The sequence below is a fragment of the Apodemus sylvaticus genome, chromosome 21, assembly GCF_947179515.1.
Source record: "Apodemus sylvaticus chromosome 21, mApoSyl1.1, whole genome shotgun sequence".
Classification (NCBI taxonomy): Eukaryota; Metazoa; Chordata; class Mammalia; order Rodentia; family Muridae; genus Apodemus; species Apodemus sylvaticus.
This window is the reverse complement of record NC_067492.1, coordinates 62,084,826-62,156,914: the sequence shown is the minus strand read 5'-3', so window position 1 is coordinate 62,156,914 and position 72,089 is coordinate 62,084,826. Positions and strand designations below refer to the sequence as shown.

The window sequence follows — 72,089 nt, the reverse complement described above, 5'->3', positions numbered from 1 at the left end:
CCTGATGGACATAGGGCAACTGGTCATGGTTACTTAGGTTAGGATTAAATGGTCCAAAGAAAACCTAAAGGATGTAGAAGAGAGAATGAAATATTCACATGAGGAATATGATTATTAGAATATTTGGGATCATATACAAAAAAAATTTGCTCACCTTACCAAACTCCTATTATGGATAGTATGATTATACTCTAAGTATCATGTATTATTCCTTTTAGATTCTAGACTATTTATGACAAGTCTGAATTTTCTAGAACACAGTTTTCTCTGTCCAGTACATTAATGACATGATTATTTAATTCCTTAATTTACACATTTATATCTATGAATTTATCTATCTTTCTATCTTTTGTTCTTTCTATCTATCGATCTGTCTGTCTGTCAATATATTGTGATATGCATATACAGTAATACATATATTGATATATATATATGTTGATATACAGTGATATATATATATATATATATATATATATATATATATATATATATATTCTCTCTCTCTCTCTTTGTGTGTGTGTGTGTGTGTGTGTGTGTGTGTGTGTAGCAGGAAACTAATAAATTCATGCTGTGAAAGTTTTCTTGTTGATCCATTTAAATGGAATTTAATGTTGTTAATGCATCCATTGTCACGCATTCTTACCTTTGGTTTCTTAGAAGTAATTGCCAGTTTAAAGGATGTTTTCCATGATGGGCCTGTAAGGTGTACATAACAAATTTGATATTTTTCACAGATATAATTAATAAAATTCACATTATTTTTTTGTTGTGAATATGCTCTATCCAGAACTCCCAATGTATCTTTACATAGGTCAACAACAATGGAGAACATCAAAGACATATTGGGTAAAATATAAGGATTCTTGTTGATCTCATCAGTTGCAAAAAGCATTACGAGAAAAAATTCATATCTTCTTGCTGGTATTCTAAAACAAGGCATAGTGATGAATAAGGGAGATGTTTGAAAGAAAAAATTTCAAATGCAGTAAAGTTTGTACTATGAGACATGGTAAATTTCTAACTAAATGTCTTGAAATAAGCTGCTGAATGCAATTTAAGAATTCCTAGACATAGGGCACTATTATATGCATGATACGATAAGATATAATATGATACGATATGACAAATTTTGTATTTGCGTAAATTGATACAGAGTTTGATCTATCTCTTAATGCCATCCTTGAACTATATTGCAGTCCTACTGAATAAGACATTATAATATAATATTGGAGATATAATTCCACAGATACATTTTAAAAATGTTTTCTTAATCCATTTATAAAATATACAATATATTCTCCTTATTTTTTATTATTTAAAACCATTTTATGCATCAAACATCTTAATAAAATTGTTTATTTTGAGAAGCAAATAATACTTCAAAAACAGGGTTCAACTTTTACATTTGTATCTTTTCATACACTGAAAATATCATTAATGCATACTTAATAATATCCATACATGAGGATCATTCATCTATGTAGAGACTTAAATTGTTTCAAAACATAATATCAATAATATCAATACACGATATTATTTAGGGATTAAGTATACAAAAGAGGACAAAATATTAAAAACTGAACCATTAAGAAATATATTGTTACCTTCTCAAAATTGACGACAAATTGGACAAACTTCAATAGATACAAGGACATTGAATTTATCCCATGTGTTCTATGTTACTACCTCAGAATAAGGCTGATATTCAATAACAACAAAAATAACAGAAATCTGACATATATATATATATATATAAACTGAACAAATTATCTTCTCAATAATAGCTTAACCAATTGGAAAAATAAAGAATGAAATGAAAGATTCTTTATAATTCAAGGAAAATAACGAATAGCCTTTCTAAATTATGGAACACAATGAAAGCAATGCTAATAGACAATCTCATAGCTGTGAGTGCCTCCCCAGAAAAAGTAAATAGATCATACACTATTAGCTCAACAACCCATCTGAAAGCTGTAGATCAAAAATAAGCAACCATCAAGGGAACTAGACAGCAGGAAAAAGTCAAGGTCAGGGCTGAAATCAACCAATTAGAAAGAGAAAGAACTACGCAATGAATCAACAAAGCTAGGATCTGGTTCTCTGACAAAATCAACGAGATACATAAACACTTAGCCAGACTAATCAAAGGGCACAGAGACAGTATCCAAATTAACAAAATCAGGAATGAAAAGGGAAACATAACAATAGAAACTGAGGAAATTAAAAAAAATCAGATTCCACTAGAAATGTGTATATTCAACAAAACTAGAAAAAGTGGATTAAATTGATAATTTTCTAGATAGCATGTACCAAAGTTAAGTCAGGGTTAGGTAAACCATGTAAAGAGTCCACCACTCCCTAAGGAAATAGAAGCACTCATTATAAGCCCCCTAATCACAAAGAAGCCAAGGGTCAGATGGTTTTAGGGCAGAATTCTATCAGACCTTCAAAGAAGTACTATGACCAAAGATTTTCACCGCATTCCATGAAATAGAAACCAAAGGAACACTTCCCATCACATTCTATGAAGCCACACTTGTGAACAGTAGTGAAGTTACACTGATACCCATACTACAAAAAAGGTGTAACAAATAAAGAAATAAACGGACCAATTAACCTTATGAATATCTATACAAAGTAATGCAATAAAATTCCCACAAACTGAATCCAATAACACATCAAAAAGGTTATCCAACAAAAACAAGTAGACTCAATCACAGAGATGCAGTGATGGTTCAATATGGGAATCCATCAATGTAAATCACAATATAAACAAACTTTTATAAAAAGCAAACAATACGATCATATTATTACATCCTGAGAAACATTTGACAAAATCCAATACCCCTTCATGGTAAAAGTCTTGGAAAGATGAGAAATTCAAGGTCCATACCCAAACATAGTAAAAAGCAATATACAGCAAACGAGCAGCCAACAGCAAACTAAATAGAAACTTAAAGCCACCCCATTAAAATCATTGACTAGACAAGGTTGCCTACCCTCTCCTGATCTATTCAATATAGTACTTGAAATTCTAGCTAGAGGAATTAGTTAAGCAAAGGTGGTCATTTGTTTCCCAATTTGGAAGGAAGAAGTCAAACTACCACTATTTGTAGATGATGTGATAATATATTTAAGTGATGCCAAAGTTCCACCAAAGAAATACTAAAGCTGATAAATAACTTCAGGAAAGGGTCTTGATATAAAATTAACTCAAACAAATCAGTAGCCTTCCTCTACACACAGTATAAAAAGGCTGAGTAAGAAATAAGAAAACAACACCCTTCATAATAGTCACATATAATATAAAATGACTTGGTGTCTTCTTAACAATAAAAGTACATCTGAGGGAATCATCATCTCTGACTTCACATTGTATTACAGAGAAATACTGATAAAATCTGTATGATATTGGTAAAAAGACAGGTAGATAGATTAATGCAACAGAACTGAAGTCCAAAAAAATGAACACGTACACCTATGGTCACTTCATCTTTGATAAAGGAGGTAAAATCATCCAGTGGAAAAAAGACAGCATTTTCAAGATATGGTGCTCGTTCAGTTGGTGGTCAGTATGAAGATGACTGCAAATCGATTCCTTCTTATCTTCCTGTACAAACCCAAGTCCAAGTGGATCAAGAACCTATACATAAAACCAGATACACTGAATCTAATGGAAGAGAAAGTGGGGAAGAGCCTCGAACACATAGTCACAGAGAGAAATTTTCTGAAAAGAACATCATTGACTTATGTTCTAAGATCACCAATAGACAAATAGACCTCATAAAACTGCAAAGTTTCTGTAAGGCAGATGACCCTGTTAACAGAACAAAACAGCAGCCACCAGAGTTGAAAAAGATCTTTACCAATCCTACATGAGATAGAGGGTCAATATCCAATACATACAAACAACTCAAGAAGATAAACTCCAGAGAACCAGATAACCCTAATAAAACTGGGTACAGACCTAAATTAATAATTCTTAATGAAGGAATATCAAATGGCCAAGAAGCATCTAAAAAAATCAACATCCTTAGTTATCATTGAAATGCAAATCTAATCATCCATCAGAATCCACTTCACACCAGTCAGAAAGACTAAGAACATAAACTCAGATGACAGCAGATACAGTGGAGGGTGTGGAGAAAGAGGAACACTCCTCCATTGCTGGTGGCATTACAAGCTGGTGCAACCTTTCTAGAAAATATTCTGGCAGTTCCCCTGAAAATTGAACATAGTACAACCTGAGGACACAGCAATTCCAATCCCAGGCATACACCTAAAAAATTCTTCAACATATAGCAAGGACACATGCTTCACTAAGTTTATACCAGTCATATTTATAATAGCCAAAGCTGGAAAGAACCCAGAAGTCCCTCAGCAGAGGAATGGATACAGAAAATTATTTACATTTACACAATGGGGTACTACACATGTATAAAAGCAGTGACTTTTTGAAATTTGCAAGAGAAATGGATGTAACTAGAAAATATCATTCTGAGTGAGATATCCCAGTCACAAAAGTACACACATGGTATTCACTCACTGATAAGTGGCTATTAGATCAATAATTCAGAATACCCAAGATACAATTCACAGACCAAACAAAGCCACAGGAGAAGAAATACCAAACTGTGGATGCTTCAGTCTTCTGGAAGGGGACACAAAATACTTATGAGAGACAAAGTGTGGAGCAGAGACTGAAGGAAAGGCTATTGAGAATCTGCCCTGGGTATCCATCCCATATAAAGTCATCAGACCCAAACACTATTATGGATGCCAAGAAGTGCTTGCTGAAATGAACCTGATATAACTCTCCTGAGAGGCTCTGCCAGAGCCTGACAAACACAGAGATGAATGCTCATAGGCAGTTATTGGATTGAGCAAGTGTTCCCCAATGGAAGAATTAGAGAAAGGACTGAAGGAGCTGAAGTGGTTTGCAATCCCATAGAAAGAACAGCAGTATCAACCACCAGAACCCCTAGAGCTCCCAGGCACTAAACAACCAAAGAAAGAGTACATATGGAGGGAATCTTGACTCTGATTGCATATGAAGCAGATAATGTCCTTGTAGGGCATCAATGGGAACAGAGGTCCTTAGTCCGGTGGAGGCTTGATACACCACTGTGATGCCAGTGCACTGAGGTAGCTGTGGATGGTTATGGGCTAGAATACCCTCATAAGTATGGGGAAGGAGGGATGAGATTGGGAGTTTCTGGAGAGGAAGCAGGAAAAGGGATAAAATTTGAAACACAAAGAAAATATCCAATGAAAGAAAAGATATATTTATATATATTTGAGAGCCTTTATATGATAAAAACTGGCATTGTGTATTTTTAAAATGCATTATATACCTAAGTATATTGTCTAACCATCAGTATATTGAAAAATAATTATTTGTGTTACAAGGAAAAATTATTTTATCTGTATGAATATGTTACAAATTTTACAATAGAATAAATATTTTGAAGTTAAACATTGAAATAATGCTAAGTTCATGCACAGTGAGAAAAAACTAACAATATTTTCATGATATTTGTAGACCATTATATTAGTATTTTCAAATGTTAATATTCATCCAAGAGAATTATTATTTTGAAATATTTTCATTTAAATTATTTATCCATTTCAAAGTACACAAAATGCTATAATATACCAGATACCCAGATTTTTATCCTTTGGGCTCTTTTTATCCACTAATTTAATGTTAACTTTTAGTATGTTGTTACTATGTCAGTTTGTTAAAAACCTATCAGATTTCTCTTAACACCTCAGTGTTCCTTAGTTTTTGAGATCCTTTAAGTGATGTCTGAGCACAGAGATCTTCTCTCCGTAAGAAATTTGTTCATCTGCCCCTACAGCAGTTCATCTGTTATTATTAGCTATTACCTTTCATCAGGATTAAATACACCAAACATGCTCTTTTGACGAAATATGAATTTTCAAATGAGTGTCTGCAGCTAAGTTTTTTTTTCTTTCTAAACGTGAAAAGTGTATTCACACAGTTCATGAATTTGTAATTTTAAACCTTATTATGGCCTATGAAAGTATCAGCAATGAAAATTTTCACTACTTTTCCAATGAGGTGTGGAAAAATACAGAAAACATCAGAAATGAATTTCATACGAACCTAACACAGAAGAATAATAAGGTGAATCAACCATCACTATCAAAGTGTACAGTGTATTGTAGCTACCAATTGAAAAACTTATTCTTTAAATCCCAAAGACATGAACATTGAATAAGAGATGTGATGAGCATCAGAGACAGAAAAGCACAGGAAATCTTAGTTCATGAAATAAAGAAGCCCCAAACACATTGATTAGCTAATAGGTGAGTTATTTGAACACATCTCCCTCATTATCTACAGGCACATATGGGGACATCTCATTCTTAGGATCTCAGACACCAAGGACATCTTCTTATACAAAAGGAGTACATTTATTCTCCTAGATTTCCTCTAACATTATATTTGTTCATTCAATATTTAATAGAAATACTGCCCATCTATCTGATACTGAAAATAAGCTTAATCTATGTCTGGGTTTTTTCATAATTGGACCAAAATACTATTCTTTTAACAGAATATGAAGCCTCACAGTCTTTTACCATATTCAGTGTCAAACACAGAATTGCAGCATGGGTTCAATGACTATTTTACAAAGGAAAATATATGCATTTTCACAAGTACCCATGCAATGTTATACACCTAATCATGTATAGTAGACCTATACATGCACAAATATTTCAATGAAAGAATATATGCCCAACTATTGGAGACCAAAATTAGATAACATTTTTATGAAGGCATTTAGATGAATACTCATATGAGAATTGTGGGCAGACAATTGAATAGAGAAAGTGATGCAGTCTTTCCATATTGAACTCTTGTTCAATGTGGGAATTGTGGATTCAAAGCTGGTGAAAAGGCATCTTTCAACATATGATATCAACAAAGATTCAACAGACAGAATCCAGACTCATTTTGCAGCATTGTGAACTGGAGCACAATGAATTAAAGCTAAGCTAAAGTGTGACACATTTGACAGTACTAAAATAGTGATTGGTGCAATAATTAATTTTCTGTGGTTCCTAAACTCAGAGGGAAGGAACAGGACCGAACCCCAGTTTGTATACACAGCTAAATATTTCTAATTAATGTCATTGATTCAGAAAAATAAAGTTAATGGCTTACCTAAAATTCAAAATATCAGTATAAAAATAGTCTTCAACAGGTTCCTCTGTTGTAAAAAGGAAAAAACCACAGTCACTTCTCAAATCTCCATAATTATCTTCTGTATTCTTTATCCTCCAAAAGCAAATTGGTTCAATCAAACAGCACCAGATGAGAGAAAACTTCAGGAGCAAAAAGGAAATAGTGAAAGCACAAATATTCTTCATGTCTGCTAGGATCTAGGATGCAGTTGTGAAATCAGTTTCCTATGCAGACAAACATCACACACATATACATTTACACCCATGGGTCTTTTTAAAATCTACTGCTCTCTAGAAGTCCGCTTAATTATATGCAACAGTTCCCATCAACTTGTCCTATGTCATTCTCCCTGGATACATTGAGAAATTTCTGGCCTCAAGCTCTACATCTGAGGTCTGAAAACTTTTGCTCAAAACCTTTCTGAAAATATGTTTTGGAGATCATTTCTCCAACCTCAGGTGCCCTGATGTCATTCATATTTCTGAAAACTTGTTTTGGAGATCATTTTCTCCATCCTCAGGTGCCATGATTTCATTCATATGCATGGCATAATTCCCAAGGACAATCTTCTCCTGGGCAGCTTGGGCCAGAATATGTGTCAACTGCCGTATGTACGAACACAATGGATTTCAACAGAACTTCCATAGACAAGAGTTTAGAAGGTCATAAAAGTTCCATATCATGCATACTTTGAGAAGAATAATGGGACATTATGTCTTCCACTCCCTAGTGTAGGGAAGTGCAGTCTCACTTGAAACACTGCACCAGGAGTTGAACATTCTCTCTCTTGTTCATATACTATTGTATGTTAGTTATGTTTACAATATCTTCAAACTTCCTCTGACTCCTGTCATGTGGAGAACATGTCATGCAAAATCCAAAAATGCCTGGATTTATGAAGATTTAACACCCATCCTGTCCAATATCAGTACCTGTGCATACATTCATTGAGTTATTATGCTAATCTTTTCCCTCATAATCAGTCCCTGGCAGTCAGTGCCATTTGATGAAACATTTCTTTGTTGATATTTGTTCACACCTCATTAAGAAGTTTGAGAACAATTTTTGTGTGTTTTCCTCAAAGAAATGAAAGATTCAACACGCCATTTCTGAGAGAGAATTGTATTGGTAATGCGTGTGTATACCTTATATTTTTCATCCATGTCTAGTTGGTATTTGTTTTGAAACAGTGCTGTCTTGCAGCTACACATATGTATTTCTGTCATGCTAACTTATGTAACTTGGTTAGATTAAAATAAGTGACACAGATGAAGCATTGAATTTGATTTAATTTTTTGAACTACATCATTTTTGGCCCATAATATACACACTGAATTGAGTGGAATCTTTAAGTCCATTTTCCGAATCGTTTCAATGTCACTGGCTTATAATAAAATCTTTCTATGGAGTTTATTGTACCATCTCAGCTACTATGAATAAAAATTTGTTTCATACTTTGTTTGAATTATGACTGTCAATTTGAATATTTTTAGTAGTTTTGTAGACCTTGGGAAAATTGGGAAATTTTTGAGCTTTGATATTGTGATATTCCATATTTTTGTATACAGGGTGGTAATATCATGTCAAATGAATTGGGACTGTGCATGGAAGCTGACTCTTCACTCTATTGTGACTATGTAAATGCCATCCTTGGCTGTGTCATACTTTTGAAAATCATTTGGTGCACATGAGTATTGGACTTGGATACATACCATACTAATTATAGTCAGACTACTGGTCAAACATAAAGGTCTTTCAAAGAAAATTGCATTTGATTTTGCCAAGATTGATAGGTGAGACTCCATGTGGTTTTCTGCAGAGAAATTCTCCATGTCCTTTGAACACGAATAGTATTTCTTGAAATTGCTTTTCATCTGCTTTAAGCTCATGTTATTGAATTGACATGGTGGAAAGAAGGCACACCACACACCACTGTACCCTTCCTGAGTATCAAGGGAGTGTTTTATTGTTATTTGTTTGTTTGTTTGTTTTCATTTTCCTTTAAGTTATACATTGGGATTGAAGTCTTAAGATATTCCATACAGTACTTTATGAGTATATAAAAGAAACTATTCTTCTTTGTCTCACAAATAATATTTCATAGCGTCTTCTCGGTTTGTTGTCCTTTTATTTCTTGTTCAAATCAGATATCTGATACCATGTTGTGCTATGTGGAACATGAGATTGCCTCTATCTGTTTTCATTTCATAGACAGTATTGTATATAGAGTTTATACCTGAAGGGTTTATACTGCCTGAACTTATGAAAAACAGGGTGTGCTTCCAATTCCTAACAGTCTTACCTGTCAAACAGGTGGCCTTCCATATCTAGAAATATAGGTCAGACATGTTTTTACCCCCCACACCATTTTGTACCCCCACAAATACCAGGAGACGTGGTATCTAGCAAGCTCTTCCTGAGCCACATTGTCCTTTCAATCTGCATTTCCACCTCAAACTAGAGCAGATCAATATTTCTGCCCCGACCCCAAAGCCAACCTAGCTTTAAGGAGGTCTTCCTTAATCAGAGACATGGGAACACATGCAGGTTGCACTAAACATGGACAAGGAAGGCCTGACTTAACCAGAGACAGCATTGTCTGTCTCCAAATTGGCCTGCTCCAGTCAGAGGGGCCCAGGCAAATTCACAAGAGAAATGACCAGGTGGTGAAAGAAAAAGGCAAGAACATAACCAACAGAAGCCAATGTAATTTGTCAATATCAGAACCCAGTTCTCCTACACTTGATACACAAGCACACAATAAGAACAAGAGTCTACCCTAAAATGTCACCTCATGAGGATAACAAATGTCTTTAGTGAGGATAAAAATGATCCCTTTAATGAAACACAGAAACCCACAGACAAACAGGTAGAAGCCCTTAGAGAGGGAAAATAAATCACTTGAAGAAATGGGAGAAAATACAATTTAAAAGATGGTGGAATGGAACAAAAGAGAATAAGACTTAAAATCAGAAGCAATAGAAAAATCACAAAATAATTAAAAGTGAATTATAAACTTTTCTGATAAAATTGAAGAAATTTATAGAAAAACTTTAAAATTGACGATTTTCATGGAAAAATACAGATAAATTGGCTGACTTGAAAAACATTTCTAATTTAATTGAAGGAGGGCGTATAAACATTTTCTCGTAAAATTGAAATGGAAAATATTACATGGATTTTATTTCAGAAAAATGTGTAGAAATATATAGATAAACAAATCAAAATTGACAATTTTCATGCAAAATTATACATAGAAAATTATAGGCACAATAAATATTGCTAAAGAATTTGAAAAATGGAGTAGAACAATGTTATGAAAAATTGAAGATTTACATGGGAAGTATTTTTGATGAAATTAAAGAATATGTAGAAAATAGTGCTAAAATTGATAACTTTAAAAAATATTGACAAGGATCATGGATAATAATACATCAATTGATTGATGTAAAAACTATTCTAATTTAAGTGATAGTAGATGGTAAACATTTTCTGATAAAATTGAAGATTTAAAGGGAAATATTTCATATAAATTGAAGAATTGTCCCAGTTCTCCACAGTTAACACATTTGGAAATAAAGCACACCACTTTCCCATTGTTCTGACACTGACAAATCTCAGTGACTGAGACCTCTAGCTTTTTAAAGGGAGGTGATCAACATTTCTGTCCCAGGAGAGTCTCCCGGGATGGGCCCCTCAGCTTCTGTTCAGTAGAGGGAGAACATTAACAGGAAGGCAAAGTCTGTTCCCCATGACATAGACAATCCCTTGTCTGAACATTCTAGTGTATCCTGGAGAGCTCTAGGCATCCCCTGTGATGTCACCATTAATGTCACAACACCCACTGATCACAGGGCTTTCAATTAGTCCTTAGAGAGTTCACCCATATTTATGTCTGCAAGATGGAGGAGGAATCTACTTGAGAGTGAGAATGGAGAGCTTAGAGAAGTGAGAGAGAGGTCAAAGGAGGTTGGCTTTCCATCTCACTGTAAATCTGCAAGGAAGATGTGGTCCTAGGAAGGGCACAGTAAGTTAGGGAACAGTGATGTGAAAATTCCTAGAGTAGGCTCACTTGACCCTGGCTTCACAGGAATGAGTAACAGGAAATTGTGCACCCGGGTCTGCATCACGCTGCCCTCCCAACCTCGCTCTCGGTCCCATGAAAGAAGAGTCAGCATATGCAGCCTTGACCTTGCCTGAGCATCTCAGCCTATAGCATGTAGATGTTGTTGAAACTATGATAGAACATTGATTGCTAATTGATCAATAATTATCAATCTATTGATAACTGATACTTAATCGATAATTGAGTCATAGTTGCTAAACAGCCAGTCATGGACTAAACCACAGCCTGTCAATAATGAATTTGTGATTGATATTGAGGTTGATCAATACTTGATCAATGACCAATAATTAATCAATAGCAAACAATCCAGAGCTCACATCCATTCCCCTGCCTCACACACATCACACACTGCACTAGAGATCATCCCCATGTCTCACTTCCCTCACACATGGGCATCCCCCTGACTCAAGGCATTCCTTGTGGTCATTCCAGAAGGTAGGACTGTTACTGGCCATTGAGGTGTAACCTGGGGACATAAGGATACCATAAAGATCCAGGGAGGAAATATTTCCCAGTTTATATCAGTTCAACAGTTTACTCCCAGTTTGTTTTTCTAGGTATAGTGGCTATCAGACTATAGCAACTCAGAGCAAAATATTCTTACCTTACATTCTCAGACCTCCTCTGACAACCTTATCCCTGAGAGTGATACTCTGAGCTTCCTGATTCATCAGATTTGGTGTCACACATATCTCTAATGCAGCCAAACAAATGTTAGAATCAGAAACTGGATAATTCTTCCAACTCAGGATTGTTTTAGTCTTTCAGTTGGATGAATTTTTCATTCTTTGGATGATGGTTTGTCATGTGCACCCATTTAATCCACAGTCATGAGCCTAGAATCCATGACAGGGCATCTGGTTATGAACACTGCATATGGGTGCTTGGGGACTGTGCCATTTTTCCTGGGTTCTGTAGCTAAATGTTTGGGGGTTCTGAAGCCAAGTTCTACCGTGTGCAGTAGTTAACAAGCCTGGAGAGGACATCTGTGAGGTCATCATTAGTATGTGTAGGTAGGCAGCCAAAACACCTGGCTGCTTAGATACCCAAATCTCTACAGGATGAAGGGAGAGCTGAGATCCACAGAGCAGGCATTTCAAGCATGTGCCAAAGTCTTCTGTGTCTCACTCGATTCCAGATATGCTCTCTCTCTCTTTGCGCAGCCTGGTCTGTGCATTTTCTGTGCCTTCCTACTTTGCAAGTTCACTTGTGTTCCTCTAGCTACAGAGGCTGGGGTATGCCACAAACTCCCTCCCATCAACAATTTTCATCAAGAAGCAAGAAAAGAAAATCGAGATTCTGACCACTCACCTGATGCCCAATAAGAGAAATGAGCTGCAAGATTGCCTGGCATTTATCACTGATGGATTCTTATAAAATAGCTGTTCAATGTTTCAGGAGCCGGATACAGCTGTCACCTGGGAGGTTCTGCTAGTGCGTGACAAACACAGAGGGGGACACTCTCAGCCAGCCATTGAGCTGAGCACAGTGTCCTCAATGGGGGAGCTAGAGAAAGGACCCAAGGAGCTGAAGAGGTTTGCAGCGCCACAGGAGGAATAACAATATGAGTCACCCAGTACCTTCCAGTGCTCCCAGGGACAAAACCATCAACCAAAGAGTACCCATGGCCCCAGACACATCAGCAACAGAGGATGAACTTGTTAGACACCAAATGGGGGAGAGGAAAGACTTGATGCATTAGTGTAGAGGAATGAGAGGCCAGGGAAGTTGGGGACGGTTGATTGGGGAAGGAGAGATGGCTCATGGGATTTTGGGGGAGGGGTGAACCAAGAAAGTGGACATTTGAAATGTAAATAAAAATATACCAAATAAAATTTTTAAAAATTTTAAATTTTACCAGAAAAGTATTCTATGTTCTTGGTCAATTAGTACAGGTATATTTTCTAAAGGTATATTTAACCATTGTTATTTTTCACCATATTCTTCAATTTTGACACATTTTCTATACCTTTCTTCAATTTTATCAATAACATTTTCCATGTTAATCTTTAATTTTAATACTTTTCTATACTTCTTTAATTTTATCAGAAATAATTTCCATCAAAACCTTCAGTTTTATCAACTTATTTTTCTGAGTTCTTGGACATTTAGTAAAAGTAAATGTCCTATGTTTACATTTTTACCATCATTATTTTCTAACAAACTCTTCAATTTTAACACTTTATGTATTTCTTCAATTTTATCAGAAATATTTTCCATGAACATTTTCAATTCTATCAGAAAATGTTTCTACTACCTTTTAAAATATTTTAGATGTTTTTATTTTCTACCACTTTTACTGAATTATTTTCCATGAAAATATTCAGTTTTACCACACACACACACACACACACACACACACACACACATATATATATACATATATATATTTCTTTAAAATTATGACAAAAGTTTTCCATCAAAATCTTCATTTTTATCAGAAAATGTATCTACTTAACTTTAACTAGTTTAGATATGTTTTCTATGTCTACTGTTTATTTTAACTGTACTACTTCCATGGATTATATTTTAATACTTTTAATATAGTTCTATTTTAATCAGAAATAATTTCCATCAAAAACTTAAATTTTATCAGAAAATTATCTATGTGATTATTCAATTATGTGCTTGGTTATATTTCCTTGTTAACCATTTTACCATTATAACTGTTCATCAAATTCTTAAAATTTAAAACTTTCTCTCAGTATTCATTTATTTTTTCTTTCTTCAATTTTATCAATACTATTTTCTGTGCAAATCAGTTTTACCATAAAATGTTTGTACTTCCTTCTTCAAATATTGTAGAAGTGTTTAATATGTCTACCATTTATTCTGTATTATTATACATGAAAACCTTCAATAGTAACAGAATTTTGTATATATTTCTTTAATTTTATCAGAAATATAGTCGATTGAAACCTTTAATTTTATCAAACTACCTTTTGAATTAATTCTTGAATTAGTTTAGACCTAATTTCTGTCTACCATTTTATTTGTATCATTTTCCATGAAAATCTTTAATGTTAACAGTTTGTCTATGCTTCTTCAGCTTTATTAGAAACATTTTCCATTAAAATCTTCAATTATTCAGAAAAAAATTCTATGTCCTTAGTCAATTAGTAAAGATAATACTTTCTATGTTTTCTATTTTACCATTTTTATTTGACAATACATTATTCTATTTTAACACTTTTTCTCTATATTTCTTCAATAGTTTCAGAAATATTTCCCATGTAAATCGTCAATTTTATCACAAAAAGTTTTTAATTATCCCTTTATTTAGTTAGAAATGTTTTCTATACATTTCTATATATGTGTATAATTTTCACAGTAAATCTTCAATTTTAACAGTTTTTCATACATATTTCTTTAATTTTATCAGAAATATATTCAATGTAAATCTTCAATTATATAAGTGAGTATAGAGCAGATGAAAAAAGTTTAAAAATATTCACTCAATACACTGTTTAAGGCATATTAAAAATTAGGAAACATGTGTGTATCTTTCATTCACAATTCCAAAACATTTGGGCAGGTGTAAAGAAGACACATATACATATACACATACACATACACATACACATACACACCCACTGAAAACAGAGCACCATCACATCATGTGGTCATCTTATATAAGTGTATCATGATGCTTGTCTGGATGTCGTTCCTTTATCTTGAAGTTTGCTCAATAACATTAATTTTATGACTGGGTCTTCTGAAGACACTATTTTTGATATAAAATTATTAATTTTGAGATTGTAATTAGGATTTTAACCATCAAGGGCAAAATGCCTTTTCCATTCAAATATGAAGTGTATAGCTGTCGGGTCATGTAGGGCTTCACAGCTATATTCCTTCCATGTGAGAAAGAAATCTAGAAACCAGGCTAGAGATCACTCACTCTCCATGCTCAGGCTTGGTGGTCATTAAGTCTCTCCAGAAAATACTTATCTCCTGGATAATAGGACCTGTGATCCGCATAGATTAATGGGGTTTTGTTAGATTTGAGACATTTAGACCACACTTGGAGGCAGTCACGTGTGGTATACTGTGGTACATCCAGTTATAGTGTAGTTTGGAGATGGATGAGGGACAGAAAGAGCTGTTTGACACATGGAGAATTAGGACAATAGTTGACAAATGTGGATACACAACTGTTGTGGAGTGTCTGGTGAGATGGGTCTCTCACAACCTGACTGACAGAGCATGGAATACAGAGATGTATTATACCCTTTGTTTTCATCTCTCAGTCAGAGTGTCAGATCTGAGTAATCTTGTTTTCCTAATCCCTGTCCCCAGGCATCATCTCCAAGCAAGACCGTCCTGAGAATGTCCCTCCTGTCCTGAATCTCCACGTGCTGAAGGTGTCCCTGGAAATGCCTTCTAACAAGTTCATGCGGCCAAGGCCTAGGAAGAAAGTGGACATCCCAAGTCTTCTGCTGCCAACTTGATGGGCTGGTTTTTCTCTCCATCCTATCCCAGTTCTCTACAGTTAACACATTTGGAAATAAAGCACACCACTTTCCCATTGTTCTGACACTGACAAATCTCAGTGACTGAGACCTCTGGCTTTTTAAAGGGAGGTAATCAACATTTGTGTCCTAGGAGAGTCTCCCGGGATGGGCCCCTCAGTTTCTGTTCAGTAGAGGGAGAAAATTAGCAGGAAGGCAAAGTCTGTTCCCCATGGCATAGACAATCCCTTGTCTGAACATTCTATTGTATCCTGGAGAGCTCTAGGCATCCCCTGTGATGTCACCAGTGATATCACAACACCCACTGCTCTCAGGGCTTTCAATTAGTCCTTAGAGAGTTCACCCATATTTATGTCTGCAAGATGGAGGAGGAGTCTACTTGAGAGTGAAAATGGAGAGCTTAGAGAAGTGAGAGAGACGTCAAAGGAGGTTGGCTTTCCATCTCACTGTAAACCAGCAAGGAAGAAGTGGTCCTGGGAAAGTCAAAGTGAGTCATGGAACAGTGATGTGAAAAATCCTGAATTTGGCACTTGTGAGCTGATTTTCCCAGGAGTGGGTGACAGGAAATTGTGCCACTGCAAAACTTTCCTGCTTATCATAATTCCTGAAAGGTGAGGATTCCAATACATTAGTTTTTCCATATCCAAAGAAAGGAGCTGGCTAGCCCAAAGTTATTATACAGTGATTTTTTTATATTTTCCTCTTACTCACCATGGGTGTGTAACCTAGGGTAAAACAAGAAAATAGAGTCAGGAAGGAAATCACATCTCCCAGTTTATATCAGTTTGACACCTTACTCCTAGTATGTTCTTCTAGGTACAGTGTCCATTAAACTATAGTGACTCAAAGCAAAATATTCTTATGAGACCTTATACTCTAAGACAACCTCTGACAACCTTATCCATGAAAATGACACCCTTTTGGGTCTAGACCCCAAAAGGCCCAGGACTGACCCCAAGAACTGGGTGGTTTGGTGGGCCATCTGTGTGTCAACCCGCCCAGGAGGTTTTTAGCACAGCAGACTCTCCCAGCGCTTTCGGGGAGCGTGAGCACGCACGCCCGCCATCCTGGTCACCTGACTGACCCAATTAACAGGCATAGCCCTAGGGAAACTTTGCTCGGACCTTGGCCTCCCAGGCTTTTGCCTGGACTCAGGGCCTGGGCTGCCAGGATAACCTTGTGTGCACCAGCCCGGTTGGGGGATCGGCTGCCCAGCGGAGTGATCAGAACACAGGGGAGGTCCCGGCAGCATACACCGTCGGCGCTCCCTGGGGGTGCACACGGGCTCCATCTGGTCCACAGACACAATCTGGGGCAAGGCCTGAGGCGGGAGCGCTCAGCTCGACTCTCTCCACTTCCGGATCCAGATCAGCCTGGGCAGCGGCACCACATCTCCAGGTCCTGCAAGAGGCTAGAGGGACTTCCGGGCGGCCAGCTGGGAGAAGTCGGTGTGCTCCCGTGAATTCAACGGGCACCAGCGGGAGCCTTCGGGTACCTGCTTCAGGATCTGAACAGCCTGGGCAGCAGCACTCTGTCTACAAGCAGTGCAGGAGGTAAGCTGTGCACCAGAGGCCAACTGGGAAGGGGCAGCTTGCACTGGTGAGTCCAGCACTGACAAGACCAACTAACACCAGTGAGAACTAGATGGCAAAAGGCAAACGCAGGAACGACACTAACAGAAATCAAGGCAATATGGCAACATCTGAACCCAATTCTCCTCTACCAACATGTCCTCGATACCCCATCACACCAGTAAAACAAGATTTGGATTTAAAATCACTGGTCATGATGCTGGTACAGGAACACATGAAGGACATACTTAAAGAAATTCAGGAGAAAATGGATCAAAAGTTAGAAGCCCTTGCAAGGGAAACACAAAAATCATTGAAAGAAATCCAGGAGAATACAAAAGCCAACAATGAGGAAACACAAATAAAACTTAAAGAAATACAGGAGAACTTTGGTCAACAGGCTGAGGTCATGAAAGAGGAAACACAAAAATCTCTTAAAGAATTACAGGAAAGCACAAACAAGCAAGTGAAGGAGCTAAGCAAAACCATCCAGGATCTAAAATCAGAAGTAGAAACAACTAAGAAAACTCAAAGGGAGACAACTTTGGAGATAGAAAGCCTTGGGAAGAAATCAGGGGACAGAGATGCAAATATCAACAACAGAATACAAGAGATAGAAGAAAGAATCTCAGATGCTGAAGATTCCATAGAAACCATGGATTCAACATTTAAAGAAAATGCAAAATGCAAAAAGCTTGTAACCCAAAATATCCAGGAAATCCAGGACACAATGAGAAGACCAAACGTAAGGATTATAGGCATAGATGAGAGTGAAGATTTAGAACTTAAAGGGCCAGCAAATATCTTCAATAAAATTATGGAAGAAAACTTCCCTAACCTAAAGAGAGAGATGCCCATGAATATACAAGAAGCCTACAGAACTCCAAACAGACTGGACCAGAACAGAAATACTTCCCGTCACATAATAATCAAAACACCAAATGTTCTAAACAAAGAAAGAATACAAAAGGCAGTAAGAGATAAAGGCCAAGTAACATATAAAGGAAGACCTATCAGAATCACAGCAGACTTTTCACCTGAGACTATGAAGACTAGAATGTCCTGGGCAGATTTCATGCAGACTCTAAGAGAACACAAATGCCAACCAAAACTACTATATCCAGCAAAACTCTCAATCACCGTAGATGGAGAAACTAAGATATTTCATGACAAAACCAAGTTTACCCAATATCTATCCTCAAACCCAGCCCTACAAAGGATAATAGGAGGTAAACACCAATACAAGGAGGGAAACTTCACCCTGGAAAAAGCAAGATAGTAACCTTTCATCAAACCCAAAAGAAGTTAAGCAATCAAATTTAAAAAATAACGTCAAAAATGATAGGAAGTAGCAATCACTATTCCTTAATATCTCTTAACATCAATGGACTTAATTCCCAAATAAAAAGACACAGACTAACTGACTGGATATGTAAACAGGACCCTACATTTTGCTGCTTACAGGAAACACACCTCAGGGTCAAAGACAAACACTACCTTGGAGTAAAAGGATGGAAGACAATTTTACAAGCAAATGGTCTCAGGAAACAAGCTGGAGTAGCCATTTTAATATCAGATAAAATTGACTTTCAACCCAAAGTCATCAAAAGAGACTCTGAGGGACACTTCTTGCTGGTCAAAGGAAAAATACAACAAGAAGAACTCTCAATCCTGAACATCTATGCTCCAAATGTAAGGGCACCCTCTTTCGTAAAAGAAACTTTATTAAAACTCAAAGCACACATTGCACCTAACGCAATAATTGTGGGTGACTTCAACACTGCACTTTCCTCAATGGACCGATCAGGAAAACAGAAACTAAACAGGGACACAATGAAACTAATTGAAGCTTTGCACCAATTAGATTTAACAGATATATATAGAACATTCTATCCTAAAACAAAAGAATATACCTTTTTTTCAGCACCTCATGGTACCTTCTCCAAAATCGACCATATAATTGGTCACAAGACAGACCTCAACAAATATAAGAAGATCGAACTAATCCCATGCCTCCTATCAGATCACTATGGAGTAAAAGTGGTCTTCAATAGCAACAAAAACAACAGAAAACCCACATACACGTGGAAACTGAACAATATTCTACTCAATTATACCTTGGTCAAGGAAGAAATAAAGAAAGAAATTAAAGACTTTTTAGAACACAATGAAAATGAAAACACAACATACCCAAATCTATGAGAGACAATGAAAGCAGTGCTAAGAGGAAAACACATAGCCCTGAGTGCCTCCAAAAAGAAAATGGAGAGAGCATATATTACCAGCTTGATGACACACCTGAAAGCCCTGGAACAAAAAGAAGCTATTTCACCCAGGAGGAGTAGAAGGCAGGAAATCATCAAACTCAGGGCCGAAATCAATCAAGTAGAAACAAAGAGAACCATACAAAAAATCAACAAAACCAGGAGCTGGTTCTTTGAGAAAATCAACAAGATAGATAAACCCTTAGCCAGACTAACCAAAGGGCACAGAGAAAGTATCCAAATTAACAAACTTAGAAATGAAAAGGGAGATATAACAACGGAAACTGAGGAAATCCAAAAAATCATGAGATCCTACTACAAGAGATTGTATTCAACACAACTGGAGAATCTGGAGGAAATGGACAATTTCCTTGACAGATACCAAATACCAAAATTAAATCAGGATCAACTAGACCATCTAAACAGTCCCATAATGCCTAAAGAAATAGAAGGAGTCATAGAAAGTCTTCCAACCAAAAAAAGCACAGGACCAGATGGTTTCAGTGCAGAATTCTATCAGACCTTCAAAGAAGAGTTAACACCAATACTCTTCAAACTATTCCACAAAATAGAAACAGAAGGAACACTACCCAATTCCTTCTATGAAGCCACAATTACGCTGATACCAAAGCCACACAAAGATCCAACAAAGAAAGTGAACTTTAGACCAATTTCCCTTATGAACATCGATGCAAAAATACTCAATAAAATTCTTGCCAACCGAATCTAAGAACACATCTAAACGATCATCGACCATGATCAAGTAGGCTTTATCCCGGGAATGCAGGGTTGGTTCAATATACGGAAATCCATCAATGCAATCCACTACATAAACAAACTCAAAGAACAAAACCACGTGGTCATTTCATTGGATGCTGAAAAAGCATTTGACAAAATTCAGCATCCTTTTATGCTTAAAGTCTTGGAGAGAACAGGAATTCAAGGCCCATACCTAAACATAATAAAAGCAATTTACAGCAAACCGGTAGCCAGCATCAAACTAAATGGAGAGAAACTTGAAGCAATCCCACTGAAATTAGGGACCAGACAAGGCTGCCCGCTTTCTTCTTATCTTTTCAATATTGTACTTGAGGTACTAGCTCGGGCAATTCGATATCATAAGGAGGTCAAAAGGATACAAATTGGAAAGGAAGAAGTCAAACTATCATTATTTGCAGACGACATGATAATCTACCCAAGTGACCCAAAAATCTCCACTAGAGAGCTCCTACAGCTGATAAACAACTTCAGCAAAGTGGTAGGTTATAAAATCAACACAAGCAAATCAGTGGCCTTCCTATACTCAAAGGATAAGCAGGCTGAGAAAGAAATTAGGGAAATGACCCCCTTCACAATAGCCACAAACAGTATAAAGTATCTTGGGGTGACTCTTACCGAACATGTGAAAGATCTGTATGACAAGAACTTCAAGACCCTGAAGAAGGAAATGGAAGAAGACCTCAAAAAATGGGAAAACTTCCCATGCTCATGGATCCGTAGAATCAATATAGTTTAAATGGCCATTTTGCCAAAAGCAATATACAGATTCAATGCAATACCCATCAAAATCCCAACTCAATTCTTCACAGAGTTAGAAAGAGCAATTATCAAATTCATCTGGAATAACAAAAACCCAGGATAGCTAAAACTGTTCTCAGCAACAAAAGAAAGTCTGGGGGAATCAGTATCCCTGACCTCAAGCAATACTACAGAGCAATAGTGTTAAAAACCGCATCGTATTTGTACAGTGACAGGCAGGAGGATCAATGGAACAGGATTGAAGATCCAGAAATGAACCCACACACCTATGGCCACTTGATCCTCGACAAAGAGGCTGAAAACATCCAATTGAAAAAAGATAGCCTTTTGAACAAATGGTGCTGGTTCAACTGGAGGTCAGCATGCAGAAGAATGTGAATTGATCCATCCTTGTCTCCTTGTACTAATCTCAAATCCAAATGGATCAAGGACCTCCACATAAAGCCAGACACTCTGAAGCTAATAGAAAATAAACTGGGGAAGACCCTTGAGGACATCGGTACAGGGAGAAAATTTCTGAACAGAACACCATTAGCGTATGCTCTAAGAGCAAGAATTGACAAATGGGACCTGATAAAATTACAAAGTTTCTGTAAGGCAAAGGACACCATCAAGAGGACAAATCGGCAACCAACAAATTGGGAAAAGATCTTCACCAATCCTACATCAGATAGAGGGCTAATATCCAATACATATAAAGAACTCAAGAAATTAGACTCTAGAAAACCGAACAACCCTATTAAAAATGGGGTACAGAGTTAAACAAAGAATTCTCACCTGAAGAACTTCGGATGGCGGAGAAGCATCTTAAAAAATGCTCAACTTCATTAGTCATTAGGGAAATGCAAATCAAAACAACCCTAAGTTTTCATCTTACACCAGTCAGAATGGCTAAGATTAAAAATTCAGGAGACAGCAGGTGTTGGAGAGGGTGTGGAGAAAGAGGAACACTCCTCCACTGCTGGTGTGGTTGCAAATTGGTACAACCACTCTGGAAATCAGTCTGGCGGTTCCTCCGAAAACTGGGCACCTCACTTCCAGAAGATCCTGCTATACCACTCCTGGGCATATACCCAGAGGATTCCCCACCATGTAATAAGGATACATGCTCTACTATGTTCATAGCAGCCCTATTTATAATTGCCAGATCCTGGAAAGAACCCAGGTATCCCTCAACAGAAGAGTGGATGCAAAAAATGTGGTATATCTACACAATGGAGTACTATTCAGCCATTATAAACAATGAATTCATGAAATTCTTAGGCAAATGGATGGAGCTATAGAACATCATACTAAGTGAGTAACCCAGACTCAAAAGGTGAATCATGGTATGCACTCACTAATAAGTGGATATTAACCTAGAAAACTGGAATACCCAAAACATAATCCACACATCAAATGAGGTACAAGAAGAAAGGAGGCGTGGCCCCTGGTTCTGGAAAGACTCAGTGAAGCAGTATTCGGCAAAACCAGAATGGGGAAGTGGGAAGGGGTGGGTGGGAGGACAGGGGAAGAGAAGGGGGCTTATGGGACTTTCGGGGAGTGGGGGGCTAGAAAAGGGAAAATCATTTGAAATGTAAATAAATTATATCGAATAAAAAATTTAAAAAAAAAGAAAATGACACTCTAAGCTCATTAATCAGCAGATTGTGTGTCAGACATATCTCTAATGCAGCCAAACAACTGTCAGAATCAGAAACTGCATATTTTTAGCAGCTCTAGGTTGTTTTAGTCTTCCAGTGGGATGAATTATTCAGTCTTTTGATGATGATTCGCCACATAAAGCTATCTAATCCACAGTCATGAGCCTAGAATTCCTTGTAGGGCATGTGATTATGAACACTGCATTTGGGTGCTTGGGGTGATATCACTTGTCCTGGTTTCTGTAGCTTCATGATTGGGGACTCTGAAGTCAAATGACACCCTGTGCAGTTGTTAGCATGACTGAAGATACCATCTGTGAGGACACCATAAGTATGGGTAGGGATTCAGTCAAATACCTGGCTGTATACATACCCAAATCTCTGTAGGATGATGGAAGAGCAGAGATCCACAGAGTAGGCATTTCAAGCCTGTGCCAAAGTCTTTGGTTTCTCACTGGATTCCAGGCATGCTCTCTTTCTTTTTGGTCCTCACCCTGGTCTGTGCCTTGTCACTTTACATGTTCACTTGTGTTTCTCTAGCTACAGAGGCTGGGGTATGCCATAAACCCTCTCCCCCCAGCTATTGTTATCAAGAAGCAAGAAAAGTAAATGGAGAATCTGACCACCCACCTGATACCCACTGAGAGAAATGAGCTGCGAGATTGCCTGGCATTTATTATTGATGGATCCTTGGACTATAGCTATTCATTGTTTCAAATCTCATGGTGTCATTCTTGGGTTTGTGATGCCCTTTTCACGTTATATTTTCAGGTCTTTTGTTCTAGGTAGCTGCAATTCCAGGATATCACTATGCCCAATCTCATGTCTATAAATGCTTTTCCAAGGAAGAGTACACTTTGGTATACATGGGATTATTTAAATCTTTTTATATCTGTTGAGTCCAAGTTTGTGACTGATTATGTGTTTAATTTTAGAGATGGTAATGTTGAGATTTTTTTTTTTTGATGAAGTGTTCTTTAGATATTTGTTTGATTCATTTAGTTCAAAACTTCTGTTAGTTTAACTGTTCCTTTGTTTAGTTTTTATTTCCATGATATGTCCATTGCTGAGAATTGGGTATTGAAGTCTCCCATTATTATTGTGTGAGATGCAATGTGCTTTGAGCTTTAGTAAAGATTTTTTATGAATGTGGGTTCCCTTGCATTTGGAGCATAGATGATCAGAATGAGAGTTCATCTTGGTAGATTTTTTCCTTTGATGAGTATAAAGTGTCCTTCCATATCTCTTTTTGATAACTTTAGGTTGAAAGTTGATTTTATTTGATATTAGAATGGCTATTCCAGGTCTTTTCTAGGGATAATTTGCTTGAAAAAATGCTTTCCAGCCTTTCACTCTAAGATAGTAACTGTCTATGTCCCAGAGTTGACATTTTCCTGTATGCAGCGAAATGTTGGTATCTCTCTATGTAGCACTCTGTCTTTTGGGGGGGGGGGGAATTGAGGCCATTGATATTAGAAGATATTAAGGAAAAGTAATTTTTGCATTCTCTTGTTTTTGTTACTAGAGGTAGAATTATGTTTATGTGGCTGTCTTCTTGGTTTGTTAAAAGAATATTATTTTCTGGCTTTTTCTATGGTTTACTTTCCTGCCTTTTCATGGTGATTTCCATTTATTATTTTTTAAAGGGCTGGCTTTATAAAAAATATATTGTATAATTTTTTTTAGTCATGGAATACCTTCGTTTCTCTATGTATGATAGTAGATAGTTTTGCTGGACATAGTAGCCATGGTTGTCATGTGTCTTCTCTTAGGGTCTGTGTGAGACCTGTCCAGGATCTTCTAGCTTTCATAGGCTCTGATAAGAAGTCTGGTGTTATTCTGATAGGTCTGCTTTTATATGTTTTTTTACCTTTTTCCTTTATTGTTTTTAATATTCATTTTTTATTTAGTGCACTTGGTGTTTTGATTATTATGTGATGGGAGGAATTTATTTTCTGGTCAAATCTATTTGTAGAACTGTAGGCTTCTCCTATGTTTTTGGGCTTATCTTTCTTTAGGTCAGAGAAATGTTGTTCTATGATTTTTGAAGACATTTATTGGCCCTTTAAGTTGGAAATCTTTACTTTCTTCTATACATATTATCCTTACGTTTGGTTTTCTGATTGTGTCCTGGAGTTCCGGGATATTTTGGGTTACACGCTTTTTGCATTTTGCATTTTCTTTGAATGTTGAGTAAGTGTTTTCTATCACATCTTCTGCACATGAGATTCTCACTCTATCTTTTGTATTCTGTTCTTGATGCTTGCATATATGAATCCTGATATCTTACCGACATTTTTAACCTCCACATTTATTTCCCTTTGTGGTTTCTTTATTGGTTCTACTTGCATTTTTAGAATCAGGATGGTTTTGTTTAATTCCTTCACCTGTTCCACCGTGTTTTCCTGTAATTCATTGAATGATTTTTTTGTTTCTTCTTTAAGTGCTTCTACCTGTTCCTCTGTTTTCCTGATTTTTTTAAGGGAGTAATTTGCATCCTTCCTGAACTCCTCTGTCAGCGACAAGAGATGTGATTTTAAATCCATCTTGCTTTCCAGTGTGTAGAGGTATCTGGAAGTTGTTGTGGGAGAACTGGATTCAGATGATGTCATGTTACCTTGGTTTCTGTTGGTAACATTCTTGTGTTTGTCTTTCACAATCTGGTTATCTCTGGTGTTAGTTGGTCCTTCTGTCTATTGCTGGAGTTTTTCCCTCCAGGTAGCCTGAAAGCCATCTCAGAACCTCTGGTAGACCAGCTCTCCCCTAGCACAGGGGATTGTGGTGCAGCCCAGCTCCCAGGTGCAGATGCAGCCCAGAAGGACCTTTCCCCAGCTGCTCTGCTATTCCCCTGCTCCCTGTTCTCCTGGGCCTACCTGCCTTAGACAGTCACCAGAAAAGAGATAGAGATAGAGATAGAGATAGAGAGAGAGAGAGAGAGAGAGAGAGAGAGAGAGAGAGAGAGAATGGTGATCTCACCTCCAAACCCAAGAGTCAAGCCTTCCATGAATTTTTGATGAGTACAATGTGGATGTTAATGCAGAGTGTGTTTCTCAAAAGGACATTGTTAATGATCATATTTCTATGAAGACTTACTTAGGGAAGTAATATTTTTTTGAATAATGAGGCAATTTAGACCCATTATGTATCACATTATGGGAGGAGACTTGATGAATGTTAAGGATTTAGCACAGCCACAAACACATAATTGTCTTTTTAGAAAAGACAATTCCATATGAAGCAGCATAACCAAAGCATCACACTCCCATTCCATCCTTCCAGAATTTTCTAAGCAAGGATCTCAATCAAAACTGTACACCAAAAACAGATTCAGAAAAAAAAATGACTACATGCAATATCAGTATCTACATGTAGTTATGGGAGTCGTTTTACTCCAGTAACTATATAATAATAGAATGTTCACCAATCTGCAAGCTTTTAGATTTTATACTCTTTTCATTTTCAAATCCTTGGATCCTTTCTTTTTACACATATGTAGTTATCCCCCACCCGGTCTCCTCCCAGACTCCTCCTCTTCCCAGACCGCATCCCCCATCTCCAGGAGGATATCCACACCTCTGATCTCCCAGACCTTCTCAATCCTCGGGCCTCATCATTCTTGTGGGTTAGAAATGTCTACTTCCACTGAGACCAGAACAGATGTTTCTATGCCTTGTATGTGTCAGGGACCTAATATCAGATGGTTTATGATGCCTGCTTCTTGGCTCGGTGTCTGAGAGTACTTGGTTGTCCAGGGCAGTGGAGACTGCTAGTCTTCCTATGGGTCAACCTCAGTTTGTTCTAACTATCTGCTAATCCAAACACTGGGATCTGTAGCTTCTGTCCATTGTTGGATATACATATTTTTTTTTTTGGTATTTAAGAGCAGAAAAAGGACATTGCCACATCAGACTGCTGACCAATAGCTGAAGAATAGCTAAAAAGCAGGCATTATTCTTTCATGTATGTGCTTCTACTGGAAATAAGAGAATGTGTTCTTATTTCATCTTTGTGTGTGCTTGAGTTTGTTTGTTTGTTTGTTTGTTTCTTTGATTAATTGATTGATTAGGTAGATGGTTTCTATTTGTAGCCCTTTCTGACCTGGAACTCACTTTCTAAACTAGGTCATACGTTTAATTGACTTATCAAATTTTATTGGCTATTACCACTGGAGAAATCTCCATAAAAACAAAATGATGAATAAATTGTAATAATAATAATTTGAGAATTTTATTACTTCCAGAGAAACAAAGCAAGTCAATGAGTGAAGATTAATGGAGAATGTACCCAAGACTGTAGATATGATACTGTATGTAGATATGATGCTGGAGTGATTAAAAAACTAGATACATGCATTATAACCCAAAAATTGGTAGATATATACCAAAATTACGTTTGACAGAATTCCTGAACTATTTATGCAGAAATACAATTTTCCCTGACCCTTTGGATGAAATTTCTGTCTGGTCTTACTAAAATTATGGAGATCTTGGGTACAAAGATACATCCAAGCATCCCTGCACTGGATGCCAAGATAGAGATGATCTCCACAGCAACCATGGCCTTGCCCTTTGTGCTATGGTAAACAGGGAGGAAGGTGAGTGAGATACTGCAGCACACTAGCATGCTAAAGGTAAAAATCTTGGCTTCGTTGAATGTGTCAGGCAGATTCTTTGCCATAAAAGAAATGATGAAGCTTCCAAAGGCCAGGAAGGCCACGTATCCCAGGACACAGTAAAATGCAGTCACTGAGCCCTTGTTGCACACAATGATGGTGTGGGCATGCTCAGAGTGTTCATCAATATCAATGAAGGGAGGACAAACTGCTAGCCATATTGCACACAGACTACATTGAAACAGGGAACATATGGGAATAATGTAGTTGGGTGTCCCAGATACAAGGAAGTTTCTCAACCTTCTTCAGGGATCTGTGACTTTGAAAGCCAGAACCACAGTAATTGTTTCAGCCAGAACTGTGGAAACAGCCACCATGAATACAATTCCTAATCTGATTTGCTGCAAGATACAGGTCATTCTGTTAGGATGGCCAATGAAGAAAAACGAGCACAGAAAACAGAACATGAGTGACATGAGTAATAGGTAGCTGAGGATTCTGTTATTGGCCCTTACAATAGGAGTGTCATGGTGCTTCGCAAAGACCCAAAGTACCACAGCTGTGAATGCAGAGAAACAGAAGGCTATTAAGGCAAGAGCCATCCACAATGGGTCTTCATAGCTTATAAAGTTCACATCTTTCTGAATGCATATGTTGTGTTCTCTGTTGGCATACTGGTATTCTGGACCAATCACATACTGATCCATATCTGATATTCAAAGGAATGTTTAATTAGTGCTGGGTTAGAAATTTATTTCAAGAAAGGTTGTTGAAAGTAGTCTTGTGTTATTGCATTTGATACTAAGAATGTAATTTGAAGGAGATAACTGCACAACATTGCTTTCACTTCTTAATGTTCATAAACATTTAAGGAAAAATAAAACCAAAACCATTGTTTCTTTGTCAATGTAACTTGTTGATTATATCATTTACAATGTTATCAGAAAGCAGAGATTTCCTAAACCATATTTTGATTCTATGTTGATATCAAGTAGAACCTTGAATTCAGAGATGATATAATCATAAACCACAATGTGGTTGTGTATGTTTTATAAATACAAAACCCTACACTCATTGTTTCCTGAGGTCATTTACTGTATTATTAATTCATTCTCTATGAAACGTTGAGACTCTGATTTCTACTGGGAAAAGACCTGTAATAGGTACTTGAGAATTTTCCACATTGATTGCACTCATAAGGTTTCTCTCCAGTATGTGCCATTTTATGTCTTTGGAGATGACCGGATCTTGCAAAGGTGTTACCACATTGATTACATGCATAAGGTTTCTCTCCAGTATGTGTCATTTTATGATATTGGAAAGTACTGTTATGTGCAAAGGCATTACCACATTGATGGCCCTCAAAAGGTTTCTCTCCAGTATGTGTCATTTTATGTCTTTGGAGATGACTGGGTCTTGCAAAGTATTTACCATATTCACCGCACTCATAGATTTTCTTTCCACTATGAATTCTTACATGCCTGCAAAAATAATCAGAACATGTGAAATCTTTACTACATTCATTACTCTGATCATTTGTTTTATCAGTATGAATTAAGTTTACAATTTGGTTCAATGGTATAGAAGCATCAGATCTTAAGGTTTGATCATATCATATGTTTATTGTGTTCTCCCGCATTATGAGTTGCTGAAGATACCTGTGATAGTTATTGCATGGCTCATAATTATAACATTTGTTTTTATATAGGATTTCTACCTAAAGAAATATGCTTCCTATTGTATTTCCTATGTGATGAAAAGATGAACAACTCAGAGCTTTTTAGCACTGTTTGCATTCATAATTTTTCCTACAGTGTAAATAATACAACATCTAATGTGAACCAGGAGAAACAGAAGATTTTCCAAATTCTAGTACCCATAACAATTTTCAACATTGTGAGTTTGGGAAATTTTGCAAAAATATTAGAAAACCAATTCGTTGCAAACTTCTATCATATTCAAAAAGTCAACTAAAACCAAAATAACACATATACTCTCATCGTATAGGGATAGAAAAATTACATCGCTTATGTCAATACCACTATAAATCATTGTGACACATGATATAGCTATTAAAAGAAGAAGAACAAATGCAAGGTTTTCACACACATTGCTTTCACTCTGTTTGACATTTTGTTCATCATATGCATTTGATATATGGATTAAGGTTTCTCCATGACATCTTTCTAGATTCACATAAACTGATCTCTCATTAAACTTACACTCATTAAACTGACCTCTCATTAAACTGTCACTACAATGAGTAAAACCAATTTTACCATGGATAATTAACTAATTCAAAGGTGTTTTATATGCATTTTTCACTAATTAATTTGCAACATCTATATATTATAAAACTGTACATATTGGAAGATTCGCAGCAAAGGTCTAATGGAGCTATAAATCAAATAAAGGTATCTCTAAAGGCATTATTTCCTTGTCTCCTATTTTTTTTTCCTTTGGTTATTCGAGACAGGGTTTCCTGTATAGCCTTGGCTGTCCTTGAACTCACTCTGTAGATGAGAATGGCCTCGAATTCAGAAATTTTCCTGCCTCTGCCTCCCATTTTCTGGGATAAAGGAGTGCATCACCACTGCCCATCTTCCTTGTCTTCTTTCTTAATGGAATGCCTTGCAACATAAATCAGATAACCTACAATGAAGTGCATGGTTTTGGGAGAATTTTATATTCATAGCTACACTTGGAAAGGACTGAAATTTAACACTCTTACTTTTCTTTATAGCACCCAGAAAATAGTAAAAATGTGACAGCGGCATATTTTTTTAAGGTTGCACATGAAAATTACCATTCATTACTTCTAGAAGTTTGACATTGTTCTTCAATATGATGGTCTTCCCAATAGGAACCTAAAACACAGTACCAGAAAAGGAATGATATAATATTGAAAATTAGGTAACATTCAAGGTACTGTGAATTTTCACAGCACTAAACCTGCTTTATTCATCTCAATCTTCTTGGTTATTAACTAAATTAAGGAGACCATCAATAACCAAGAAAAATTGGTCCGTTATTTTGAAAATGGAAAGAAAATTCACAGTTTTACCTAAAACAGTAAGGTTCCTGTGTTACATCTTTGTAGAGATTCTTCTGGGAAGGATCAAGTAAACTCCACTCTTCTGTAGTGAAGTTCACATGCACATCATCATAAGTCACTGCATCCTAAAATATCCCACACACATGAACAACACAAAACATGATACTGATATCACTGTAATGCAAATGTATGCTTTCTTGACAATATATTCATTTAATTCTGATGCTTCCTCCACTTCTTTCCTGACACAGAAGTTATAATCTAATCATAATGCCATTTTTTTAAGGAAATTGAATGGTATAGGGATACCCATGGTGCCCACACCCTTTAAAATGAAAAAGACAGATGATTGGAAGGAAGGAGTTTGGGAGGGCCCGAGACCTAGAGTGTAGACAGTGATTAGGGATATGATGAATATTTAAACTATTAGAAATACAAAATCTGTAAGGAAGAAATAAATATTTTAAGTCTATATACACTATCATCTCTCCCAATAGGTATCTGAAAAGGCTCCCCATACAAGACCCTCCAAAAATCTAAAAAGAAAGCCAGTCAGGACAGACAAGTATTCAAAGAAATCATCCTGTTTAGATGCTTTATGTTTCAATCAAATGCATTGTGGCCCTGGTCATGATAGGTTCACACTCATCCTGTGGTGAAAACACACACAGTCTACTGTGACTTCATAGTCTTTAGGAGCTCCCGCACTGTTCAAAGCTCTAAAATCTCCCCTGATAATCAAGGCAATATCTTCAAAGTCACATATTGTAAAATCAGAAAACATGTTTTATATTTGCAACACACAATGCCACAGAATACTTCTTCACATTCTAGTAAATAGAAATGTGCGCATATGGAGAGAAGATTGGACTAAGGCAAGACACCCAGTAGAACAAACCCAAATGTTGTACCTTTGACTTAAAAACATTGGACTTTAGTTTCTAAAGGCTTAGTTAGCCCTCTATTGTAATTTCTCATACATCTCTTAGTTTTGGTATTTCCTTGCCCTGTATGCATCTATTTTTAGAGAATTTATCAATGCCTTAGTTATTTCAACACCTTCTGGTCCCTAAATGCAACATAAGCATCATTCACACAACTTAAATGTGAGGTACACTCAGAGCCTTAACTGAGGCTCTGACTCTGCCAAAGGATGGGTAGAATATTGTAAAACTGAAACCATAAAGAAAGAATCCATGATCTTGAGTTTTTCATAAGTCACTTTCCAGAACCAGCATAATATGAGTGATTCTCTCAAGTTTGGATTCTATCATCATAGACCCTGATTCCCTTGGGCCAGAGTTGCAGAAGGTTTTATTTAAAGTTCTATCTGGACATAGGAAATAATTTGTCTAGTCCTTCCATTAATTCATGACTTATCAGGAAGAAGAATTTCACTTAGGGTACCTTCTGAGGCATATACCCACCTGAGCATTTGCACCACTAAGTTCATGTCTGCTTTATTTAAAACAGCTAGAAACTTGAAAATTCCAGATGTCCCTCAGACAAATTATGGATACAGAAAATGTGTTTCATTTTCAAATTTGAATACCGTTCCACTATTAAAAACAAGGGCATCATAAATTTTACAGGCAAATGGATGAAACTAGATACTATTATCCAGACTGTGATAACAAAGACACACTCCTCTCCATAGACAAAAAGAAGTTAAATGAGAAGGAAGACTCAAATGAGCATCATTGAATCTCACTCAGAAGGGGAAATAGAGCACTCATAGGAGGCCAATATAAGAGAGAGAACTGTATAAGAGAGCAGATAAGAAATGGGAAGGGGGAGAGAACAGGAATAGGTGTGGTGAGAGACAAGGGAAGACCAGGACAATGAATTGAAATCTGCATCTGGTGAGGGTGGAAGGGTAAGGTATCTTTAGGATTTGCCAAAGATGACAAATTGGAGGGCACCAAGGAGTCTTTGGGGGTGATCTTAGCGGAAATGCATGGCAATGAGTATGGACCTTGAAGTGGCTACATCCTACAGTCAGGCAGGACCCCCAGTGGAGAGTTAAGGACACAAACAGAACCAAAAACCTTTCCACCCCAAATTGGTCTTATCTATAAGAAATTCAGGTAAAAAGATGGAGCAGAGAATGAGGTAAAGGGCAGACTATACCCTTTCCAAATTGAGACTCATCCCATGGGCAAGCACCAAGCCCTGACATTACTGACGATCCATTTTGTTATACTTCCAGAGAGTAGCTTAGCATAATTGTCCTCTGGGAGTCTCAATTCAGCCCCTGACTGAAAGAGATGGAGACACCTACAGCCTATCATTGGACAGAACACAAGGGGGGCTTTTGGAATAGTCGGGGAAAGGATTGAGGCCTCTGAAGGAACAGGAAGTCCATAAGAAGACACTCAGTGACAACTAACCTTGACACTAGGACACTTTCAGAGACTTAATCACAAAGTAAAGCACATACACAGGATGGACTGAGTCCTCGCCACATATGTAGTACAGGAGCTACTCAGTTTTCATCTGTTTCCCCCAACAAATGGAGCAGGAGATGTCCCTCATGCTGTTGACTGTCTTTCCAAACTGTTCCCCTATCTTGGCTGTATTTTCTGACCTCAGTAAGAGAGATATGTCTAACCACGCAGAGACTTGACATGCCGTGGTTGGTGGATACTCCTGTAGTCCCCACACGAATTGGAGGGATAAAAATGAGTTAGGGATGAAGGACTGTGAAAGGTGAAATGGACAGATGGGAGAAAGTAGAATTTAAATTAAATAAATAAATAATAACTAAATAAGTGGTGAAAATGAACAAATACATATAAATACAATAAAAATATAGAAATTAGACATTATTTTTAAATTTAACCCCTTCAATATTTCACAGTGTAAGCCGAGAAAGGATTTTTGACCAAAATATCACACATATGACCTCCTGTTAAAATTTTCCTATTGTCAAAAAATTTTTTTCTATTGTCTATTTTCCTCGGGAATGCTATGATCTCAATTTCCTCTGGCTGCATATGGTCAACACTCCAATCTCCAAAGTCCTGTGAGAACAACCGATTAAGATCCATGAACAGCTTCCTATGATTTTTGCCATCTCATTTTTTGATAATTTCCACATCCCCTCAAAAGAGAACCTAGATTCTGTCCAGCAGCAAAATCACTTTTTGATACGACTTTTTTTTGTTTTTGTTGTTGTCCTAACTTCTTACTCTGCTGCTATGCTCCAATCCTCTGAGCAAAAGCATCTCAGGTAACAAATGGTCATTGGGAATGTTTCTGTCATATCACAGTTCACCTCTTTGGGTGCTTAGAGTAGAGACTAAAGCTTCAAACTGAAGGTAACAGCATGGACAAACATTTCCTCCTGGCTTGCTTTCCTACTTGGTCAGTGCCCCATACTCAGGGAGCTCTCTCATCCAATCCAGGCCCACTTGCTTATGAATATTGTCACCCTCACTGGAAGACCCTTCCCACATCAATCATCAACACTATCTCACACAGACAGTAGACATCCATTCCGAAGAGAGCATACCTTCAACTGAGGCTCCTTCACATGACTGTAACTCTGAAAGGATGAAATGTTGGCAGGTTCACATATCTCTTGACAACATTACTTGTGGATTGCTATGATGAACTCTTCCAGCCCAACACCCTCCTAGCTTTCAACATTTGCTAGCATTCGCTCTTAAAGATACACACCAAACAGGTAAGTGAAGAGACAACACTTAGTCAACACTCTGTGAAAATCCAGATGGCAAACACTAACCCAGGAATAAAACACACACCCAAACAAGACAAAGCCAGTAACTAATTCCTAGAGATATTTGCACAGAAGCCCCAGATGTCTAGACACCACATAGGAATAAAATGAATAACAGTCAGGAAACTATGTCACCATGAAAGCCAAATTATGCTTTCACAGCAGATCTTCAGAAATTAAAACATGCAAGATATGTGAAGCAAAAGAGTTTGTATGGGGGAAGGGAGAAGAGTGCGAACCTGAGGATGAGATAGAGGTTCACAAGAGAACACAAAGACAGGCAGACAGACGAGGAGCACAGAAAGAGCAATGAAGGAAGAGAAATATAATAGAGAGGGGGAACATGCAGGGAACAGAGACAGGGAACAAAAATAACAGGCTCTCCATGTATATAATGCACAAATTAGAAATAGCAGCAGGTGATGGAGGCAGATAATGGCTTAAGAATTTCCTATATCACTAAGAACAGTACTGATATTTTCTGTACACTGACAATTATTGAGGCAAGGCTCACCCACAGAATAAGAATGGAAGAGAGAATCACAAGCATTTAAAATGAATAGAAAAAATGGATAAATTATTCAAAAAAATCTGGATTCTAAAACTGTCCTGGTACTAAAAACAAAGAGTTTTGCCACATATGAGAAGTCAAAAGCCCAAATGTTTTGGAGAAGAAGGAGGAGTAGGCAGAGAAGGAGGAAGAGAAGGAAGGAGGAGGAAGAAGAAGTAGAAGAAGAAGTAGAAGAAGAAGGAGCGCAGGGCATTGGTGATACATGACTTTTATCTCAGTACTTGGGAGTCAGATGCAGGCAGATTTCTGAGTTTGTGGCCAGCCTCATCTACAGAATGAGTTCTAGGACAGCCAGGGGTACACAAAGAAAAACCCTGTCTCAAAAAAAAGAAAAAAAACAAACCAAAACAAACAAACAAACAAAAAAGGACAGAGAAGAAGGAGAAGGAGGAGGAAAAAGAAGATAAATGTCTGGAAAATATTTCCAATAAAATCATAAGTGAAAACTTTCCTAAACAGAAGAACATGCCTGTTAATGTACAAGAAACATCAAAATTACCAGAGTGATAAAAAGTCCTTTTGCCACATAATAATCAAAACAATTACCATATAAGTTAAAGAAATATAAAAAACTACAACAGAAAAAATTAACAAATTAAACAAAACAAAAGCTAATAATGTGTAAAATCAGAACTATTAGATTCATATCTGTCTTCTTTTTTTAATTCTTTAATCCATTAAGTATGAAATGTTCTCTCTGCTTTTATTCCTGCAGGCCAGAATTGGGCACCGGATCCCATTACATATGGTTAAGAGCTACCATGTGGTTGGTAAGAATTGAACTCATGACCTGTGTAAGAACAGCCAGAATTCTTAATCTCTTAGCCATCTCTCATGCCTTATTCCTGCCTTCTTAATATATATTATAAAAGACAAAATGGTTTGGACACAGGTGCTGCATAGTCACAGAAACCACCCATGCTTCTATAAGAAAGCAACTGATCCAGATATTTTAGACAGATTTACAATCAGCCATGATACTGAAGTTATTAAGAGGTCATGGCCTGAACTAACAAGTAAGAAGCACCACTAGAAATCTCACAGGAAGTCACATCTGGCTGATGCTTCAGATCCAACCCCACAGAGGGACCACTACCCCAGTGCCCAGTGCTCAGCCACCCATTTCTCCCCTTTGTGGGTAGATATCCTGTGCTCAACATGTCTCGATTTCAGAGCTTCCCTGAAGTCCCCTCACAGCAGAGAACAACAAAGCTCAAAGCTGCACACAGTGAATCACTCAAACCTGCACAGCCACAGAGAACAGAGAGAAAGGCACCTAGATGATCCCGCCTCTTTGTCTGACTGGCAGGTCTGGCTGGCGGCCTTGATTGGCCAGTGAGTCTACTCCTTCCTAAAGGTTAAAGTGTGCTTCCTGTCCAGGGCCAGACCCTTTCTGGATCTTAGGACTGGTTTAATCTCTATGAGCTTTTAGGCCCACACTCAAGGAGGAATATCACTCCACCTAGCCCTGGTGGCAGGGGAGGGGGGACTTACCATGCCAGGTGTCTGCTCCTCTCATCTGTTAGCAATAATTCTGACTTTAGACAATTAGACCTTTCCTGAAATTTAGACCTTTCCTGAAATTTCACTACAGCACTTGCCTGCTTCTTCCAGGAATCAAGGTGGATAGCTTGCATATCCCATTATTCAAGGTGCAGTGGAGCTATCAATCTGACACAGATGTGGAAAGTTAACCAGGCTATTAGCATTAAAAAGGGATTATTGGAATGAATAATTTTGTTTGTTGGCTTCACACTGGCCTCAGAGAAATTGCAGCTCCTTTTCACCAGATGATAGATATCAAACAACCTTGGAAGAAAAGCCAGAAACATAAGGGAAACCCTGTTGAGCACTATTATTAGCCAGCACATATTCATCAGTGGCTAAATAGAGAAAAAACACAGTTGGATTAATATAGTTTCTCTAGATAAACATATCTGAAATCGTAAAGAAACTGAATCTAAGTATATAGAAAGGTTAGTTTAAAAAATGTCCCAATAAAGTCTGCCAGCCAAGGAGAGTTAGAAAAATCAAGAACTGGTTGATTTCATGTTGTAGGATATTACAACTCATTTACAGTATATGCCAGAATTTTGAAGAAAGAATTACATACTAATGCCAGTGTAATAAAAATACAAACAAAAAAATCCCAAACAAAGGAGCAAAAAACAAAGAAATCAACTATTTTTGTTGAAAAATAGAGGGTCAGAACCAAAAAAAAAAAAATAAATAAATAAAAAAATAAAAAAAAAACCAAAAACCAAAAAACAAAAACGAAACAAAACAAACAAAAAATCACTGTGTTCAATATCCTTTATATATGTAGGTAGCCAAGAGAATCTATAGCTTAGATCAAAGGTAAAATTAAGAAATATCCCATCCAGGCGGTGGTGGTGCACGCCTGTAATCCCAGCACTCTGGGAGGCAGAGGCAGGCAGATTTCTGAGTTCGAGGCCAGCCTGTTCTACAGAGTGAGTTCCAGGACAGCCAGGAATATACAGAGAAACCCTGTCTCGAAAAAACCAACACCCCCCCCCAAAAAAAAAGCAAAAACAAAAACAAAAAACAAAAAGAAATATCCTACAGGGTGGTAGTGGCACATGCCGGTAGAGGCAGAAGCAGCCAAATTTCTGAGTTTGAGGCCAGCCTAGTCTACAGAGTGAGTTCCAGGACAGCCAGGGCTACACAGAGAAACCATGTCTCAAAAAAACTAAAAAACAAAACAACAACAACAACAAAAAAAAGCAGAAAAGGAAAATGAAATAGCCCATCAGTAAGGAGGATTTGCATAAGAGTTACATGATTAAAGGGTTATAGTAAGAAACAGAGTAAGGTTGTTAGGATGAGTGTGATTAGGAAATTTAGGGATTAAGATAGGGTTAGAAATTTAGAGTAAGTCCCAGGGTGAGGATCAGGGTTACGTTTAAGGTGGTCACCATTGTTCTTGATGGTCTCACTGAGTTTGTAGTATGCATATTACACAAAGAAGAAATATCAGGGTTAGGGTTTACCTCATGGTTAAGGAAAAGGATTTGTTGTGGTTTGTGAAATCAGCTTCTATCTTTTCTCTCATCTGCCTTCCTAGTACTCATTTTCATAATATCAACATCTCTTTGCCTGCCGCAAGGAAAGTGGAAAGTAAATTATCCAAGAATCAGGGATTTCCTTATCCAAGAACTTGGGATTTCCTTTTGGGAAACATCTTTACTACTGTGGGGACCAGTTCACATAAAATAGAAAACCATGGCGGCTTTGGATGTTCTACATTTCACTTGGGGATCCTCCCTCATAAGATGGAAGCAACCATGGAACTTGGTGCTTTTCTTTGATAATCACCTAGCCACGCCCATCCCACAGCCCTTGACCCCAGCCATCTCCAACTTGATCATTTATGTTTATTGGGAAAGCGCCAGACCAGAACTCTGTAAACTCTACCAGGTCTTTGTCATTTCACAGCTTGGCCTGTCTCCTTAAGGAACCGGATTCCGTTTATTGGCCTGTGAATTCCCTAACTGTCTCACTAGCTCACACACAGAAGCGAGGGCCTGACACACAGCCGAGCGATCCATGGAGGCCAGGCTAGGCTTCTGTTCCCACAGGAGGGTCGTGCCAGGAGGCCACTGAGATTGCTCGGAGCACAGAGAGGGTTTGTACTCTTCCCTGCCACAAACTTTCCAGAGCAGGAAGCTCGCCCGCCTTGCCCGACCTCTCCTGTTGTCTGAGGAGACATCAGGAGGATAGTGTGGAGTGACTCCAGAGCTCACAGACACACGCAGCATGGAGCACTATCGTCATCTGAATGGGAATGAGGTCTTGTCCTGCCATTCTGCTCCCTGGAAGTTCGGCAATCCCAGCTGTTGGTAAAAGTGCACACTCACCTCCCTCACACCTCTGGCACACACCTAACTGACTGACACGCACGTTCAAACTCTGAGCCCACTTTCATTCATAAAAATGACAGACAGGAGCCTGGACACAGGATGGGGCCAGGGTGACATCAGGGGCGGGGCCAGCGGTATCCAGGTGACAGACAGGGATGCCAACATGGCACCCACCAGAGGCTAAGATAAGAATATGGACGTGGCACACAGAAACATACACGGAGGCAGTTTGAATCTCAGTGTATTTCACAGTTCTCAAGCAAGAGTTTTTATACATAAAGAAACTGCACGACCCAACCCTATTCCCTCAGAAACAAATTCAATTTTAACACATTTAATACATGTGTACTATTATACCATTATTATTTTCCAACAAATTCTTTCATGTTAACATATTTTCTATATATTTCCTTAATTTAATCAGAAATATTTTCCATGTAACTCTTCAATTTTACCAGAAAACTTTTCTGCTTACCACTCAATTAATTCGGAAATGTTTAATATGTCTACCATTTTATGTGTATTATGTTCCATGAAAATCGTCCATTTTAACACATTTTTTGTTTCTATTTCTTCAATGTTATCAGAAATATATTGAATAAAAATCTACAAATTTATTTTCAATGTGCTTGGTCAATTAGTAAAGATTTATTTATTGTCTATGTTTACTATTGTATAGTTAATATTTTCAAAAAATTCTTCAATTTTAATAACTTTTTCTATATATTTCTTCAATTTTTTAAAAAAATAGTATCTATGGAAATCTTTACTTTATGAGGAAATATTTGTTACCATTTCAATAATTTTAGAAATGTTTATTTTTCTATATTTTTTCTGTATCAATGTTTTGTGAAAATCTTCAACTTTACTGTTTTTCTATACATTTCTTTAATTTTATCAAGATTATTTTTCATCAAAATCTTCAATTATTACTGTGTGGTGGTGGTGCACGCCTTTAATCTCAGCACTTAGGAGGTAGAGATAGGCAGAATTCTGATTTTGAGGCCAGCCTAGTCTAAAGAGTGAGTTCCAGGATAGCCACAGAAACTGGCTATCCAGGATAGCCAGGATACACAGAGAATCCCTATCTTGAAAAAGCCAAAAAAAACTTCAATTATTCAGAAACTATTTCTATATGCCTGATGAACTCATAAAGATATACTTTCTATGTTTTCTATTTTGCCATTATTATCTGACAACACATTCTTTTTTAACACTTTTTACCCTATATTTCTTCAATATTTTTAGTAATATTTTCCATGTAAATTGTCAATAATATCAGAAAATGTATCTACTTACCATTTTATTTAGTTTAGAAATGTTTTCTATGTCTTCCATATTATCTGTTTTATTTTCTCAGAAAACTTACAATTTTAACACTTTTATCTATACATTTCTTCATTTTAATCAGAAATATATTCAATGTAAATCTTAAGTTTTATGAGAAAGTCTTTTAGATGAAAAATGTTTAAAAATACCCCAAAATATGCTGTTTATGGCATATTAAAAATAGGACAACTTGTGTGCATCTTTAATTTACAATTCCAAAACATTTGAGCAAGAGTAGAGAAGACATACATACCCACTGAAAACAGGACACCATCATATCATATGCCCATCTTATATAAGTGTATCAAGATGCTTGGCCGGACATGGTTCCTTTATGGTCAAGTTTGCCCAATAAAATTAATTTTATGACAGGCTCTATAGAAGTCACCATTCTTGATTTTAAAATGATTAATATTGAGATTGTATTTAGGATTTTTATAATCAAAGTCAAGAAAGTCTTTTCTGTGAGAATAAGAAATGTATAACTATATGGTCACATAGGGCTTCACAGCTATATCCTTCCCATGCAAGGAAGGACTCTAGAGACCAGGCTAGACATCACTGTCCATGCTCAGGCTTGGTGGTCATTATCTCTCTCCAGAAAACACTTATCTCCCAGATAATAAGAGCTGTGATCTGCATAGAGTAATGGGGTGGTTTTAGATTTGAGACATTTTAACTGTATTTGGAGGCAGATGGGTGGGGTATACTGTGGTTAATTCCATTATAGAATAGGTTGGAAGTGGCTGAGGAGTAGACAAGAGCTGTTTGGGACATGTAGAATTTGGACATTTGTTGACAAATTTGGATACACATCTGTTGCTGAGTGTCTGCGGAGCTTGGTCTCTTACAGCCTGACCTATAGAGCATGGAATGCATAGAAATTCTACAAAGCATGGAAATTCCACCTCCCTTGCTTCTTCTCTGCCTGTATAAGTTCCCTGAGGAAAAAAAACAGTTTTGGGGGCCTTGAACATTTTTGGAGTTGACCTCATTCTTCATGTCTCCTGTCTCTGTTTCTCTGCCCTTCTAGGGTCCCCAGTCAAAAATTCCCATAGGCTGGGGCTAGAGCTGAAATCCACAGAGAAGGCTTTTCAATCCTGTGACAAAATCTGGTGTCTCACTCGATTCCAGGTATGCTCTCTATCTGTTTGGTCCTCAGCTTAGTCTGCATTCTCTATGGCTTCTCCCATATCAAGTTCACTTGTGTTCCTCTAGCTACAGAGAGTAGGGTATGCCATAAACTCCCTCCCACCAACAATTGTTATCAAGAATCAGGAAAAGTAAATGGAGAATCTGACCACCCACCTGATACCCACTGAGAGAAATGAGCTGCATGATTGCCTGGCATTTATCACTGATGGATACTTGGACTATAGCTAGCTATTAATTGTTTCAAGTACCATGGTGTCATTCCTGGGTTTGCAATGCCCCTGCTCATTTTATATTTTTCAGGTCTTTTGTTCTAGGTGCCTGCACCTCTAGGATGTCACTATGCCCAATCTCATGTCAATAAATGCTGCTCCAAGGAAGAATGCACTTTGGTACACTTTGGAAACCCTTACCGATTTATACAGTTGTCTTGTTCTTAGTTCTCATCCCCAAAATAACTTGAAATTTTTAACTGACTTTGCTCCTGAGAACATCATGAAATAGACTGCATTCCCAATCCTACTTAGTGACCTCATGCAACCTGATAATCCTACAGTTGGATACATAGCCTTTGTCTGCCTAGTGTCAGAATAACATGTTTTATAATCACCATAATTCGACAGTACATAGGATCCAGGATATTGCACCCCATGGTATGTGTTCTTCGAGGATCACACTGTGCTGATGTGAAGTTTTAGGCCAGAGTTCATGTGAGTCTACACTCCTATGGTCATGACCTACCATAGACCATATTTTTTTTAATGAGAAGCTGAAATTAGGTCATGGGCAGGTAATATCACACCTGCAGAGATTAGAGAATGAGAACAATGAAGCCTCGGAGAACCACAAGAAGCTCAAAAAGAAGAAATGCTTCTACTGCTACGTGCCTCTCAGGGTTCCCATCAGTTGTGGGATGTCATTTCTGTCTTTGTTTTTGGACTGTAGATTCTGCAGCCCTTATTTTATGCCTTCTGCCTCTTCCCCATCAGATAACCTTGTGGCATTTGGGATAAGTCTTGTTAAACTTGAGAGAGACAGTTATACATTCTAGCATTGTCTTGTCAGCCTTAAAGGCCTTGAGAATAAAAATCAATGTATGGTAGATCTGGGCTTAGGCGGGGTTTACAGAGCTCATTGGTATGGAACAGGTATATAGAATATCCTCCCCCTTGCATCCCCTATTCTATCTTGATAATATTTATCCTCTACACAAGTATTTGCCATTTTCCCATTACATTTGTCAGTAAGGGACAGCTGGTGATTTCTCTGTCTTTTGGAAAGACATGTATACCTATTATGTATGGTCTTCGTTTCAGAGCTCTCATGGCTTAATTTGCCCTGTTCTATGTCTTCATGGGTTCCTGTGTCCTGGATGTGATGTTACAACTGAACCATCTCCTTATCTGATCATTTCATCCAAGGAATGTCATAAGCTCTTAATCTGCATTTATATACTTTACAATATATATTGGAAATCTGGCAGGACCTGTGGGGAAGCTGGAGGCTAGAGTGAATAAGGTTTCTACAGCGATACTCCTTTTCTTAAAGCCTATACCTCAGATATAATTTGGCTGTTCATTTATAATTTTCCTGTAGTCTGTAGGAAAAGGATTGATCCTAGGACATTGTCCATGTTATCCAAATACTCTACGAATGAGCAGCATGTCTGGAATATCATTTATCTTCTACAAAATTACAGGGTAGTTTCAATGAAGGCATGTAGCTTGAAATTTGGCCTTCCATACATTGGTCGTCATAGGGAATGTTTGAAAGAATGCTCTCAATATTTTCAATGTTTACTTACGAATAGAGACACTAGATGCCACAATGTGTAATAGGGACATTTCAGTCTGGGAAAGTCTGTTCTGTTATGAAACTATTCCATACCTGAATGTGTGCCAGTAGAAAATGCCAGTTTAATCTATTCACCTAATATCATTATCCAAAGCAACCACCCAATATGCTCCAGACCCACAGGTGAATAACTCATAGCCAGGCCCAGCTGGTGGCATATGTTCTGCTCAAGAAAGCTTTACCACCTTCTTTCTCTTTCTTCTATTGTCTTTATCTCTGATCCATTTTCACTAAAGATCTCCAGACAGCTCTCTTCCTCTCTATATACTGCCTATGACAGTTTCCCATGAAATTCTTTCTTGCTATTCTAAAATTATTCTCTTGATAGTTTTTTTTCTTACAGCACACAAGCCCACTCTCTTATTTTATATATAAATCTAGTTAATTACTCCTGACCTCATTTGATTATCCTATAGATCAGGCAAATTGAAGTAGCTAGAAACTATCACCCTCAGTGAGGTAACACAATCAGAAAAGAACGTACATGGTATGCAATAACTGATAAGTGAGTATTAGCCCAAATGATCGGAATACCCAAGATACAAAACACAGACCACATCAAGCTCAAGAAGACAGATGAACATAATGTGAATACTTTATTATTGAAAAGTTGATCAAAATTTCCATGGCTCAACCAATAGAATGTGTGTAGCGTCCCCAATGAAGTAGCTAGAGAAAGGATCCAAGGAGCTGAATAGATTTGCAGCCCTGCAGGAGAAACAATAATATGGGCTGCCAAGTAACTCCAGAGCTCCCAAGGACTAAATCACCACCCAAAGAGTACACATGGAGGGACCCTTGGCTCCAGCTACCTATGTAGCAGAAGATCACAATTTTAGACATCAATGAGAGGAGAGGCCTCTGGTCCTGGAAATGCTAAATTCCCCAGAATAAGGGAATGCAAGTTAGGAAATTGGGGGAGGAGTTTCATCAGGGGGATGGGATGTAATAGGGGGTTTTCAGAGGGGTAACTTACTCAGAAAGTGGATACTATTTGACATGTAAATCAAGCAAATATTTAAAAAAAAAGAAAAAATTGAGGGGAAATCCCATGGTGTTTACCAAGCAGCCTTTTCTAGCACAGTGCTGGCTTGTGCTAGAAGCTCAACAGACATTGTTTGAACAGATGAAAATTTCACCAAGGTACTACTGGACACAGAAACCCTCCAATCAGCTGCTCTATGTTTGTAAGGTGTCTTTAATTTAACGTGATTGCAACAGTGCAATTCTTAAGTAGCCACATATGCTAGGTCAATAAAATTGCTGTTAAGGTGAGACTTGTTTAAAAATCTGTGTCTGTGGGAACAATGCAATCATACGGCCTCATTCCAATTTTTATGTTTTCATCAGCACTATTGATCGACAGACTGCTCTGAGTTTCTATCCTATGTTACACCAGGATGACTTTACGTTTTTGTTGTTTTGTCCTAACATTTCAGGTAAATAGAAAGGCCCAGATTTTAAAAACGTGTCATTATTTTCCAGTGTGGAACTGTCTTCTATACAGAGAAGCTGGATCACTTCTATTAACTCTGACTGATTTTAGCATCGAAAACATCAACAAGAGACCTGATCTCCCTATTTGTTGTGCAAAAAGGATGTGGTTTTCTGAGCAGGCCTGTGCAGAAAGGCCTAACCATATTTTTCCTTTCATGAGAGAGTTACACCTCTCTCTCATGAACAAATGGATCTTAAATAATTGAAGACACTGCTGGGAGCTGTGAGATGAATAGGATTAAGTTCCAGCTGCCATGTGACTGCATCTGCAGGAGGGGTTTGAGAGGCAGGAAGGCTAAAATAAAGGAAAAGAGGAAAAAGTCATGCAGAGGAAGAATATTGCCTATAGACAAATCAATTTACCCCACTGAATGATGAAAACAACACACAGGTTGCCAAAAGAATGCAGTGTCTATTTTGGTTCATTATCTGTAATAGTTGATTGGCTCAATGTGAGAAACACCTGAATCCTTGTGGTTATTTTTTTTTATTGGATATTTTATTTATTTACATTTTAAATGTTATCCCCTTTCCTGATCCCCCCAGACACTCTACACCCCACCCCTCCTCCTGCTTCTATGAGGGTGCCCCCCCACACACACACACTCCTGCCTCCTTGCCCTGGCATTCTCCTACACTGTGGCATTGAGCTTTGATGGGACCAAGGGCTTCTTCTCCCATTGATGCCCAAGGCCATCCTCTGATACATATAATGCCAGAGCCATGACTCCCTCCATGTGTATTCATTGGTTGGTGGTTTAGACCCTGGGAGCTCTTGTTGGTTGATATTGTTGTTCTTCCTAGGGGGTTACAAACACCATTTGCTCCTTCAGTCTTTTCTCTAACTCCTCCACTGGGGAATCTGTGCTCAGTTCAATGATTTACTGCCAGCATCCACATCTGTATATGTCAGGCTCTGGAAGAGGCTCTCAGGAGACAGGTATACCAGGCTCCTGTCAGTGTGCACTTCTTGGCATCCACAATAGGATCTGAGTTTGATGACTGCATATGAGATGGATCCCCATGTGTGGTAGTCTCTTGATGGCCTTTGATTTAGTCTCTGTTGCACCCCTTTTCTCTGTAGTGTGTTACCCCATCTAAAAAGGACCAATACACCCATACTTTGGTCTTCTATTTTCTTGAGCATCATGTGGTCTGTGAATTTTATCTTGGGTATTCTGACACTTTGGGCTAAATTCCACTGAGCCGGTGCCGTGAGCAGACTTGAGTGCTAACTCCGTTTTTTGTTTTTTGGCATTTAAATCATAAATTTACTTTTAAAATAAAAGAGATTCTTTTAAACCATACCTGAAAGCAAGTCTTTTAATCATTGATTATTTACACATGGACTTTAATGTCTCATTTTTTTTTTCATTCATTGGTTGTCATTAGTTTTTAGGACACGATTTCTACATGTAGGATGCCATGCTGCAGAACTTCATGAAGGGATTTATGCCAAGGTATGTGTCATCCTTAATGCCATAGAGCATTTTATTTGATTCATCACAGGAATGGAGTGGTAAATTGTACATTCATGGTCTTATCTTTTATCTCCGATTTTTCTATTATGAAACTTAGATATTTTTCATACATTATGTTCCATTTACCTCTCTCTTTACCCGACTCTTTCCAGATTTTCCTACCCCATGCAACTTTTTCAAAACGATAACATTTCTTTCTTTTTTGTTTTATAGACTAAACATCTAAATTATTATTATTATTATTATTATTATTATCATCATCATCATCCTTATCATTGTTTCTTTTATAAAAGCAAATCCTGTAATAGGACAGAATGAAAAATTAACAGATGAAAAGATAAAGAAAACCTCCAAGAAACATGAACACGCACTAACTCAAATTGACAAAAAAAGAAATGTTCACCAAAACACAAAAGTATAAGGCACGATATACTTAAAATGGAACTTCGAGGTAAAAACAAAAAACTATAATACACATCAAAATAAATGAACACAAAAAATAAACAAATACAAAAGTCCTGGAAAGCATTATGAGACAAAGAACTGCTAACAATGTCGTTGAGTTTGTTTTGTGTTTCCTATCTGATTCTGGGGAAAAGGCTTGCCCTTTAGAGTAGTTTGAATTCCCCGTGAATCTCCTATTATAGAGCACATCTCTTGAAAAAGGAGATTCTTGTAAATCACACCTGACAGCAAGTTAAATGATGTTAAATAATTTTTAATATAAGCAGGAACTATGATGTCTCCTTTTTCATTCATCTGGTGGACATTATGTTTCTAGCAAATGATTTCTACATATAGGATGGCATCCTCAACAACTTCAAGGGATAAATACCACGGCATGGTGTCACCCTTCATTTCATAAAGCATTTTATATTATGAAAAAGAATATTTTTTTTGTAAATGGCTGTCAATGGGATTGGAATGGAGGTGCAGTTCCATTCCCCTCTCAATGTTGAAGCCATATTTTGTTTTTTGGGGGGGTTATTAGATATAGTTTTATATACATTTCAGATGATTTCCCCTTTTCTGTTTTTATTTGTAAATGGCTATCAACTGGATTGAAATGGGGTTGCAGTTCCATTACCCTGTCAATAGTGAGAACCCATTTTAAACAGAACCATCCAGGCCCTGTGCATGCTGTCAGTCTCTGTAATTTCACATGTGCATCTATCTTTCTTCTTTTAGAAGTCCTGTTTCCCATGGTGGTTGTTCTCAATCCCCTCTGGGATGGATAATACTTCTACCTACACTTCCACAGTGTTTCCTGCGTCCTGAGGCAAGTGATTTTATGGCAACATCTCAGTGATGAATGTGTGTTCCAAGTTCTTTCACATTCTAAAAATTGAATGCCTAAGGGTATTCTATTTTTTTCATAACTATTACAGAAGGAAAACTCTCTGATGGTGGATGACCAAAACCCTGGATTTTAAGTATATCAGAATGTCATTACAGTTACCTTGCTGCTATGTGGCCTTATCAGAATATAAATACATTCAATTTTACCGAGTCTCTGTAATATATGAATCTGTATCTGCATATGTATATGCTTATGTGACATATATATATATATATATATATATATATATATATGTGTGTGTGTGTGTGTGTGTGTGTGTGTGTGTGTGTGTTTGTGTGTGTGTGTGTGTGTGTGTATTTTATATATATGGAAATATATACACATTCAGTAACAATCAATGAGATAAGAGGCCTAAGATACCATGTACATTTTAGGACTGCAGGGAGTGTGCTTGGGAGACAGTAAATGTAAACAAAAGGAAATTAATGACAGTATCAAAAATAAACTCCCAGACCTTACATAAGAAATGAAGCATCAAATAGTACTTTGAGGGAAAAATTATACTGATCTTCTACAACTGATGTAAAGAAATAATAGTGTGTATGTGTTGATATGTTCATGTGTGTACAATATTAAACTGAAATAATCTTTAGTACTCATATTTTGATAAAATATATGATGAGACCCATCATCTAGATTGATTCATATTGTCATCAAATTCACCTATCTTACTGTGGTCAAGGTTTTGTGGGAGGCATTTCCATTAGTGATTTTTCTAATTTAATGAAACATCTTCATTTCCTAATGAAATTGTGTCTTTATACATAAAATGACAGAGCCTTATCTTGCAGTCACAATCTCAACCCTTTTGTCCTTTTCTTAAAATGTTCCCTTCTTTGTACATTATTTGATATTCTTATTATGTTCTGAGTACATTTAAAGCTACTCCAAAGTCTAGTGCTTCTGTCCTGACATATGCAATGTTGTCACTGTCCTTCACACTCTGATAACACACACGCTTGCTTCTCTTTTCAAATCAGTGTTTTTTATTGCAACAGGAATCTATGATTTTTCAAATACAAACAGAGAAAAATTACCACTTCGGTGATGTCTTAGATTCTGTTAAAAACAATTTGATCAATATCAAATGTACCTTGGTCACAGTATATTGAATGAAGTGAAAGAATTAAATTGGATGCAGGCACTCCATGAAAGCACATTGAATAATGTTGATTAGTGTCTTCATGTCAGTGTTGTCTGCAGCCCTCTTTCTTATCACTTTATGAACAATTCATTTAGGGAAGGTACTGTCCACAGTCAGTAGGGTCACATTTTATTAATCATTTATTAATGATTGTACATGGCTTACACACAAAACAACAGCTCAAAATTATGGTAGCCATTCCTCAGTTGAGTTTCCCAGTTTTCAATATCATCAGGACTATGGACTTATGAATGAAACCATGTTCCACCAAACTTTGTTAATTGTTGTCACAATGGACAGTGCTGTCCTATTTGTAAGTTAAAATTTGTTTATTACTTAAAATTTTTCTATGATTAATTCTATTTTGGTTAAGACAAATAAAAATATGATGAGTATCATCTAATATTTTCATACTATGAAAGTTTCAATGAAGCAGTTTGTCTTTGTACTTCTGTATGAAAATTGAAACTGGTCTAACTAAAGTAACATAACACTTTGGGACAAAGATACACCCTAGCAACCCTGCACTAGAATCCAAGATGGAGAAGACCTCCACAACCACCATGGACTTCCCCCTGGTGCTATGGTAGACAGAGAGGAAGGTGATCCAGACACTGCCGAACATCAGCATGCTGAAAGTTAGGAACTTGGCTTCATTGAATCTATCAGGAAGGTTCCTAGCCAGGAAAACCACAGTGAAGCTCCCCAGAACCAAAGAACACAAGTATCCCAGGACAACATGGAAGGCAATGACTGAGTCTTTGTTGCAAATAATGACAATCTTTCCATGTTCTGATTGTATATCTCTGTCAATAAAGGGAGGAGATGTTACCAACCAGATGCCACAGAGAACAAGTTGGATCAGGATACAAGTGGGAATGACCAATTTATGTGCACCTGATGTCAGCATCCCTCTCATTCTTCTCCCTGGAGTAATGAGCTTGAAAGTCATGAGTATTGCGCCCAACCCTGACCAGCAAAGAAAGACGCAACAGGACCAGGTTCTTCTCTGCAATGCTTTATTCAGGACTTTTTCTTTCTTCTTCTTACTGGGGCCTCGAACCCTCTCCCTGCCGCCCTTATATAACCTTTCAGCCTCATCTGCAGGAGATAGATAGTGCACCGTTTCCTAATAGGTGAACTAAGTGAATTCTTCATTAGCATATAAGTGCAATAACATATACAGCATACTGTGCATATACTAAAGTTGTTTACCACCAGGGAGCTACATCCTGTCGGCGCCATCTTGTAATGGCGATGATCAAAGGGGGCTTACTACATTTTCCCCTATTTTGTTATATAGAAGCCGTCCCAGGTCAGGGCTAATCGGGTCACTGACAATCTGTTGACCAATGACCCCTGTCTTAGGTCATCTCTATCGCAACGTGGTCATACCCATCAAAGGGTTATCCTATTGCTCACTGAGCCCCATGTCTTAGGTTGATCCAAGCGCCGAGAAGTTGCCCGTCTTTGGGTATCATTGGGTTCAAAACAGTATTCTATGCTCAGTGTACCCTGAAGCGAAACCTTCTAAGATTTTAGGGAGGCCAGCCAAATGGAGACGTCTTCCTGGGTGTTCATGGCTACAAGAGCCTGATAAATTATGGCTCTATGAGTTGCATGATCTCGTCTAATGTGGCAGAAGCACCAAAGGCAGACGAAAGCTGCTAAGCACATAAGGGCAGCTATAGCTAACATCCTAGCCCACTATTTGATCCAAGAAAAGGCGCTGGAGAGCCACGAGGTCAGGTCCTCCATGGTGATTGGCTTCAGTCTAGTAGCATTAAGCGAAGCTATCAGAAATAAAAGTTGTTTGGTTAATAATTCTCCCTCAAGAGACCAATTTCCTTTAAGGAATTCACTGATATTGTACTGCCTTTCTTTTAGAGCTGTCATATTCACCTCAAGGGGGGTAATACATAATCCTGGGGTATGTTTAATGTAGGATACCTGCACCATTGATATAAGTGCATCAATTTCTTCCTGTAGAATGTCTACTCGCTGATTCAAAAGCCGTATTCCAGCCTATAAATTGGAACTATATTAACTGTGAGTTTGTAAGGACCGTGCAGACTGCTCAACTATACTGTTGACTACCTCTGCAGTCTGCACTTGAGATGCCATGGCTACTGCAGCAGTAACAGTGGTTGCTGCAGATATAGTAATGGCTGTAGTAATGGCAGCATTAATATGAAAATCTCTCTTGGCCCGGAACAATTGTGCCACAGGAAAAGTGTCTGTACTTCTATTACTGGAATGGGCACAAACAAGGGCAGGTAAACTACCAAGGCAGTATCATTGCCGCCATCTCAACATTCGGATAGATAACATTGTGTATGGGTATTGTTACAATCTAGACAATCATCAAACACATTGATACTAACAAGGAAGAAAAAGGGTGGTTTGAGGCAAACTGGGGCAGAGGAATAACTCATGTTTTGCAAAAGTGAGTTTAAGGTTACAATGAAAAGTCTAACTGTCCTTTTGTTAACATTCCTAACAGCGGTTATATTATAAAGGAAAAATTCTTCTCACTTAATGCGAGCAAGAGGAGCTCGTGAGGTAAAAGCATTCTGGTAATTCGATAGAATCCAATCATACCATGGCCAAGCATCCTCCGCTCCCATATGATTCCAATTAAACTTATAGTGTCCTAAAGGTGGAGAGAAACTAAATCCCGGGATAATTGACTTATCTCTATAGAAAGGAGATTGGCATTGTGTCGTCTGTGGAGGAAAGCTCACAAAAGGCAGGCAAGTAGGCAGTAGCCTATATTGAGTGGAGGTGTGCTGAGTGTAATTGATTCCCAGTTCTCTTGGTCTAAGGCTATTGTGTAGAAATAAAAGGGTAGTTATGTTAATTTTAGAAGAATTGCTTCTACCTCTACCTCCTTCAGCAGCTCCTTGACTAATTTGTATGAGTGCTGCTGCCAAGATGCCTGGGAACGCTTGATAATTCTTGACAGGATCTATCCAGTGGCCCAAGGTGCCATTGCCCATCCATATGCATGGCAAAGAACTATTTTTAACCGTAAAACATAAGGTTCCTAAAAGCGAATAATTTGAAGCTCTGTACAGAGATGCAGGTTCTCCCATCAGCTTAACACATGGGAGACCATTGTCACAGGAAGTGGAAAACAGTGTAGGCAGCAGGGTGGAGTTATTATGAACAGGGAATGGTATGAGCCAGGTTTTTCCTATGGCCCAAAGTGTGAACTTCTCTGTCATCCCTAGGAGGAGACAATGTATCAGGATCAACATCCATGAGCAATGAAGTCTCAGCATCTTCTCCGCTCTTTTGGAGTTTCACTTTCTGCGTCAGTCACTCCCGCACCCAACTGGGATCATTCCGGTCCTGTGGGAAAACACAAACACCTCCCCTAGATCTCGTTATGACGGGATGTAGGCCAAACCATTGATTGGACAATATATCTTTCCATTTTACCATTTCAGTCGATTGAAGGCAGTGAAGCGAATGTTGCTCAATTGCGGACCGATTTTGTGAGTCCAGATTTAAAAAATTTAAGGTGAAGAGGGCGAGTGCTATGCGGTCCTTAGGGTTGCGACTATAGCCTATTCCCCCTTTTTGTTTTTCAAGACACTCTTTTAGGGTGCGATGTGCACGTTCAACGATCCCTTGGCCTTGTGGATTGTACGGTAGGCCATGAGACAAAGCAACTTGCATTTGACTGCAAAATGAGATAAAAGAACTAGCGGTATAGGCAGGTCCATTATCAGTCTTTAATGTGGCTGGTTTACCCCAAGCTGCCCAGGCTTCTAGGCATTGGGTAATAACATTAATAGTCTTTTCTCCACTGAGTAGAGTGGCATGAGTGATACCAGAGCAAGTGTCCACTGACACATGGACAAATTTGAGTTTCCCAAATTCTGCATAATGTGTCACATCCATTTGCAACAATTGTAAAGGGCATAGTCCTCAAGGGTTCAGTCTGATACCTGGCGTGGGGTGGAATATAACACAATGAGGACAAGAGAGAACAATCTGTCGTACATCATTTCGAGAAAGGTTAAATTTCTGTTGCAATGCCCGAGTGGGCACATGGAATTGTGTATGAAACTTAGATGCTTGGTCCAAAGATGATGCCATGAAGGCAAGCTCCATGTGTGTGCATCGATCAACCACACCATTCCCTGAGGCAATGGGACCCAGCAAATTGGAGTTTGCCCTAATATGTAGAATATGAAAGGGTTCTGAGCGGGCCCAAATAAGCTGTTGAAGTTTTTGGAAAAGACGGTACACTGTGCTCCAAGAGGCAAGGGTCCCAGCGGTTTCTAAAAGTCGTACGGCATTGATCACATAGGAGGAATCAGAAATCCAGTTAAAAGAAAAATGACAATTGCTAAACACTTTAATTACAATGGAAAGCTCCACAACCTGTGGTGACACCAGAGCAAAGTGGAATATGCAAGGCTTTTTTCCTTCAATTAAATAGGCCCCAATCCCACTTTTAGATCCATCAGTAAATATATTGGGAACATTTGGAACTGGTAAGGAGGCAGTAATTTTTGGAAAGACTACAGGATGTTCATTATAAAAACCTAATAAAGGATGCTTGGTAAAATGATTATCTATTACATCCAAAAAGGAGCAGCGAAGTATAGCCCAGTCATCAAATGTTGCACGTAGGATTGTCACCTGGTGAGCAGTATAAGGCACTATAAGCAAAGTGGGTTGTCTACCAAAATGCTGCACAGAATATTTATTACCCAAAAGGGCCAGAGTAGCTACTGTTGCAGGATAATGTCCAATATATTGTGCAGGGGAGCAATGGGGGTGGATCCATAACAATGGTCCATCCTGCCATAAAACAGCAGTGGGTTGTGTCAGAGTGGGTAACACACAGCATTATATCCTTATTCTTTTGCCATCTAGCTAATGTGGCTTGTTGTAGAGCTTTCTCCACTTCTTGTATGGCACCTCGAGCTGCAGAAGTAAGGGTGCGAGGTGAAGTGAGATTAGAATCTCCTTTTAAAATATCACACAAAGGTCTCAAGATATGATTTGGGATTTTAAGATAAGGACGTAGCCAATTTATATCCCCCAACAACTTTTGAAAATCATTAAGGGTAGTTAACTTATTTAAACAAAGGGTAATCTTTTGTGGCTTTATTTCACCATGATGGATAACATTTCCTAAATAGTGGGTGACATCGGTACGTTGCACTTTTTCTGGCGCAATGTACAATCCCCAACATTCTATTGCCTTCACAACATCAGTATAGGCAGAGTCAAGGAGTTTATCATTATTACCTGAAAGGAGAACATCATCCATGTAATGTAAAATTTTTGAGTCTGTATATTGTATTCTGATAGGATTCAGAGCTCTTGCTACATAAAACTGACACATAGCAGGGCTATTGGCCATACCTTGAGCAAGTACTACCCATTCAAAACGTTTGTCAGGCTCTTCATGATTACATGAGGGAATGGTAAAGGCAAACCGTTTTGTATCTGATGTATGAAGCGGTATGGGAAAGAAGCAATCTTTTATATCTATTGCTATGACTCTCCATCCAGCTGGTAGGGTGGATAGCAGTCGAAGGCCTCGCTGAACTGGTCCCATAGGTTGCATTTGCTGATTGATTGTTCTTAGATCATGTAAAAGCCTCCATTTTCCTGACTTCTTAATAACAAATATAGGTGTATTCCAGGGTGAGGTGGAAGATTTAATATGTCCCAACTGCAATTGTTCTTCAATCAAGGTCTTTGCTATTTCCAATTTTTCAGAGGGCATTGGCCACTGAGGAACCCACACTGGTTCCCATGTGTGCCAAGTAATGGGGATAGACTCCCCAGTGGCCCCTAGGAAAAACCCAACCCATGTCTGTTTATTCTTGGTATGGCCTCTACTGGCTCCGGACGGCCCAGCAGATCCCTACGTAGGCCTTTCCTAGGTATATATCCCATGCCATCCATGATGTTCATGGATGTCTTTGAATACTCATTGGTAAGTTTAATATTCATCTGAGAGAGGATGTCTCGTCCCCATAATGTTACAGGGAGATACAACACAAAGGAGTGAAAAACCCTGAATGTCCTTCTTCATTCCTCCAAGACAACAATTTTACACTGATGTTTGGAGAGCGTGCATAACCAAGACCTTGTAAATTTTGTTGTGAATGTTGGATTGTCCATCCCTTTGGCCAATCTTTTGTAGAAATAATGCTCCTATCTGCCCCTGTGTCTAACAGTCCCATCATTCTTCTTCCTTCAATTGAAAATTGGGCCATTGGCCTATGATCCAAATCTAGGGCCAGGTAAGCAGAGTTTGGCTCTAGTGAATCAAAACTCCTTTTTCCTCTAGTCCTGTTTTGCATAGCGACTTGTCTGTGAAGACTAGGTAACAGAAGAACTTGAGCAATCTTGTCTCCAGGAGATATTGCAGTAATACCTTGTGGTGATTCTATCATGATTTTATAGTGCCCTCAAAGTTGAGGTCCACTACCCCGGGGTGAACTTGAACCCCCTTTAAACTTACTGATGCTCATCCTATGAGCAAGCCTACTATATTCTCGGGTAACGGGCCTTTGATGTCCGTCTCTATTAATTGGACTCCCATTTGTGGTGTCAATACAAGCCTCGTGGCAGAGCAGACGTCCAATCCTGTTGAGCTCCTAATGGCTCTCCTTGGTGGCATTGATAAAGGCATACATTGGGATGCCTCAAGGTTTTCCCCTGGAGGTTCGACATGGCCCCATATATTCGAGGGCCCTGGGGTCGAGGGCCCCGCATCCCGTTTTTTGGATGAGCTCCTCTATTGCCTACATTCAAGGGGTGTCCCTGTAGATCTTTTACAGATCTACATTCATTTGCCCAGTGATACCCTTTCTTGCATTTAGGACAGAGACCAGGACGATTCAGATGATCTTTCTGTTTTTTGTTGGGGCAGTATCTTCTATAATGGCTTATTTGACCACAGTCATAACAGCCTTCCTGAGCTCCTCTAGTTTTTGTCATCTGCATGACTGCTGCAGCAAGCCCAGAAGTACTAAGAGGTCCGCCTATTTCTCCGCATACTTTCATCCAGACCTCAAGTGGCTTGGATTTATATGGTGTAATAGCTGCTCTATACTCTCTAGTGCATTGTTCATACACCAGTTGCTTAATCATTGGCATTGCTGTCTCTGGATCCCCAAAAATCCTACTGTTGCTTCTACTAATCTGGCTACAAAGTCCGAGAACGGTTCAGCACCCCCTTGTATTACTTTTGTTAAGTTTCCTGACACCTCTCCTCTATTGGGAAGTGCTTTCCATGCCCATATGCCAAGTAGATTTATTTGAGTATAGACTTCTGAGGGGAATCCAGTTTGTTCTGCAGCAAATCTTCCTTGCCCTAGGAGCAAATCCCTGTCCCAGGCAGCTTGTCCATTTTGTTGATTTATCATTGCTTGTTCAGCAGCAAATTCAAGCTGAAAAGATCTAAAATCCAGATATTGTCCTGGATTTAAGCAGGCTTTAGCCAGCTGCTGCCAACCAGCAGGGGTGAGAGCTGAACGCAAGAGGCTTTCATGCTGAGTAACAGTATATGCCGCAGTGATTCCGTAAGTTCGCACCAATTCGGCTAATGCCTTGATCATTTTAAAACCTAAAGGCTGATGAAAACGTACCCTATTTTCCTGTTCTAACACAGGAAAGGCCAAATTAAGGTCCCTACATACGACTTTCCAGGTGACTGGACAAAATGATCGTTTTATAGGCGTCTCCTCTTTGGAAGAGGAGCAGAGGGTTTCAATTCCCTGCCATCCCTTTTTAACCGATTGGGAGAGAGGGCGATTTAAATGCCTCCTCCTCCAGTCCCTCCTCATCTTCCTCACTCCATTCTTCTTGTTCTGAGTCTGTCTCTAGCTGAGACTCTTCTAGGGTAGGATATAGCCTCTCAGTGTCACTTAATTTCTTTCCTTTTTTCATAGTGTGGCCAATTTCACTTTCCTTTTCAGACTGGCTTTCTCTATGCTCTTGTAGAGCTTTATTCCCTTGATTCTTTGCTTCCTCGCAGTTTTTGTCCTTCAAACAAGCTCTTACTAGCCTCCAAATGGGCCTCATGCCTGGTTTAATATCTTTCTTTTCCCATGCCCTAAGTCCTTGCCTAGTTTATCCCAAGAAGCGGTAGACAGGCTCCCAAAGGCCGCAAACCACGGAGCGGCTGATTCACAGGAGTCTATAAAGTAGTGTATGTTTTTCGAGCTAAGTTTTATCCCTCTTGTGTTCACCAAGTCCTTCAGGGCTATGAACACAGGATGACTGGCAGAATTTCCCGTCTTGTGGCCGGGAGTTTATTTACACGCAGATTACCACAGGCACTTCAGGTTGCATTTTAACTAAACAACCACACAATCGACTAGGGTTTTATGGCACCCACAGGTGAGGAAGATGATCAAGGCTGCAACTGTAAAGATAGGAATCAGCAGCGCAAGCAACAAGTAATGATCCATTAACAGTCAGTCATCAACTTTCTGGTGAGCTTTATTTTTCCCAGATGGAAGCATTATCGTCGCCCTATAGGCGAACTTTATTGTCCCCCCCCTTTTTTTTTCTGGAAGCTTTATTGTCCCCACTCCCCCGGGTAACTTACCTGTACCGCTCCTGACGTTGAGAATTCTGAATCAGAAGAGGTCCCCATATAGGCCACCAGTTATTGCGCCCAACCCTGACCAGCAAGGAAAGACGCAACAGGACCAGGTTCTTCTCTACAATGCTTTATTCAGGACCTTTTCTTTCTTCTTCTTACTGGGGCCTCGAACCCTCTCCCTGCCACCCTTATATAGCCTTTCAGCCTCGTCTGCAGAAGATAGATAGTGTGCCGCTTCCTAATAGGTGAACTAAGTGAATTCTTCATTAGCATATAAGTGCAATAACATATACAGCATACTGCGCATGTACTAAAGTTGTTTACCACCAGGGAGCTGCATCCGGTCAGTGCCATCTTGTAATGGCGATGACCAAAGGTGGCTTACTACACATGACCACAGTTATTGTTTTGGCCAACACTGTAGAAACAGTCACAGTGAAAAATACTCCAAATGTGGTCTGCTGCAGGATGCAGGTGGCCTGATTGGGATGTCCAATGAAGAGCAATAAACAGAGAAAACAGAAAACTAGAGAGATGAGCAGGATATAGCTGAGAATGAGATTAATGGCCTTCACAATAGAAGTATCCTTGTACTTCACAACAGTGACAAGTACTAAAATTGTGATGACTGAGAAGGACAGGGCCATGAACCTAGAGCAAGCCCCCAATGGATCTTCATAAGCCAGAAATTTCACAGCTCTTTGGAGGCAGTGGGTTTGCTCTAAGTTGGCATACTTATTATCTGGACACCTCACACACTGTTCCATATCTGCTGGTCAAAAACAATAAGCCATTATAAGGTATCATAGTTATGTAGTTAATAATTGTTCTCTATTAAACTATGCTTTGTGATGGAACAAACACCATCATAGGGAATGGAACAGCAAAAAGTATTTATTAAACTAAAAGGAAATAAAAATATGATGAAAATTAAATTCAGAATCTCAGATTATATAATTCCTCAAACCATAATTTCACTACTCACAGAAAAAGGTAATGTGCAGTCTTGCTGCGTTCTTAAAATATTCATTCTTGTCATTCTCTGACAGGAGACACTTAAACCTTAAAACCATCTAAGCTCTTAAAATATATTTCATTAAACAGCCTTTACCCTGAGCATTTTGCCTTTTCCAAAGACTAAGCTGATGATGAAGGGAAAGACTGTGCATTGGTCATGTAGTCAAATTTCTTTGTACAAATTGTCTAAGAAGAATAAAAATATACACAGATTATGCCTAAAATTTTTGTTTAAAATTGTTAAACATGTTTGTCTCCCTAGACATTTTCCACATAATATAAAATCAGTAACAATCACATTGTGAGAGATGCATTGTTTGTAGAGGATTTTGCAGGTTATTTGCTGGATCGAAAAAAGTTGATACTATATAATTGGTAAAGTTCTGAAACACAGATTTTAGAACTTCAGTTTCATTTAGGCCATATCATATTTCTACTTTGGACAGAGAATGTCTGAAAATTCATTAAGTTTTCTTCTACATCCAAGCACGTACCTGTTTTATTGGAAACCTCATTTTCTGGGCACTGAACACAATCATAGCAGCAGCCTGCTGTTTCTTCCTGATGAATTTTCCTGAATCCAGCAGTACATGGCACACTACACATGGAGGAGGGAACCTGAGACAATACATAAATATTATAAAATATGAGGGTGTATGTGTGTGTATACTTCATGTATATATCATATATATAATAACCCATAAAATGATATATGGGACTTTATAGATATAGTTATAAGTATTCCTCTGATAACCAGAATTAGTTAACAATTTCAGGCACCTTATTATTTTGAATTACACTGCAATGCAACGAATGTCACACAACATTTACTACATCATCTAATATATATGTAACATTCAGTTTGTAGAAATTCAAAACTTTTCCTTCCTAAACTGATTACTGTTTATGTGGCATCAGTTTCGCTTTCATGATTTATAAATAAATAATTAGAACTCTGAATTGTATAGAGATAGAAGTTAGGGCAAATCAAGAAAGAGTTGTTTGATGAATATGGAAAATTATGTTCTATAAGACACTTATAAAATTAATCAACTTTTTCTAAGTTTAAAAGAAAATCTTGGATAAACTATCACTTCCCCCTGTCCCCTGCTTTTGTGAGGAATTTCCCCCATGAACCGACACACCCCAGCCAAACCACACTAGCTTTCTTCTATGCTGTGGCATAAATCCTCCACAGAACCTTCCTTCCTTCCCACTAATACCAGATAAAGCAGAGGAGTGGAAACCGTGAAGAGGGATAACACTTGAAATATAATCAATTAAAATAATCATTAAAATATATAAATTGGCTGATTTTCTGCAACACCTCCAAGAGCTGATCCTGTGCTACAGTTTTCCATACCCAAATAGTTGCAGGAGAAGTCTGGGCTCCCAGGAGTGCTGACATGACTGTGAGCACAGGGAAGAACAACACATCTGCTCCTAGGCAACCACCCAGGACCCTGAGTTAGCAGGAATCTAGAAGAAGCATGGGGAAAATCCTTCTGTGTTTCTCTTTGCACCCTGAGCTGACCCTGTGTCACAGCTTGCCATACCCACATTCCTCCTGGAAATATCTATTCTCCCAGGATTACTGACACACATTCTTGAAAGAGGGGCAAGCCACAGTCAATACAGCAAGACCAGCTAACATCACAGATTACCAGATGTCAAGAGGCACAGCCAGAACATATGTAACAGAAACAAAGGCTGTTTGGCATCAACAGATCCCAATTCTCCCACCACAGTGAGGCCTGGATACCCAAACACACCAGAAAAGCAAGACTGATTTAAAATCTCATCTCGTGATGATGGCAGATGACTTTAAGAAGGACACAAATAATTCCCTTAAAGAAATACAGGAGAACAGACAAACAGGTAGAAAGATGAAACACAAAAATCCCTTAAAGAATTACAGGAAAATACAACCAAAAATGTGAAGGAATTGAACAAAACCATCCAGGATGAAAAAGTGGAAAAAGGAAAGAATAAATAAATCACAAAGGGAGACTATCATAGAGATAGAAAACCTGAAAAAGTGATAAGAAATCAGATGAAAGCATCACCGATAGAATACAAGAAATAGTAGAAAGAATCTCAGATGCTTTAGAAAACACTGACACAACAGTCAAAGAAATGAAAAAGGCAAATATACCCTTAACGCAAAATATCCAGGAAATCCAGGACACAATGACCAAACCTAAGGATAATAAGTATAGAAGAACGTGAATATTCCCAACTTAAAAGGCAATTAATATCCTCTATGAAAACATAGAAGAAAAGTTCTGTAACATAAAGAAAGAGCTGCCCATGAAAAAACGAATTCAAGAATATATCAAAATGTTCGTGACAATCAAGTAGGCCTTGTCCCAGGAAGACAATGATGATTCAATATAAGGAAATTCATCAACATAATGCACCATATAAACAAATTCAAAGAAAATAGAGCTATGATCATTTCCCTAGATGCTGAGGAAGCATTTGACAAAATCCAACATTCCTTCTTGATAAAAGCCTTGGAAAGATCAGGAATTCAAGGCTCATACCATACCATAGTAAAAGAAATATACAGTAAACCAGTACCCAACATCAAACTAAATGGAGAGAAACATGATGCAATCCCACTATAATCAAGGACTAGACAAGGCTGTCCACTATTTCCACAACTATTCAATAAAGTACTCAAAGTTCTATCCAGAGAAATTAGCAAAAAGAGGTCAAAGAGATACAAATTAGAAAGTAAGAATTCAAAATATCAATGTTTGCAGATGATTTGATAGTATGCTTAAGTGATGATGGCAGATGACTTTAAGGACACAAATAATTCCCTTAAAGAAATACAGTGACCTCAAAAATTCCACATGAGAACTCCTACACCTGATAACAATTTCATCAAAATGGCCAGACACTAAATCAACTAAAATAAATCAGCAACCTTCCTATACTCAAAAAATAAATAGTCCGAGAAAAAAATTATTGAAACTACACCATTCACAACAATCACAAACTATATATGGTATCTTGCTGTGACTCTAACCAAACAAGTGAAAGATCTTTACGACAAGACATTAGTCTGTGAAGTAAGAAATTAAAGAAGAATTCAGCAGATGGAAAGATCTTCCATCCTCATGTAATGGTGTTAATAGTTTGATAAAAATGGCCATCAGGCTGAAAGCAATCTACAGATTAAATGAAATCCCTATCAAAATTCCTACACAATTCCTCAAAGATTTAGAAAGAACAATTCTCAAGTTCATTTGTATTAAGAAAATAACCCAAGACAGCAAAACTATTCTCAACCACAAAAGAAGTTCTGGGGGAATCATCATCCCTAACATCAAACGGTATTACAGAACAGTAGTGAAAAAAATTGCATGGCATTGGTACCAGGTAGAACACTGGAGTAAAACTGAGGATGAAGAATTGAACCTATACCACTATGATCACTTCACGTTTGACAAAGGAGCTAAAGCCTTCTAGAGGAAAAATTCACCATTTTAGACCAATTTTGCTCGTTCAACTGGTATTTAGCATGTAGAAGAATGCAAATTGAAAGATTCTTATCTCTTTATATAAAGCTCAATTCCAAGTGAATCAAGGCCAACGACATGAAACCAGACACACTGAAATTAATAGAAAGAAGGTAGGGAAGAGCCTTGAGCACATTGGCACAGAGAAAATTTCCTGAACAAAACACCAATAGCTTATGATCTAAGATCAAGAATTGACAAATGGGAGGTCATAAAATTAGAAAGCTTAACTAAGGCAAAGGACAATCTCGACAGGACAAAATGGCAACCAATAGATTGGGAAAAGGTCTTTACCAAGCCTACATCTGGTAGAGGGCTAATAACCCATATATACAAAGAACCCAATATGTTAGGCTACAAAGAACCAAATAATCCTAATAAAAAATTGGAGTGCAGAATTAAACAGAGAATTCACAATATCGAATGGCTGAAAAGCACCGAAAGAAGTTTGCAACATCCTTAGTGATCAGGGAAATGTAAATCAAAACAACACTGAGACTTCACCTCACACCAGTCAGAATAGCTAAGATCAAAACTGAGGGGACAGGAGGTGTTGGTGAAGATAAGAAGAAAGAGGAACTTTCCTCCATTGCTGGCAGGATTGCAAGCTGGTACCAAGGGACTGCCATACCTGGGGATCCATTCCGTATACCATCGCCAAACCAGGATGCTATTGTGGATGCAGGAAAGTGCATGCTAACAGGAGCCTGATATGGCCGTGTCCTGAAAGGCTCTGCTATAGTCTGAAAAATATGAAAGTGGATGCTCACAGCCAAGCATTGGACTGAGCTCAGTGTCCTTGGTAGAGGAATTGAAGAAGGGACTGAAGGAGTTAAGGACGTTTACAGCCCCATGGGGGGGAGTAACAGTGTCAACTGGCCAGACATCCTGGGACTGTACCACAAACCATATAATAAACATGAAGGAAATTCTGTGTCCAGCCACATATGTAGCAAAGGATGGACTTGTTGGATGTCAGCAGGAAGAATGGCTTTTGGACCATGGGTTTCAATGCTCCCGTGTAGGGGAATGTCAGGGCTGGAAGATGAGAGTGGATGGATGGGTGGGGGAGAACCCTCATAGAGGCAGTGAAATGGGGAATTGTGTAGGGGGTGTCTGGTAGGGAGACCTGAAAAGGGGATGACATGTGAAATTTAAAGAAAATATTCAATAAAAATATAAAAATTATATATATATATACATATATATATGATGCCTATATTATATACATGCATATATATATATATAATATGCATGTATATAATTGGTGTGTGTGTATGTGTACATGTATATATATACAAGTTAAAAAATGGAAAACTTGAATCTAGAGAAAGATTTTTGTTAGTGAAAGCATTTTACTTTTAATTTGGCTGTAATATGTTCACACAGAATCTGCAAATTCTGTAGTTTAAATATAGTTAGTTACAAAATATTAATTATATATACAAATTTAATAAATATATTCCTGGGTGGTGAATAGGCATGTGGGTGCAAATGAACAAGGAATCCAGAGGCCTTTGATTCCATAGACCAGATTTACATGAAATTGAGAGTTATCAAATTTTGGTGCTTGTAACTGAGAGTGGTCTTTGGCAAGAGTAGCAGTTGGTCTTAAAACAGAGTTCATGCTTCATTGCCTCATATTCTAAAGTGTAGATAAACTGAAAAAAAAAACTGTACCCACTGATGTTCCCCCCGTGGCCCACTCCAAGTAGTCAGATATATGAAGTTGTTGGCTCCATGGAAAACAAGGAAAATAGCTACTGATTTTCATTTTTAATCCAAGGCCTTGTGGAAAATTCCAAACGATGAAAATGTCATACTCTGCACACTCATTTTCTCTATGGTTCATGTTCACCAGTTCTCCAACAGGGTTAGTAAATACCCTGGTCTTCAGCAAGGAATATACCTAAATGAGATACATCATTAGATGACTATCAATAAAGGGAAGGAAAATTTGAGAATTTCCCCTAAATTTTTAATGGTTTTATGAAAAGACAGTGTATAAAGTAATCACATAGTAAAAGCAATACACTTCATAGATAATTGAACATTAATATACTTCTTATTAATGTTCAATGCTAAAACATGCTAGAAAAATGATTATGAGATAACAAGTAACATGGTGTGTGAGTGTGTATGTGTGTGCACACGTTTGTGAGAAATACTTTTTATGAAATGAAGCCATGTATGTGCAAATAAAAGGCGATTCTGAATGTGTGTGAAAAAAGATTGGTTATGAGTCCTTCATATATAGAGAGTAAACATATATGAGATAAATATAAACTTAATAAAATGTATAGTCTTAATCATTTGTTTTTGTAAATAATAGTTAATTTAAAGGAGTAATTATTAGTTAAAACATATGTTTTGACTTTTGAGAAATTATTCTTTAAAAATGTCTTCTAGTCTGTCATCACATAAGGTTTTTTTAAATATATATCTTTTTATTTTTTTATTCAATATATTTTTTATTTACATTTCAAATGATTTCCCCTTTTCTGGCCCCCCAATCACTTAAGGTTTTTATGACAAAACTCTTGACTCCTATTTTAAATTTTAAAATAACTTGTGGAAATGTTGAGGTACGTTTTCACAAAAGTCACTGTTATCTTAAAAAATGTATTGTCTCTTATTAAATGTAATCCTTGAAATTCATATTAATTCATGTAAACATTAATTGGAGAGTTTTTCAATGTAGAAATATTTCTAATGAAAGATAAACTCTAATAAATGGACAGGTGTTTCTCTGGGGCCATTTAAAAGATTACATTAATATCTCTAAGCATAATGAAATGTATGAAACTTTACCTGCTCGCAGTCAGTGAATTCTCCTTTGACACCTGTTGTTTTCTGAGACTCTAATTGTTGAAGAAGTAGTTCATGGTAGGTGTGGGCCACAGCATACACAGCATTATACAAATTGTAAACTTCTTCACTCAGGGCCATGTCATATTTGTGCAATGCTGTCCATTCCAATGTGTTATTGAATGCAAAATGATCCATTTCGTTGCTGTTTTTAGAGATTGAACAATTAAAATATTTCCACCCCAGCATAGACTCAGGAACGTTTACTGGGTATTTGTTATAGTTCATTGTTTGCATAAAATTTCTAAAGTTAGCAAGCTCACCTCTGTGGTGTGCAAAAGTGAGAGTTCCATGGAAGAAATTAAGGCTGAATTCTTTTTTATTTGTGACAACATCCCATTGTGAGGTTGTGATCCATATTCTCTGAGAACCCAAATATTCCTAACTTCTTAAGCTGACTTCTAAAGTAGAGTTCATTTCACCATAAATGATAACAACTTTGCTGAAGATGTCATAATTTGTTTATCATATATCATAGCCTTTGTCATGTATGTCTGCAAGGTTTCTGGGATCACATACACAAAAGCTAAGCAGATCCCATGCCTTTGCATTTCTTCTCTTAAATCTGATAGAAACTGAAGGCCCTGGTCATTATCAGAGATGACTACTCCTATCCAAGTCCATCTAAAATGAAGCAGCAAGGAGAACGTGCCATGGGGCAAATATGTGTCCTTTGTGGCTACCTGATGGAGATATAGAAACTGGTCATGGTCACTTAAGTTAGGATTAAATGATCCAAAGAAAACCTAAAGAATGTAGAAGAGAGAATGAAACATTGACATAAGGAAGATGATTGTTATGATTCATGGACTCATATACAAGTAACACTACTCACATTTCAGAACTCCTATTAAGGACTGTAAGAGCATACTAGGAATATAATTATTATTCCTAACAGATTCTAGATTATTCCTGACAATTCTGAATTTCCCACAACAAAATTTGTCCTGTTTGCCTAAAACATCTATGATCTGATTATTTAATTATTTTCCATATATATAATGTGTGTGTGTGTGTGTAGATGTGTAAAGCAGAACACTCATAAATGCATGTTGCCAAAGGTTTCTTGTAGTCACCTGTAAATGGAATTTAATGTTGCTAACCCATTCAGTGTCACACATTCTTACCTTTGGTGTCCTAGACTGAACTGTCAGATTTAAAGATGTTTTCCATGGTGGTCCTGCAAGGTCTACATCACAAAGTCCATTTTCTCGACAGACATAATTGATAAAATCCTCACTATTGTTTACAGGTGAATATAATACATCCAAAACATCCAATGTATCATGACACAGATCAACAATGTTGACGAATAACAAAGATGTGTTGGGTAAAATATAAGGACTCTTGTTGATTTCATCAGTAGCAAAAAAACAGTACCACAAAAAACTCATATCTCCTTTCTGGTATTCTAAAATAAGGCATAGTCATGACTAAGGGAGATGATTGAAACATAAAGTTTCAATTGCAGTAACGTTTTTTAATAAAAGACATGCTAAATTACTGTCTAAATGTCTTGAAATAAGCTTCATATAGTAGATATCTTTAGAACTGAATACAATTTAAGTATTCATAGACATTGGGCAATATAATATGATAAATTTTGTATTCATGGAAATCAATAAAGATTTCTTTATCTCTGAATATCATCTTTGTTATAATCTTTTTGAGTAAGACTGCTATAAAATAGCCTTGGAGTTGTGATTCTACATATACATGAAAAAGCATGAATTAAACCAAATATGAAAGACATAATTGATTCTCCTTAAATTTATTTTATTATTTGAATGTGTTTTATACATCAAGAAACTTAATAATAATGAAAATTTTGAGAATCAAATAATACATCAAAAATTTGGTTCAGCTTTTTTATTCTATCCTTTCATACCCTAAAATATTACTAATGCTCATTTAATAATATACATACTTGAGGATCCTAGGTCTATTGTTGCATACTAAATTGTTTTCAACCATACAAAATATTCTTTGGGAATTATGCACAATAATGATCATGATTTTAATTTTCAACTATTAATATTCCACAAACAGAATAATTATTTTAAGATTTATATTACATTTAAATATATGTATTAATATCAAAATATTCAAAATGATACAATATAGCATATAACAAGAATATTATTCTTTATGTTCTTTTATACATTAATTTAATGTTACATTTTAGTGTGATGTTACTATTCAGTTTTGCAAAACTGGTATCACATTTCTGTAAGACCACAGTCTTCCTTATTCTTTGAAATCCTTTAAATTATGTTTGAGCATAGAGATATTATCTACATATGATATATGTTCATCTGACCTAGCACAGTTGGCAGTTCATCTGTTACTACTAGCAAATACATCTAATAAGGATAAAACATCTAATATGCTCCTTTGCTGAAATTTGCATTTTTCAGTTGAGAGTTTGGAGTTAAGATTTTCTTTCTAAACCTGAAAAGTGTATTGATACAATTTATATATTTGTAATTTTAAACCTTGGTATGGCTTATAAATGGGTCACCAATGAGAATTTCCACTATTTTCCAATGAGGTGTAGAATAATACAGAATGTGTCAGAAATGGAATTCTACTGACTTAACAGAAAAATAAAATAATTTGAAGCCACAATCATTATCAAAGTGTATACAGTGCACTATGGCTAACAATTGGAAAATGTATTTTTTTAAATCCCAAAGATGAGAATGTTGAATAAGAGATGAGATAAGAAACTGATAAAGAAGTCACAGGCACATTGATTCACTAAAAGATGCTTACAACATTCCATCTCTCATGATCTGCAGCCACCAATGATAGCATCTCATACTTGGGATCTCAGAACTATGGAGCCACAATGAAAGCAGCTTCTTAACCACAAGTACTACATTTATTTATCTAGATTTTTCTCTAATGTTGTATTTGTTCACTAATAAATAGAAATAGTGACTATTTACCTGATAGTGATAATAAGCCTAATACCTGGATAGACATTTGCAAAATTGAACCAAATGATTATTCTGGTAACAGAATATTTAGACCGGAAGTCTTTTTCTATATCCAAAGTCAACTCCAGAATGGCAGGAGAGGCTCATTTAAAGACTATGTTACAGAGCAGTGTATAAGTGCATAACCAAGTATACACATATTATATATGCAAGCAGGTATAGTAGACCTGCATGTACACAAATATTTCAGTGAATGCATCTATGTCCAACTGTTGAAGACCAAAACTAGGTAACCATTTTAGGAAGGCATCTAGATGCATGTTCATACAGTAATCATTGGCAGACAGTTGGATATAGGCAGTGATGTTGTCTCTTCATATTGAGATCTTGCCAAGGGTGGGAATTGTGAATTCATGCCAGATGAGGAAAACTTTCTACATATGATATTCACAAAGACTCAAAAGATAAGATGCAGTCTCTCTCATTGTCCATGTGACCTCTCCATGAGATCTGATTCCCATTGAATTAAAGGTAAACTAAACTGTGATACATTTGAAAGTATTCAAATAGTTATTAATATTATACTTAATTTTCAGTGTTTCCTAAAGTTACAGAAGAAAGAACAGGACAGAACTCCACTGTGTACACAGATAATTATTTCTAATTCATAACACTGAAGCAGAAAATAAATGTTAAGGACTTACCTATGATCAAAAATTTCATCATAGTAATGGTCAATAGGTCCCTCGCGTGTCAGCAGGAAAAAACCAGTCAGTTCTCATATGTCCATGATTATCTTCACTATTATTTATCCTCCAAAAGCAATTGAGTTCGGTCAAATAGCACAAGATGAAAGAAAACTTTAGGAGCAAAAAGCAAATAGTGAAAGCAGACACCTTCATCCTGTCTGCTAGGCTCTCAGATGAAGCAGTTGTGAAATCTGTTTCTTATGCAGACAAACATCACACACATGTTTACACCAAGGTGTCTGTTTTATGGCTACTGCTCTCTGGAGCTATACTCAATTATACCCAACTGTTCATTTGCATTCATCCTATGTCATGCTCCCTGGAAACATCAGGAAAATTCTAGCCTCAAGCACTACATCTGAGGTCTGAAAACTTTTGAAAACATGTTGTGATGATCCTGTTCTCCATCCTCAGGTGCCATGACTTCATTCATATTTCTGAAAACATATTTTGGAGAACATATTCTCCATCCTTAGGTGTTATGATTTCATTCATATGCGTGACATTATTCCCAAAGAAAATTTCTCCTTGGCAGCTTTTGCCAGAATATGTGTCAACAGCCATATGTATAAACACAATGCATTTCATCAGAACGTCTATAGAAAAAAGTTTAGAAAGTCATGAACGTTCCATATCATTCACACTCTGAGAAGAAACATGGGGCATTATGTCTTCCACTGTCTAGAGTAGAGAAGTGCAATCTCACATGAAACATAGAGTCAGGAGTTGAAAATTCACTCTGGTGTCCATATACTATTGTATGCCAGTCATGTTTACAAAATATCTTCAAACTTCCTGTGATTTCTCTCACCTGGAGAACATGTCATTATGCTAAATCGAAAATTCCTGGATTTGTAAAGATTCATCACCCATTCTGTCCAATATCAGTGCCTGGACAGACATTCATTCAGTTATTATGCTGATAACTTGGTTGATAGTCTGTCCCTAGCAGTCACTGCCATTTGATGAAACATTTTTTTTGTTGATGTTTGTTCACAACTTATTAAGAATTTGAGAACAATTTCACACATTTTTTCTCAAAGAAATGAAAGAATCAATATGCCATTTCTGAGAGAGAATTGTATTGCTAATATTAGTGTATATCTTATATTATCAACCATGTCAAGTTGGTGTTTGTTTTGAAATGGTCGGGTCTTGGAATATATTGCAATGACAGAGGTGTATGTCTGCTTTGCCAATTGATATAACTTGGTTAGATTACAATGAGTGACACATATGGAATATTGAATTTGATTTATATTTGCTTTAACTACATTATTTTTGGCCCATAATATTCAAACTGAATTAAATGGAATCTTTAACTCCATTTTTGGAATGGTTGCAATGTCACTGGCTTATAATAAAATCTTGCTATGGAGTTTATTGTACCATCTTAGTCACTACGAATAAAAATTTGTTTCATACTTTGGTTGAATTATGACTGTCAATTTGAATATTTTTAGTAGTTATGCAGACCTTGGGAAAATTTTGAGCCTTGATATTGTGATATTCCATATTTTTGTGTACAGGGTGGTAATTCAAATGAATTGGGAATGTGTGTGAAAGCTGACTCTTCACTCTACTGTGACTGCTATGGAAATGACATCCCGGGCTGTGGCAAACTTTTGGAAATAATTTGGTGCACATGAGTATTGGACTTGGATCCATACCATACTCATTATAGAAAGACTACTGGTCAAACATAAAGGTCCTTCAATAAATTTTAATTTGATTTTGACAAGATTGAGAGGTGAGACTTCATGTGGTTTTCTACAGAGAAATTCTCCATGTCTTTGGAACACAAATAGTATTTCTTGAAATTGCTTTCCTTTCTGCTTTAAGCTCATGTTATTGACTTGACGTAGTGGAAAGAAGGCACACCACACACTACTGTATCCTTCCTGATTATCAAGGGAGTCTTTTATTGTTGTTGTTGTTTTGTTTTCATTTTCCTTTAAGTTATACATTTGGATTGTAGTCTTAAGATATTTCCTACAGTACTTTATGAGTATATAAAAGAAAATGTACTTCCATGTCTCTGAAATAATATGTCATAGCTTCTTTTCAGTTTGTTGTCCTTTTGTTTCTTGTTGAAATCAGATATCTGATTCCATGCTGTGCTATGTGGAACATGAGATAGCCTCTATTTGTTTTCATTTCATAGACCGTATTGTATATAGAGTTTATAACTGAAGGATTTATACTGTCTGAACTTATGAAAAACAGGTTGTGCCTCCAACTCCTAACAGTCTACCTGTCAAACAGGTGGCCTTCCATATCTAGAAATATAGGTCAGACCTTTTTTTTACCCCCACACCATTTTGTACCCCCACAAAGAATAGCAGATGTGGTATCTGACAGGCTCTTCCTGAGCCACATTTTCCTTTCAGTGTGCATTTCTAATTGAAACTAGGGCAGATCATTATGTCTGCCCCGGACCCCAAAGCCAACCTGGCTTTCAGGATGTCTTCCTTAATCAGAGACATGGGGACACATGAAGGTTGCACTAAGCATGGACATGAAATGCCTGACCTAACCAGAGACAGCACTGCCTGTCTCCAAAGTGGACTTCTCCACTCAGAGAGGCCCAGGGAAGTTAATAAGAGAAATGACCAGGTGGTGTAAGAAAAAGGGAAGAACATAACCAACAGAAGCCAATGTAATTTGTCAATATCAGAACACAGTTATCCTACCCTGGATACCCAAACACACAATAAGAACAAGAGTCTAACCTAAAATGTCACCTCATGAGGATGACAAATGTCTTTAATGAGGATAAAAATGATCCCTTTAATGAAATACAGAAATCCACAGACCAACAAATAGAAGCCCTTAGAGAGGGAAAAATAAATCACTTGAAGAAATGGAAGAAAATACAATTTAAAAGGTGGTGGAATGGAACAAGAGAGACTAAGACTTAAAATCAGAAGCAATGAAGAAATCACAAAATAATTAAAAGTGACTTATAAACATTTCTGATAAAATTTAAGAAATATATATAAAAACGTGAAAATTGATGATTTTCATGGGATAATACAGATAATTTGGCTGACTTGAAAAACAATTCTAATTTAATTGAAGGAGGAAGTATAAACATTTTCTGGTAAAATTGAAATGGAAAATATTACATGGATATTATTTCAGATAAATTTGTATATAGAGATAAACACATCAAAATTGACAATATTCATGCAAAATTATACATAGAAAATTGCAGGCATAATAAATATTGCTAAATAATTTGAAAAATGTAGAACTATTTTATGAAAAATTGAAGATTTACATGGAAATTATTTTTGATCAAATTGAAGAATTATGTAGAAAATAGTGGTAAAATTCACAACTTTAAAATACTGACAAGTTTCATGGATAATAATACATCAATTGGTTGACATAAAACTATTCTAATTTATGTGATAATTGAAGATTATAATAGAAAATAAAATGGATAAATTTTTGACTGAAAATATATCTAAATTATTTGAAGAAGAAAGTATAATAAATTTCTGATAAAATTGAAGATACATGGAAAATATTTCTGATAATTTGATGAAATATATCAACACATGTAACAGAAACACATGTCAAAATTGAAGATTATAATGGAAAATTACACAGATAAAAATATTGAAAATATTTTTAAATTGATTTAAAGTTGGATTACATACATTTACTGACACAGAAAATATTTCTCACAAAATTTAAGAGATATATATAAAGATATACTAAAATTAACAATTTTCATGGAAAATTATACAAATAAAATGGTAGACATAAAATATTCCTAAAGTAATTGAAAAGGAAAGTAAAATACATTCTGATAAAATGAAAATACATAGATAATATTTATAAAGTAATGAAGAAATATATGGAAATTCACATTA

The 72,089-nt window shown here is 37.3% G+C and overlaps 1 protein-coding gene and 1 pseudogene across 3 annotated transcripts in view; both read right to left on the bottom strand.

The window, feature by feature from the left end:
- Positions 1-7,401, bottom strand: part of LOC127671695 (vomeronasal type-2 receptor 116-like) — a 13,872-nt gene extending 6,471 nt beyond the window's left edge. For all 3 annotated transcript variants that reach the window (XM_052166587.1, XM_052166584.1, XM_052166585.1), the window contains exons 1-3: positions 7,196-7,401; positions 644-926; positions 1-64 (exon numbers count right to left, since the gene is read on the bottom strand). The exon at positions 1-64 is cut by the window's left edge and continues 740 nt beyond it. In XM_052166587.1, coding sequence (XP_052022547.1) covers positions 1-64; positions 644-926; positions 7,196-7,401 — 553 coding nt within the window. The remainder of the gene's footprint in view (positions 65-643; positions 927-7,195) is intronic.
- A 19,843-nt stretch (positions 7,402-27,244) lies between these two features.
- LOC127671614 (vomeronasal type-2 receptor 116-like) lies at positions 27,245-65,945 on the bottom strand (annotated as a pseudogene).
- Between the last annotated feature and the right edge of the window lie 6,144 nt (positions 65,946-72,089).